The 72,089-nt window shown below is 46.3% G+C and overlaps 2 protein-coding genes across 2 annotated transcripts; both read right to left on the minus strand.

Moving 5' to 3' along the window:
- Window positions 1–28,753: 28,753 nt before the first annotated feature.
- LOC123098343 (membrane-associated progesterone-binding protein 4) lies at window positions 28,754–34,155 on the minus strand. Its single transcript, XM_044520319.1, has 8 exons — window positions 33,824–34,155; window positions 33,328–33,404; window positions 33,019–33,090; window positions 32,565–32,602; window positions 31,252–31,295; window positions 30,567–30,613; window positions 30,068–30,242; window positions 28,754–29,065 (listed from the first exon to the last, which is right to left on the minus strand). Exons 1-8 carry the CDS (start codon window positions 33,911–33,913, stop codon window positions 28,895–28,897), a joined length of 714 nt encoding a protein of 237 aa, XP_044376254.1. The 5' UTR covers window positions 33,914–34,155; the 3' UTR covers window positions 28,754–28,894.
- A 686-nt stretch (window positions 34,156–34,841) lies between these two features.
- On the minus strand, window positions 34,842–43,135 carry LOC123098344 (DNA repair protein UVH3). The gene is made up of 14 exons (XM_044520320.1): window positions 42,642–43,135; window positions 41,698–41,894; window positions 41,482–41,617; window positions 41,258–41,335; window positions 41,095–41,148; window positions 40,672–40,856; window positions 38,883–40,533; window positions 38,550–38,744; window positions 38,330–38,415; window positions 37,420–37,693; window positions 37,161–37,297; window positions 36,822–36,906; window positions 35,835–36,335; window positions 34,842–35,592 (listed from the first exon to the last, which is right to left on the minus strand). The coding sequence occupies exons 1-14, from the start codon at window positions 42,978–42,980 to the stop codon at window positions 35,047–35,049; spliced, it is 4,464 nt and encodes a 1,487-aa protein (XP_044376255.1). The 5' UTR covers window positions 42,981–43,135; the 3' UTR covers window positions 34,842–35,046.
- Between the last annotated feature and the right edge of the window lie 28,954 nt (window positions 43,136–72,089).

A 72,089-nucleotide genomic window follows, 5' to 3' on the forward strand; every position in this document is an offset into this window, starting at 1 on the left:
AATATCACGGGTTTTAACACTAAAGACCAGGTTATAAGGAATAGGGATATTAGGATAATCCCGTGCAAGAAAATGATGATGCTCCATGGCTGCACGGTCTAGGTAAACCTTGGTCAGGGGGTAATTATGAGGGCGTATCTCAGCCTTGAATTGAGCCGCCAAATGAGTAGCAAAAACCCCACCATGTATTTTACCCTGGGATTTATTAAGATGGAGGCGACGAGCCACAATAGCTCCCAAGCTATAAGTGGTGTCGCCCTCTAATGCATGACGTAAAACAGCAAGGTCTGGTGAACTGAGTGCACCCACCTTCTCTCTAGCAAGCAAGCATTTCGAAATAAAAAGAGCAAAGTAACGAACAACAGGAAAATGCAAGCCAGCGGCAGTGATAGCTGACACCCCTTTCTCATCTCCCACTGTCAAAGTGCGAAAAAAGTCCTCAAACCCAGCCGGCCTAGGCTCAACCAAGCTCCCATCAAAGGGGATCATGCATATGTCACAAAATTCAGTAAGTGGTATCTGATGGTTTTCAACATATAAATCAAAGCTCACTTCAGGAGGATTATTTCTAAGCAAGAAAGTAAAGCTTTGAACAAAGATGTTTGTGGGGATTTGATGTTGGTCACACTCATCTGCGATGAAGACGGTGAGGCCGGCATTGTGAACATATTGCTCAAATTCCTCCTTAATGCCCACATGCATCATATATTCATCACAAGGCCATAGGCATGTTTTGGTGGCGGCATCTCGTGTGGAACTTTCACCTGGTTCTACATAAGACCGGCGAGCAGAACTGTCACTAGAAGATGGCCCGAGGATCGCCTCCTCGAAGAACTCCTTCCAAATAGGTTCATCATGTCCGCATACAATTTTCTGAAAATAAAATTTTTGGGTGACAAAAATTTGTCAACAAAACTTTATTAAATTGATAGCAACTACTCATAGGGATGCATAGAGGCCATAGCAAGCATTCAAACTACTTAGAACACTAAGAATTCAACATGCAAGCTCATCTATAGAAGCACCAAGAGTAGCTAATATTCAAAATATAAACCACTAAAACAAAAACTAATTGGACAAACGGTGGAGTCACATGCCAAGCAACAATCCTCCGAAACAGTTTCGGAAATGGAGCTTCGAGCAAAGATATCGAAAACCGCGGGTTTGAGAGCAAGAACACGGGAGAGAGAGCAATGGAGATTTTTTTCTGGAGGTAAGTGATGATGTGGGATGAAGAGGTAAGTGAGGGGGCCCACGTGGGGACCATAACCCAACAGGGCGCGCCTGGGGGTCCTGGCGCGCCCAGGTGGGTTGTGCCCACCTGGTGCACCTCCCTCTGATATTATTTCACCAGAAATTCAGAAATATTCAGAGAAAAGTGTAGTAAATTTTCATAGCATCCTGAGAACTTTTATTTTTGGGTCATTTTTTATTGCACGGGAAATTCAGAAAGCAGACAAAGCATGGCATTTTATTTTTTTTAACTAATAAAAATAGAGAACAAAAAGTAGGGACAGAAGGAGTGCTTACTAAATTCATCAACTTCATACCGCTCAAAAATGATTCATTAATAAGTTTGATCAGGTCTTATTAACAACCACTTTCGATTAGCATGAAACCAAAGAACTTTCGTAAATCACTAAGTTACCTCAATTGGGATATACATGTCCCCAACAATAAGCATTTCATATTTCTTTTTGACAGTAGGTAGAGGTATTTGAAAACTTCCAATAGTGATTGTCCGAGATTTTTCAATAACATTAATACCATTCACTTTGAATCATTTCTTCGGAAAGAGCACTGTATGCTCATTACCATTAATATGAAACATGACCTTGCTTTTATTACAATCAATAACAACCCCTGCAGTATTCAAGAAGGGTCTACCAAGGATAATCGACATGTTGTCGTCCTTGGGCATCTCAAGTATAACAAAGTCAGTCAAAATAGTAACATTAGCAACAACAACGGGCACATCCTCACATATACCGATAGGTATGGCAGTTGATTTGTCAGCCATTTGCAAAGATATTTCAGTAGGTGTGAGTTTATTCAAGTCAAGTCTTTTATATAAAGAGAAAGGTATAACACTAACACCAGCTCCTAAATCACACAAAGTAGTTTTCACATAATTCTTTTTGATAGAGCAAGGTATAGTTGGTATTGCCGGATCTCCAAGTTTTTTAGGTACTCCATCTTTGAAAGTATAATTAGCAAGCATAGTGGTGATTCCAGCTTCCGTTATTTTTCTCTTATTAGTGATGATGTCTTTCATATACTTTGCATAAGGAGGCATTTTCAAGATATCAGTCAAGCGAGTACGCAAAAAGACTGAACTTAGCATTTCAGCAAAGCATTCAAATTCTTCATCATCTTTCTTTTTAGTTGTCTTGGGTGGAAAAGGCATAGGTTTTTGAACCCACGGTTCTCTTTCTTTACCGTGTTTTCTAGCAATGAAATCTCTTTTATCATACCTTTTATTTTTTGGTTGTGGGTTATCAAGATCAACACGTGGTTCTATCTCAACATCATTATCTGGTTCTTTTTCATTATTTGGTAGGGCATCTTCATGAACATCAGCATTATCTTTTTCATTATCACTAGGTGGATGTTCATTACCAGATTGAGTTTCAGCATCAGAGATAGAAGTTTCATTTTCATTATCAGGAGGTTTCTCTATTTCAGGTTCACTAGAAGCATGCAAAGTCCTATCATTTTTCTTTTTCTTTTTCTTTTTAGAAGGACTAACTGCGGTGGTGTTGTTTCTTTGTGAGTCTTGTTCAATTCTTTTTGGGTGTCCCTCAGGATAAAGTGGTTCCTGAGTCATTTTACCTCCTCTAGTTGCAACTCTAACAGCAAAGTCCTATATATTATTATTCATTTCATCAAGTAATTCTCTTTGTGATTTAGCAACTTGTTCGAACTGGGTTTAAACAATAGAAGCATGTTTTCCAACACCTCTAAAATCATTTTAAATTCTAAATAACAAGTCACTCAAGCGAGCAATCATATCAGAATTATATTTCAATTGTTTCATAACATTTGCATTGAAGTGATCTTGTTTCCTAATGTAGTTTTCAAACTCATAAAGGCATTGACTAGGATGCATATTGTGAGGATTGTCATTATGATTGAACTTCATTAGAGAATTCACCTCTACCACCTTAGGCAATGGTGGTGTATTAAGCCCATGTATTTCTTCAATAGGAGGTACATTTTTAACATCCTCAGCTTTAATACCTTTTTCCTTCATAGATTTCTTTGCCTCTTGCATATCTTCAGGACTGAGATATAATATACCCCTCTTCTTCGGAGTGGGTTTAGCCGGTGGTTCAGAAAGAGTCCAATCATCATAATTTTTCAATATGTTATTCAATAATTCTTCAGCTTGTCCAACAGTTCGTTCCCTGAAAATACAACCTGCACAACTATCTAGGAAGTCCCTAGAAGCATTGGTTAGTCCATTATAGAAGATATCAACTATTTCATTTTTTCTTAAGAGGATGATCAGGCAAAGCATTAAGTAACTGGCAAAGCCTCCCCCAAGCTTGTGGGAGACTCTCTTCTTTAGTTTGCACAAAGTTAAATATTTCCTGTAAGGCAGCTTGTTTCTTATGAGCAGGAAAATATTTTTCCGAGAAGTAATAAATCATATCCTGGGGACTACGCACACAACCAGGAGCAAGAGTATTGTACCAAGCTTTAGCATCACCCTTTAATGAGAACAGAAATAATTTGAGAATAAAGTAATAGCAAGTTTTCTCATCATGAGTAAAAAGGGTGGCTATATCATTCAACTTAGTAAGATGTGCCACGACAGTTTCAGTTTCATAACCATGGAAAGGATCAGATTCAACCAAAGTAATTAACTCTGGGTCAACAGACAATTCATAATCCTTATCATCAATAAAGATAGGTGAGGCAGCAAACTTAGGATCATATTTCATTCTAGCATTCAGAGATTTTTCTTTATATTTGCATAGTAATTTCTCTAGATCATCTCTATCCTTACAAGCAAGAATATCTCTAGTTGTCTCCTCATTCATAACATAACCTTCAGGTACCTTAGGCAATTCATATCTAGGAAGGCTAGTTCTAGCAGGTGGTTCAGGAGTTTCAGTTTCAAGCTCATCATCAGATTCAACAACATTATGTTGTATTACTCTAGCAATTTGTTTATCAAGAAATCCACGAAGTGGCACATCATCATTATCAAGCAAGGTACTAGCATCATCATAAGCATTATCCATAACAGACGTAGCATCATCAATAACTTGCGACATATTAGAATTGATAGCATGTGGTGGTGTTGCAAGTTTACTCATAACAGAAGGTGAATCTAAAGCAGAACTGGATGGCAGTTCCTTACCTCCCCTCGTCTTTGAGGGATAAATCTTAGTCTTTGGATCCTTCAGATTCTTCATGGCGATAAATTTATAATAATCCCAAGTGACTCAACAAATATAGCTATGCTCCCCGGCAACGGCGCTAGAAAAAGGTCTTGATAACCCACAAGTATAGGGGATCGCAACAGTTTTCGAGGGTAGAGTTCAACCCAAATTTCTAGATTCGACACAAGGGGAGCCAAAGAATATTTGAAGGTATTAGCAGTTGAGTTGTCAATTCAACCACACCTGGAGATTAATTATCTACAGCATGTAATCAGTAGCAAAGTAATATGATAGTTTTGATAGTAGTAACAGCAACAATGGTAACGGTTGAAGGAAATATGCCCTAGAAGCAATAATAAAGTTGTTATTTATATTTCCTTATATCATGATAAATGTTTATTATTCATGCTAGAATTGTATTAACCGGAAACTTAGTACATGTGTGAATACATAGACAAACAGAGTGTCACTAGTATGCCTCTACTTGACTAGCTCGTTAATCAAAGATGGTTAAGTTTCCTAGCCATAGACATGAGTTGTCATTTGATTAACGGGATCACATCATTAGAGAATGATGTGATTGACTTGACCCATTCCGTTAGCTTAGCACTTGATCGTTTAGTATGTTGCTATTGCTTTCTTCATGACTTATACATGTTCCTATGACTATGAGATTATGCAACTCCCGAATACCGGAGGAACACTTTGTGTGCAATCAAACGTCACAGCATAACTGGGTGATTATAAAGATGCTCTACAGGTGTCTCCGATGGTGTTTGTTGAGTTGGCATAGATCGAAATTAGGATTTGTCACTCCGATTGTCGGAGAGGTATCCCTGGGCCCTCTCGGTAATGCACATCACTATAAGCCTTGCAAGCAATGTGACTAATGAGTTAGTTGCGGGATGATGCATTACGGAACGAGTAAAGAGACTTGCCGGTAACGAGATTGAACTAGGTATTGAGATACCGACGATCAAATCTCGGGCAAGTAACATACCGATGACAAAGGGAACAACGTATGTTGTTATGCGGTTTGACCGATAAAGATCTTCGTAGAATATGTAGGAACCAATACGAGCATTCAGGTTCCGCTATTGTTTATTGACCGGAGATGAGTCTCGGTCATGTCTACATAGTTCTCGAACCCGTAGGGTCCGCACGCTTAACGTTCGGTGACGATCGGTATTATGAGTTTATGTGTTTTTATGTACCGAAGGTTGTTCGGAGTCCCGGATGTGATCACGGACATGACGAGGAGTCTCGAAATGGTCGAGACATAAAGATTGATATATTGGACGGCTATATTCGGACACCGGAAGTGTTCCGGGTGATTTCAGAGAAAACCGGAGTGCTGGAGGGTTATCGGAACCCCCGGGAAGTTATTGGGCCCTAAGTGGGCTTTAGGGGAGAGAGAGGGCTGCAGCCAAGAGGTGGCGCCCTCCCCCCCAAGGGAGTCCGAATTGGACTAGGGGAGGGGCGCGACCCCTCTTTCCCTCTCCCTCCCCCTCTCCTTCCTCCCCCCTCCTAGTAGGACTAGGAAAGGAGGAATCCTACTCCTACTAGGAGGACGATTCCTCCTCCCTTGGCGCGCCCCTAGGGCCGGCTGGCCTCCTCCTCCCCTCCTTTATATATGAGGGAGGGGGGCACCCCATAGACACACAAGTTGACCATTGTCTTAGCCATGTGCGGTGCGCCCTCCACCATAATCCACCTCGGTCATATCGTCATAGTGCTTAGGCGAAGCCCAGCGCCGGTAGCTTCATCATCACCGTCATCACGCCGACGTGCTGACGAAGCTCTCCCTCGACACTCAGCTGGATCAAGAGTTCGTTGGACGTCACCGAGCTGAACGTGTGCAGATCGCGGAGGTGTCGTACTTTCGGTACTAGGATCGGTCGGATCATGAAGACGTACGACTACATCAACCGCGTTGTCATAACGCTTCTGCTTTCGGTCTACGAGGGTACGTAGACAACACTCTCCCCTCTCGTTGCTATGCATCACCTAGATGGATCTTGCGTGTGCGTAGGAAATGTTTTGAAATTACTGCATTCCCCAATAGTGGCATCCGAGCCAGGTCTATGCGTAGATGTTATATGCACGAGTAGAACACAAATGAGCTGTGGGCGATAATAGTCATACTGTTTACCAGCATGTCATACTTTTATTCGGCGGTATTGTTGGATGAAGCGGCCTGGACCGACATTACGCGTAGGCTTACGCGAGACTGGTTCTACCGACGTGCTTCGCACACAGGTGGCTGGCGGGTGTCAGTTTCTCCAACTTTAGTTGAATCGAGTGTGACTACGCCCGGTCCTTGTTGAAGGTTAAAACAACACACTTGATGAAAAATCGTTGTGGTTTTGATGCGTAGGTAAGAACGGTTCTTGCTCAGCCCGTAGCAGCCACGTAAAACTTGCAACAACAAAGTAGAGGACGTCTAACTTGTTTTTGCAGGGCATGTTGTGATGTGATATTGTCAAGACATGATGCTAAATTTTATTGTATGAGATGATCATATTTTGTAACAAAGTTATCGGCAACTGGCAGGAGCCATATGGTTGTCGCTTTATTGTATGAAATGCAATCACCATGTAATTGCTTTACTTTTTCACTAAGCGGTAGCGATAGTCGTAGAAGCAATAGTTAGCGAGACGACAACGATGCTTCGATGGAGATCAAGGTGTCAAGCCGGTGACGATGGTGATCATGACGGTGCTTTGGAGATGGAGATCAAAGGCACAAGATGATGACGGCCATATCATATCACTTATATTGATTACATGTGACATTTATCCTTTATGCAAATTATTTTGCTTAGTTCGGCGGTAGCATTATAAGATGATCTCTCACTAAATTTCAAGGTACAAGTGTTCTCCCTGAGTATGCACCGTTGGGAAAGTTCGTCGTGCCGAGACACCACGTGATGATCGGGTGTGATAAGCTCTACGTTCACATACAACGGGTGCAAGCCAGTTTTGCACACGCAGAATACTCGGGTTAAACTTGACGAGCCTAGCATATGCAGATATGGCCTCGGAACACTCAGACCGAAAGGTCGAGCGTGAATCATATACTCCCTCCATTCCAAAATAGATGACTCAACTTTGTACTAACTTTAGTATAAAGTTGGGTCATCTATTTTGGAACGGAGGGAGTAGTAGAAATGATCAACATAGTGATGTTCACCATTGAAAACTACTCCATCTCACTGAATGATCGGACATGGTTTAGTTGATTTGGATCACGTGATCACTTAGATGATTAGAGGGATGTCAATCTAAGTGGGAGTTCTTAAGTAATATGATTAATTGAACTTTAATTTATCATGAACTTAGTACTTGATAGTATTTTGCATGTCTATGTTGTTGTAGATAGATGGCCCGTGCTGTTGTTCCGTTGAATTTTAATGCGTTCCTAGAGAAAGCTAAGTTGAAAGATGATGGTAGCAACTACACGGACTGGGTCCGTAACTTGAGGATTATCCTCATTGCTGCACAGAAGAATTACGTCCTGGAAGCACCGCTAGGTGCCAAACCCGCCGCAGGAGCAACGCCGGATGTTATGAACGTCCGGCAGAGCAAAGCTGATGACTACTCGATAGTTCAGTGTGCCATGCTTTACGGCTTAGAACCGGGACTTCAACGACGTTTTGAACGTCATGGAGCATATGAGATGTTCCAGGAGTTGAAGTTAATATTTCAAGCAAATGCCCGGATTAAGAGATATGAAGTCTCCAATAAGTTCTATAGCTGCAAAATGGAGGAGAATAGTTCTGTCAGTGAGCATAAACTCAAAATGTCTGGGTATAACAATCACTTGATTCAACTGGGACTTAATCTTCCAGATGATAGTGTCATTGACAGAATTCTTCAATCACTGCCACCAAGCTACAAGAGCTTCGTGATGAACTATAACATGCAAGGGAAGGATAAGACAATTCCCGAGCTTTTCGCAATGCTAAAGGCTGCAGAGGTAGAAATTAAGAAGGAGCATCAAGTGTTGATGGTCAACAAGGCCACCAGTTTCAAGAAAAAGGGTAAAGGGAAGAAGGGGAACTTCAAGAAGAACGGCAAACAAGTTCTTGCTCAAGTGAAGAAGCCCAAGTTTGGACCTAAGCCTGAGACTGTGTGCTTCTACTGCAAAGGGACTGGTCACTGGAAGCGGAATTGCCCCAAGTATTTGGCGGATAAGAAGGATGGCATGGTGAACAAAGGTATATGTGATATACATGTTATTGATGTGTACCTTACTAATGCTCGCAGTAGTGCCTGGGTATTTGATACTGGTTCTATTGCTAATATTTGCAACTCGAAACAGGGACTACAGATTAAGCGAAGATTGGCTAAGGAAGAGGTGACGATGCGTGTGGGAAATGGTTCCAAAGTCGATGTGATCGCTGTCGGCACGCTACCTCTACATCTACCTTCGGGATTAGTTTTAGACCTGAATAATTGTTATTTGGTGCCAGCGTTAAGCATGAACATTATATCTGGATCTTTTTTGATGCGAGACGGTTATTCATTTAAATCATAGAATAATGGTTGTTCTATTTATATGAGTAATATCTTTTATGGTCATTCACCCTTGAAGAGTGGTCTGTTTTTACTGAATCTCAATAGTAGTGACACACATATTCATAATATTGAAGCCAAAAGATGCAGAGTTGATAATTATAGTGCAACTTATTTGTGGCACTGCCATTTGGGTCATATTGGTGTAAAGCGCATGAAGAAACTCCATTCTGATGGACTTTTGGAATCACTTGATTATGAATCACTTGGTACTTGCGAACCATGCCTCATGGGCAAGATGACAAAAACTCCGTTCTCCGGAACAATGGAGCGAGCAACAGATTTGTTGGAAATCATACATGCTGATGTATGTGGTCCAATGAATATTGAGGCTCGCGGCGGGTATCGTTATTTTCTCACCTTCACAGATGATTTGAGCAGATATGGGTATATCTACTTGATGAAACACAAGTCTGAAACATTTGAAAAGTTCAAAGAATTTCAGAGTGAAGTGGAAAATCATCGTAACAAGAAAATAAAGTTTCTGTGATCTGATCGTGGAGGAGAATATTTGAGTTACGAGTTTGATCTTCATTTGAAACAATGCGGAATAGTTTCGCAACTCACGCCACCTGGAACACCACAACGTAATGGTGTGTCTGAACGTCGTAACCACACTTTATTGGATATGGTGCGATGTATGATGTCTCTTGCTGATTTACCGCTATCGTTTTGGGGTTATGCTTTAGAGACGGCTGCATTCAAGTTAAATAGGGCACCATCTAAATCCGTTCAGACGACACCTTATGAACTGTGGTTTGGCAAGAAACCCAAGTTGCCGTTTCTTAAAGTTTGGGGTTGCGATGCTTATGTGAAAAAGCTTCAACCTGATAAGCTCGAACCCAAATCGGAGAAATGTGTCTTCATAGGATACCCAAAGGAGACTGTTGGGTACACCTTCTATCACAGATCCGAAGGCAAGATATTCGTTGCTAAGAATGGATCCTTTCTAGAGAAGGAGTTTCTCTCGAAAGAAGTGAGTGGGAGGAAAGTAGAACTTGATGAGGTAACTGTACCTGCTCCCTTATTGGAAAGTAGTTCATCACAGAAATCAGTTCCTGTGACTCCTACACCAATTAGTGAGGAAGCTAATGATGATGATCATCTAACTTCAGATCAAGTTACTACTGAACCTCGTAGGTCAACCAGAGTAAGATCTGCACCAGAGTGGTACGGTAATCCCGTTCTGGAGGTCATGTTACTTGACCATGACGAACCTACGAACTATGAGGAAGCGATGATGAGCCCAGATTCGGCAAAATGGCTTGAGGCCATGAAATCTGAGATTGCCCGATGATCGGCAAGCCATCGAGAATAAATGGATCTTCAAGAAGAAGACTGACGCTGATGGTAATGTTACTGTCTACAAAGCTCGACTTGTTGCGAAAGGTTTTCGACAAGTTCAAGGAGTTGGCTATGATGAGACCTTCTCACCCGTAGCGATGCTTAAGTCCCTCCGAATCATGTTAGCAATTGCTGCATTTTATGATTATGAAATTTGGCAAATGGATGTAAAGACTGCATTCCTGAATGGATTTCTTGAAGAAGAGTTGTATATGATGCAACCTGAAGGTTTTATCGATCCAAAGGATGCTAACAAAGTGTGCAAGCTCCAGCGATCCATTTATGGACTGGTGCAAGCATCTCGGAGTTGGAATAAACGTTTTGATAGTGTGATCAAAGCATATGGTTTTATACAGACTTTTGGAGAAGCCTGTATTTACAAGAAATTGAGTGGGAGCTCTGTAGCATTTCTAATATTATATGTGGATGACATATTGTTGATTGGAAATGATATAGAATTTCTGGATAGCATAAAAGGATACTTGAACAAGAGTTTTTCAATGAAAGACCTCGGTGAAGCTGCTTATATATTGGGCATCAAGATCTTTAGAGATAGATCAAGACGCTTAATTGGACTTTCACAAAGCACATACCTTGATATAGTTTTGAAGAAGATCAAAATGGATCAAGCAAAGAAAGGGTTCTTGCCTGTGTTACAAGGTGTGAAGTTGAGTCAGACTCAATGCCCGACATGAAGGAAATATGCCCTAGAGGCAATAATAAAGTTATTATTTATTTCCTTATATCATGATAAATGTTTATTATTCATGCTAGAATTGTATTAACCGGAAACATAATACTTGTGTGAATACATAGACAAACAGAGTGTCACTAGTATGCCTCTACTTGACTAGCTCGTTGATCAAAGATGGTTATGTTTCCTAGCCATAGACATGAGTTGTCATTTGATTAACGGGATCACATCATTAGGAGAATGATGTGATTGACTTGACCCATTCCGTTAGCTTAGCACTCGATCGTTTAGTATGTTGCTATTGCTTTCTTCATGACTTATACATGTTCCTATGACTATGAGATTATGCAACTCCCGTTTACCGGAGGAACACTTTTTGTGCTACCAAACGTCACAACATAACTGGGTGATTATAAAGGTGCTCTACAGGTGTCTCCAAAGGTACTTGTTGGGTTGGCGTATTTCGAGATTAGGATTTGTCACTCCGATTGTCGGAGAGGTATCTCTGGGCCCTCTCGGTAATGCACATCACTTAAGCCTTGCAAGCATTACAACTAATGAGTTAGTTTTGGATGATGTATTATGGAACGAGTAAAGAGACTTGCCGGTAACGAGATTGAACTAGGTATTGAGATACCGACGATCGAATCTTGGGCAAGTAACATACCGATGACAAAGGGAACAACGTATGTTGTTATGCAGTCTGACCGATAAAGATCTTCGTAGAATATGTGGGAGCCAATATGAGCATCCAGGTTCCGCTATTGGTTATTGACCGGAGACGTGTCTCGGTCATGTCTACATAGTTCTCGAACCCGTAGGGTCCGCACGCTTAACGTTTCGATGACAGTTATATTATGAGTTTATATGTTTTGATGTACCGAAGATTGTTCGGAGTCCCGGATGTGATCACGGACATGACGAGGAGTCTCGAAATGGTCAAGACATGAAGATTGATATATTGGATGACTATATTCGGACACCGGAATGGTTCCGGGGGTTATCGGATATATACCGGAGTACCGGGGGTTACCGGAACCCCCCCCGGAGGCTATTGGGCCTCATGGGCCCAATTGGTGGAAGAGTAGAGGTGGCCAAGGGGCAGCCGCGCGCCCCTCCCCCCCCCCCCCCCAAAGTCTGAATTGGACAAGGAAGGGGGGCAGCGCCCCCCTTTCCTTTCCCCCTCTCTCCTTCCCTCTCCTGTCCTAGTCCAACAAGGAAGGGAGGGAGTCCTACTCCCGGTGGGAGTAGGACTCCTCCTGGCGTGCCTCCTCCTGGCCGGCCGCACCTCCCCCCTTGCTCCTTTATATACGGGGGCAGGGGGGCACCCTAGACACAACAATTGATCGTTTGATCTTTTAGCCGTGTGCGGTGCCCCCCTCCACCATAGTCCACCTCGATAATACTGTAGCGGTGCTTAGGCGAAGCCATGCGTCGGTAGAACATCATCATCGTCACCACGCCGTCGTGCTGACGAAACTCTCCCTCAACACTCGGCTGGATCGAAGTTCGAGGGACGTCATCGGGCTGAACCTGTGCTGAACTCGGAGGTGCCGTGCGTTCGGTACTTGATCGGTCGGATCGTGAAGACGTACGACTACATCAACCGCGTTGTGCTAATGCTTCCGCTTTCGGTCTACGAGGGTACGTGGACAACACTCTCCCCTCTCGTTGCTATGCATCACCATGATCTTGCGTGTGCGTAGGAATTTTTTTTGAAATTACTACGTTCCCCAACAGTGGTATCAGAGCCTGGTTTTATGCGTTGATGTTATATGCACGAGTAGAACACAAGTGAGTTGTGGGCGATATAAGCCATACTGCTTACCAGCATGTCATACTTTGGTTCGGCGGTATTGTTGGATGAAGCGGCCCGGACCGACATTACGCGTACGCTTACGCGAGACTGGTTCTACCAACATGCTTTGCACACAGGTGGCTGGCGGGTGTCAGTTTCTCCAACTTTAGTTGAACCGAGTGTGGCTACGACCGATCCTTGCGAAGGTTAAAACAGCACCAACTTGACAAACTATCGTTGTGGTTTTGATGCGTAGGTAAGAACGGTTCTTGCTAAGCCCGTAGCAGCCACGTAAAATTTGCAACAACAAAGTAGAGGACGTCTAATTTGTTTTTGCAGGGCATGTTGTGATGTGATATGGTCAAGACATGATGCTAAATTTTATTGTATGAGATGATCATGTTTTGTAACCGAGTTATCGGCAACTGGCAGGAGCCATATGGTTGTCGCTTTATTGTATGCAATGCAATCGCCCTGTAATGCTTTACTTTATCACTAAGCGGTAGCGATAGTCGTAGAAGCATAAGATTGGCGAGACGACAACGATGCTACGATGAAGATCAAGGTGTCACGCCGGTGACGATGGTGATCGGGACGGTCCTTTGGAGATGGAGATCACAAGCACAAGATGATGATGGCCATATCATATCACTTATATTGATTGCATGTGATGTTTATCTTCTATGCATCTTATCTTGCTTTGGTTGACGGTAGCATTATAAGATGATCCCTCACTAGATTATCAAAGTATAAGTGTTCTCCCTGAGTATGCACCGTTGCGAAAGTTCTTCGTGCTGAGACACCACATGATGATCGGGTGTGCTAGGCTCTACGTTCAAATACAACGGGTGCAAAACAGTTGCACACACGGAATACTCAGGTTAAGCTTGACGAGCCTAGCATATAACAGATATGGCCTCGGAACACAGAGACCGAAAGGTCGAGCGTGAATCATATAGTAGATATGATCAACATAGTGATGTTCACCGTTGAAACTACTCCATCTCACGTGATGATCGGACATGGTTTAGTTGATATGGATCACGTGATCACTTAGAGGATTAGAGGGATGTCTATCTAAGTGGGAGTTCTTAAGTAATATGATTAATTGAACTTAAATTAATCATGAACTTAGTACCTGATAGTATCTTGCTTGTCTATGTTGATTGTAGATAGAAGGCCCGTGCTGTTGTTCCGTTGAATTTTAATGCGTTCCTTGAGAAAGCAAAGTTGAAATATGATGGTAGCAATTACACGGACTGGGTCCGTAACTTGAGGATTATCCTCATTGCTGCACAGAAGAATTAAGTCCTGGAAGCACCGCTGGGTGCCAGGCCTGCTGCCGATGCAACTAACGACGTTAAGAACGTCTGGCAGAGCAAAGCTGATGACTACTCGATAGTTCAATGTGCCATGCTTTACGGCTTAGAACCGGGACTTCAACGACGTTTTGAACGTCATGGAGCATATGAGATGTTCCAGGAGTTGAAGTTAATATTTCAAGCAAATGCCCGAATTGAGAGATATGAAGTCTCCAATAAGTTCTACAGCTTCAAGATGGAGGAGAATAGTTGTGTCAGTGAGCATATACTCAAAATGTCTGGGTATAATAATCACTTGATACAACTGGGAGTTAATCTTCTGGATGATAGCGTCATTGACAGAATTCTCCAATCACTGCCACCAAGCTACAAGAGCTTCGTGATGAACTATAACATGCAAGGGATGGATAAGACGATTCCCGAGCTCTTCGCAATGCTAAAGGCTGCGGAGGTACAAATCAAAAAGGAGCATCAAGTATTGATGGTCAATAAGACCACCTGTTTCAAGAAAAAGGGCAAAGGGAAGAAGAAGGGGAACTTCAACAAGAACAGCAAGCAAGTTCTTGTTCAGGAGAAGAAACCCAAGTCTGGACCTAAGCCTGAGACTGAGTGCTTCTACTGCAAGCAGACTGGTCACTGGAAGCGGAACTGCCCCAAGTATTTGGCGGATAAGAAGGATGGCAAGGTGAACAAAGGTATGTGTGATATACATGTTATTGATGTGTACCTTACTAATGCTCGCAGTAGCACCTGGGTATTTGATACTGGTTCTGTTGCTAATATTTGCAAATCGAAACAGGGGCTACGGATTAAGCGAAGATTGGCTAAGGACGAGGTGACGATGCGCGTGGGAAATGGTTCCAAAGTCGATGTGATCGCGGTCGGCATGCTACCTGTACATCTACCTTCGGGATTAGTTTTAGACCTAAATAATTGTTATTTGGTGCCAGCATTAAGCATGAACATTATATCTGGATCTTGTTTGATGCGAGACGGTTATTCATTTAAATCAGAGAATAATGGTTGTTCTATTTATATGAGTAATATCCTTTATGGTCATGCACCCTTGAAGAGTGGTCTATTTTTGTTGAATCCCGATAGTAGTGATACACATATTCATAATATTGAAGCCAAAAGATGCAGAGTTGATAATGATAGTGCAACTTATTTGTGGCACTGCCGTTTAGGTCATATCGGTGTAAAGCGCATGAAGAAACTCCATACTGATGGACTTTTGGAACCACTTGATTATGAATCACTTGGTACTTGCGAACCGTGCCTCATGGGCAAGATGACTAAAACGCCATTCTCCGGAACTATGGAGAGAGCAACAGATTTGTTGGAAATCATACATACAGATGTATGTGGTCCGATGAATGTTGAGGGTCGTGGCGGATATCGTTATTTTCTCACCTTCACAGATGATTTAAGCAGATATGGGTATATCTACTTAATGAAACATAAGTCTGAAACATTTGAAAAGTTCAAAGAATTTCAGAGTGAAGTTGAAAATCATCACTACAAGAAAATCAAGTTTCTACGATCTAATCGTGGAGGAGAATATTTGAGTTATGAGTTTGGTCTTCATTTGAAACAATGCGGAATAGTTTCACAACTCACGCCACCCGGAACACCACAGCGTAATGGTGTGTCCGAACGTCGTAATCATACTCTACTAGATATGGTGCGATCTATGATGTCTCTTACTGATTTATCGCTATCGTTTTGGGGTTATGCTTTAGAGACGGCCGCATTCACGTTAAATAGGGCACCATCAAAATCCGTTGAGACGACACCTTATGAACTGTGGTTTGGCAAGAAACCAAAGTTGTCGTTTCTTAAAGTTTGGGGCTGCGATGCTTATGTGAAAAAGCTTCAACCTGATAAGCTCGAACCCAAATCGGAGAAATGTGTCTTCATAGGATACCCAAAGGAGATTGTTGGGTACACCTTCTATCACAGATCCGAAGGCAAGACTTTTGTTGCTAAATTCGGAATCTTTCTGGAGAAGGAGTTTCTCTCGAAAGAAGTGAGTGGGAGGAAAGTAGAACTTGATGAGGTAACTGTACCTGCTCCCTTATTGGAAAGTAGTTCATCGCAGAAACCGGTTTCTGTGATGCCTACACCAATTAGTGAGGAAGTTAATGATGATGATCATGGAACTTCAGATCAAGTTGTTACTGAACCTCTTAGGTCAACCAGAGTAAGATCCGCACCAGAGTGGTACAGTAATCCTGTTCTGGAGGTTATGTTACTAGACCATGACGAACCTACGAACTATAAAGAAGCGATGGTGAGCTCAGATTCCGCAAAATGGCTTGAGGCCATGAAATCTGAGATGGGATCCATGTATGAGAACAAAGTGTGTACTTTGGTTGACTTGCCCGATGATCGGCAAGCCATTGAGAATAAATGGATCTTCAAGAAGAAGACTGACGCTGACGGTAATGTTACTGTCTATAAAGCTCGACTTGTTGCAAAAGGTTTTCGACAAGTTCAAGGGATTGACTACGATGAGACCTTCTCACCCGTAGCGATTCTTAAGTCTGTCTGAATCATGTTAGCAATTGTCGCATTCTATGATTATGAAATTTGGCAAATGGATGTCAAAACTGCATTCCTGAATGGATTTCTGGAAGAAGAGTTGTATATGATGCAACCGGAAGGTTTTGTCGATCCAAAGGGAGCTAACAAAGTGTGCAAGCTCCAGCGATCCATTTATGGACTGGTGCAAGCGTCTCAGAGTTGGAATAAATGCTTTGATAGTGTGATCAAAGCATTTGGTTTTGTACAGACTTTCGGAGAAGCCTGTATTTACAAGAAAGTGAGTGGGAGCTCTGTAGCATTTCTAATATTATATGTGGATGACATATTGCTGATTGGAAATGATATAGAATTTCTGAATAGCATAAAGGGATACTTGAATAAGAGTTTTTCAATGAAAGACCTCGGTGAAGCTGCGTATATATTTGAAATCAAGATCTATAGAGATAGATCAAGACGCTTAATTGGACTTTCACAAAGCACATACCTTGACAAAGTTTTGAAGAAGTTCAAAATGGATCAAGCAAAGAAAGGGTTCTTGCCTGTGTTACAAGGTGTGAAGTTGAGTAAGACTCAATGCCCGACCACTGCAGAAGATAGAGAGAAGATGAAAGATGTTCCCTATGCTTCAGCCATAGGCTCTATCATGTATGCAATGTTGTGTACCAGACCTGATGTGTGCCTTGCTATAAGTTTAGCAGGGAGGTACCAAAGTAATCCAGGAGTGGATCACTGGACAGCGGTCAAGAACATCCTGAAATACCTGAAAAGGACTAAGGATATGTTTCTCGTTTATGGAGGTGACAAAGAGCTCATCGTAAATGGTTATGTTGATGCAAGCTTTGACACTGATCCGGACGATTCTAAATTGCAAACCGGATACGTGTTTACATTGAACGGTGGAGCTGTCAGTTGGTGCAGTTCTAAACAAAGCGTCGTGGCGGGATCTACATGTGAAGCGGAGTACATAGCTGCTTCGGAAGTAGCAAATGAAGGAGTCTGGATGAAGGAGTTCATATTCGATCTAGGTGTCATACCTAGTGCATCGGGTCCAATGAAAATCTTTTGTGACAATACTGGTGCAATTGCCTTGGCAAAGGAATCCGGATTTCACAAGAGAACCAAGCACATCAAGAGACGCTTCAATTCCATCCGGGATTTAGTCCAGGTGGGAGACATAGAAATTTGCAAGATACATACGGATCTGAATGTTGCACACCCGTTGACTAAGCCTCTTCCACGAGAAAAACATGATCAGCACCAAGGCTCCATGGGTGTTATAATCATTACTGTGTAATCTAGATTATTGACTCTAGTGCAAGTGGGAGACTAAAGGAAATATGCCCTAGAGGCAATAATAAAGTTATTATTTATTTCCTTATATCATGATAAATGTTTATTATTCATGCTAGAATTGTATTAACCGGAAACATAATACTTGTGTGAATACATAGACAAACAGAGTGTCACTAGTATGCCTCTACTTGACTAGCTCGTTGATCAAAGATGGTTATGTTTCCTAGCCATAGACATGAGTTGTCATTTGATTAACGGGATCACATCATTAGAGAATGATGTGATTGACTTGACCCATTCCGTTAGCTTAGCACTCGATCGTTTAGTATGTTGCTATTGCTTTCTTCATGACTTATACATGTTCCTATGACTATGAGATTATGCAACTCCCGAATACCGGAGGAACACTTTGTGTGCAATCAAACGTCACAGCATAACTGGGTGATTATAAAGATGATCTACAGGTGTCTCCGATGGTGTTTGTTGAGTTGGCATAGATCGAGATTAGGATTTGTCACTCCGATTGTCGCAGAGGTATCTCTGGGCCCTCTCGGTAATGCACATCACTATAAGCCTTGCAAGCAATGTGACTAATGAGTTAGTTGCGGGATAATGCATTACAGAACGAGTAAAGAGACTTGCCGGTAACGAGATTGAACTAGGTATTGAGATACCGACAATCGAATCTCGGGCAAGTAACATACCGATGACAAAGGGAACAACGTATGTTGTTATGCGGTTTGACCGATAAAGATCTTCGTAAAATATGTAGGAACCAATATGAGCATCTAGGTTCTGCTATTGGTTATTGACAGGAGATGAGTCTCAGTCATGTCTACATAGTTCTCGAACCCGTAGGGTCCGCACGCTTAACGTTCGGTGACGATCGGTATTATGAGTTAATGTGTTTTGATGTACCGAAGGTTGTTCGGAGTCCCGGATGTGATCACAGACATGACGAGGAGTCTCGAAATGGTCGAGACATAAAGATTGATATGTTGGACGGCTATATTCAGACACCGGAAGTGTTCCGGGTGATTTCGAAGAAAACCGGAGTGCGTGAGGGTTATCGAACCCCCCCCCCCCCGGGGAAGTTATTGGGCCCTTACTGGGCTTTAGGGGAGAGAAAGGGCAGCAGCCAGGAGGTGGCACCCCCCCCCCAAGGGAGTCCGAATTGGACTAGGGGAGGGGGCGCGACCCCTCTTTCCCTCTCCCTCCCCCTCTCCTTCCTTCCCCCTCCTAGTAGGACTAGGAAAGGAGGAATCCTACTCCTACTAGGAGGAGGATTCCTCCTCCCTTGGCACGCCCCCTAGGGCCGGCCGGCCTCGTCCTCCCCTCCTTTATATACGGGGGAGGGGGCACCCCATAGACACACAAGTTGATCATTGTCTTAACCGTGTGCGGTGCCCCCTCCACCATAATCCACCTCGGTCATATCGTCGTAGTGCTTAGGCTAAGCCCTGCGCCGGTAGCTTCATCATCACGCCGTCGTGCTGACGAAGCTCTCCCTCGACACTCAGCTGGATCAAGAGTTCGTGGGACGTCACCGAGCTGAACGTGTGCAGATCGCGGAGGTGCCGTACTTTCGGTACTAGGATCGGTCGGATCGTGAAGACGTATGACGACATCAACCGCGTTGTCATAACGCTTCCACTTTCGGTCTACGAGGGTACGTAGACAACACTCTCCCCTCTCGTGGCTATGCATCACCTAGATGGATCTTGCGTGTGCGTAGGATTTTTTTTGAAATTACCATGTTCCCCAACAACGGTAACAGTGATAGCAGTAATTTTGTAGCAAGTGTAACAGTGATGATAGCAATAGTAACTTAACAGAAACAATAGGATAAATTCGTAGGCATTGGATCGGCGACTTGTTGGATGATATTCATCATGTGACAGTTATAACCTAGGGCGATATGGCACTAGCTCCAGTTCATCGATATAATGTAGGCATGTATTCCGTAAATAGTCATACATGCTTTATTAAAAGAACTTGCATGACATCTTTTGTCCTACCCTCCCGTGGCAGCGGGGTTCTTATTGGAAACTAAGGGATATTAAGGCCTCCTTTTAATAGAGAACCGGAACAAAGCATTAACACATAGTGAATACATGAACTCCTCAAACTACGGTCATCACCGGGAGTGGGCCCGGTTGTTGTCACTCCGGGGTTGCCGGATCATAACACGTAGTAGGTGATTATAACTTACAAGATCAGATCTAAAACATGGATATAATGATGAATTCATAAACGGTTCAGATCCGAGTTCATGGCACCCGGGCCCAAAGTGACAAGCATTAAGAATAGCAAAGTCATAGCAACATCAATCTAAGAACATAGTGGATACTAGGGATCAGGCGCTAAAAAACTAGCTCGATTACATGATGAATCTCATCCAACTCCTCACCGATCAGCGAGCCTACGAAGAAATTACTCACTCCCGGTGGGGAGCATCATGGAATTGGCGATGGAGATGTGTTGGTGATGACGAAGAACGAAGATCCCCCTCTCCGGAACCCCAAACGGACTCCAGATCTGCCCTCCCGAGGAAGAACAGGGCTTGGCGGCGGCTCCGTCACGTAGAACGCGATAATTCTTTCCCCCTGTTTTTTTTCTAGAATAATGTGATTTTATAGTATCAGGGGGGTCGTCTGCGGGGCCACCAGGTGGGTACAACCCACCTGGGCGCGCAAGGAGAGGGGGTGCGCCCTGGTAGGTTGTGCCCACCTAGGGGCCCCTCTCTGGTGGGTCTTGGCTCCAGTAATTCTCTTTTATTCCATCAAAAATCTTCGCAAAGTTTCGTTTCATTCGGAGAACTTTTATTTCTGCACAAAAACAACACCATGGTAGTTCTGCTGAAAACATGGTCAGTCCGGGGTTAGTTTCATTCAAATCATGCAAATTAGAGTCCAAAACAAGAGGAAAAGCGTGAGAAAAAGTAGATACGTTGGAGACCTATCAGGCCTCCGGGGCTCCCTCCTCGCTTGACCGCGCGGCTGCCGCGGCTCTGAAAGCGAGCTTGAGGGCCAAGAGCGCATCCTTGGTGTCCCCCGCCACGGTGAGGACGCCGCTGCTTCCCGGCATCTTCATGAGGTTGTAGCCGGGGTGGGTTGCCGCCATGAACTTGGCCAAGGCCGCGTACCCGAGGATGGCGTTGTACGGGAGGCGGATGCGGGCGATGTCGAAGTCGATAAGCTCGGTGTGGTAGTTGTCGCGTGTGCCGATGGTGACGGGGAGGCGGATCTGCCCTAGGGGGGCAGGTGGAGCCGTCAACGACCATGGAGAAAGGCTTGGTAGGACGGAGCCGACCATGGGGCACATGAAGCAGGCCGTATGCTTCCACAGAGAGTACATTGAGGCCGGCGCCGCCATCAATGAGGGTCCTGGTGACCGCTACGTTGTAGATGGTGGGGGAGCAGAGCATCGGGAGCGCGCGGGCGCCGGCGGTGGTCGTGGGGTGGTCCCTCGAGTCGAAGGTGAGGTCGGCCTAAGGCGCCGCCCAACCCGGAGGATCTCCCCGCTGCACGTGGGCGGCGCCCATCTGGCGGAAGAACTGCTTGGCATGGCGGTCCGAGGATGGCGCCTGCGAGCCGCCAAGGAGGGTCGCGATGGCGTGGGGCGCCGGCGCCGTGAAACGCGCGATGAATAGGCCGCGCAGCTCCTCCTTGGAGGCCACCGAAGACTCCGGCAAGCCCAGGAGCCAGGTGCGCGGCACACCCATAAGGGCCATGGGTAGCCAGTTCGCCATGGCCTTGTCGTCGCCGCCGGCCGCCCAAACAGCCTCCGTATACGTCTGGAGAAACCCTGCCGGATCCGCCGCGCCGTCGTATCGAGGCGGCAGCTCCGGCCTGAATTTGGGCGGCCTATGCACTCGCCGCAAGGCGGGGGTGAAAGCCCGGAGACCCATGGCACCTCCGAACGCACTCGCCGGCCCGGTCGGTGGAGCGGCGCCCGCCATAAGAGTCGAACGGCGCGGGCAGGGTACTGCAGGCGAAGAGGCGAATCTTCGACGCACCCTTACTTGGCGCGCTAAATGTCGGATTCGGGGCTCCGCAGACCCAAGATAGATTCGAACTCTGGGGTGCGTGCGAAGAACTCGACCTCCCAAGTCTGCCAACTCGTCGATCTCACGGCCTAGCTCGATGAACTAAAAGGAAATGGGACACGGCAGTTTACCCAGGTTCGGGCCACCTTGTGGTGTAAAACCCTACTCCTGCTTTGTGGTGGATTAGCCTCGAGGTGGGCTGAGGATGAACTCGTACAGTGGAAGAACCACCTCAGGAGGTGTGTTCTTGTGTTTGAGTGAGCTGGTGAGGGTGTGGATGGACTGGATCCGGATCCCCCTCTATGGTGGTGGCTAGGCTATATTTATAGTAGCCTTGGTCCTCTTCCTAAAATGAAGGCGAGAAGGGATCCCACAACGGCCAAATTCGAAGGGAGACAACTAGTACATCTTATCCTGACAAAAGGTAGTCTTGGCCTGCAAAGCTTCAGGTCGTGATGCCGTGGTGGGCTCGGCGATGACCTCCGTCCTACCGTCCTGGCGGTCTTGGTCTTGTAGCACGGAAATGAAAACCTTTGGTTGATGCCTCGGGACTCCGTGCCTACGCTTGCCTCTTTAGCACCAAAGAGAAAACCTGTTGTACTACGCTCGTTGGCGCCTGCCTGGCCTTGGTCGTCATGGCTTGCGTCATCCGAACCTCATGAGGTGAGGGCTCGCATAGAAATCTCCGCTACTCAGGAGCCAGCCTAAGGAGGCCGCTCCTTTTGAAGGTCTTGACGTCGTCCGCCTCGCGAGGGTCTTGTGTTGTTGGTGCTGAAGATGGACCGTACCAGGCCGTCAATGGAGCCACGCGGTGGGCCGCAGGTAGGCAAGTCTGGGTACCCCGGTTCCCAGAACGCCGACACCGGGCGTGCGTGCGCATTTTTGTTGGGCGGTGGCAGGTAGGTGGCCGCCTGCCACGCGGCCCTGATGCGGACGAGCGGCGCGTCCGTTTGCTGTTCGCCTGGACCCAAACCGGGCTCATGTTTGCGCTCAAAATGGATCGGGCCAAAAACAAAACAGACAAGATGGGTCCTGGTTGTCGCGCGCTAGGCCGTGGGGTCCGTCTGTTTTATTCCAAACGGACGAGACCGGACGGAACGGGGTCGCGCGCTGGAGTTGGCCTGACAAAACTGGTTTAAAACGAAAATCTATTTGCCAAATCCACGCGTGGCCTTTTTGACGCGAGAGACCTGCTACAGGGACAGCTTGTAGTAGTTGCCAGGAGTGTGCCCTGCTAGCTTTTCTTTTCTTCCATGGAGCGGAACGGAGATGGAGGATCCGATCCGAATCCCATCATCGCTACGGCCTGAAATGACGAGAGAGCATTGAATGCTTTGGCGAGAACCCTGTCTGAGCATATGCGCATATGTTTCCTTCCACGGGAGAATCATGCAATGCAAGCAGCAGAGACTAGTGCAGCGCCCGGTGTCAGACGCACAGACCACCACCATCTTTAATCTCACTTCCTTTCTCCATGGCCAAAACAAGGAAACACGGAGCGTGAACATGGACGCGCGTACATGCATGGCACACCGTACACGCATAAAACTCGTACGCACTGCACTAGCATCTCCGCGAAAAGCTAGAAAATATACGAGATTCCACGCCGCATCCAACACATTTTCACGGTGCCAGAATCAATCTCATCTAAGGTGCATCTGCGCCACGCAGACATGTCGATCTCAAGAACTGAAAAGAAAGTAGACGTACACACTGGTGGGCACTGGGCACGGCCGGAGAGTCGTCACATCGCGCACACCTCTAGGCCCAGGCCCAACTCCACCGCACGACCCCAAATGAACGTCGGTTTTGTCCGTTTAGGGTAGCAATAGGTGTCAAAACGGACATGCATGTCCAGATGAAGTTGAAGGCGTCCAACGCATCGATCGACCCTAAAGTGTCCGCCTCCACCGTACGCCCATGCCTGCGCCTCACCTGCCGGCGAGCTCGCGCTCTCGCCTCGCCGGTGCAGCCGACGCATCGAGCTCGCCCGCGCCTGCACGCCGTCCCGCCCGCTCAAGCTTGCCCGCCTGCGCGCTCGAGCTCGCGCGCAACACGACGACGCCCGCCCGCGTCTGGCTAGCTAGCACGGCGGCTGGCTAGCTAGCTGGCACAAGCAGCTCGCGCGTCCGCACAAGCTAGCTAGCTAGCCAGCCGCATGCCCGCACAAGCTAGCTAGCCCGCGCGCCCGCCCGTACGAGCTCGCTAGCTCGCCACGCCCCGCCATGCACTGCGAGCCGCCGCACCGTGCGCGCACGCTGCCCCGCCCGTCGTGCGTTGCGCGCCGCCCGCCGCCCGTCCCGCGCGCGCCCGCCCGCACAAGCTCGCTCGCTCGCCACGCCCGCCGTGCGCTGCGAGCCGTCGCACCGCGCGCGCACGCCGCCCCGCCCGCCGCCCGTCCCGCGCGTGCCCGCCCACACAAGCTCGCTCGCTCGCCACGCCCCGTCGTGCGCTGCGAGCCGTCGCACCGCGCGCGCACGCCGCCCCGCCCGCCGTGCATTGCGCGCCGCCTGCCACTCGTCCCGCGCGCGCACGCCGCCCCGCCCGTCGCCCGTCCCGCGCGCGCCCGCCGCCCCGCCCGCCGCCCGTGCCCCGCGCGCCCGCCGCCCCGCACGCCCCGCGCGCTCGCGCCCTCCGCGCGTCCCGGCCCCGCGTCGCGCCCCTGCCGCGCTCGCCCTCGCCCCGCCACGCGCAACCCCGCTCGCCGCGCGAGCCCACCTCCCCGCCTCGCCGGGCCTCGCCGCGCCCACTTGCGCTGGCCTGTGGCCGCGCGCGCCCGCGGCAGGCCGCAGCAGCTCGCCGCCGAGCTGCCGCGCCCGTCCGTGCCCCAGCACCGCCCGCCTCACCAGCGCTCCCGCTCCGGTGAGACGACGGAAGACGACGCGGCTCCAGCGTCCAGCAGAGGAGAGAGGGAAAGGGAAGAAAAGCGGGGTAGGTGGCTGCCATGTGGGCCACACGCGGACGCGAGGACGCGGACGGGCTGTCCGTGGCTGTCCGTTTTGACCCAAATCCGTCCCAACTTTGCTCCGGATATGGGGTCGAACGGACACTAAGAGCAACTCCAACGGGCCGACCCAAACGGACGGCGATTTCGTCCGCTTTTTGTCCGTTTGGGTCGGCCGCCCCCCGGCGTCTGCCCTGTTTTTTATATGGGTCGGCAGCGCGCCCAACGCGCCGACCCATATGTGCAGGCGTGGCCGGCTGGCCGCCCAATTTTGCATTACATTCAACATATTGTGAAATGAAAATTTAACAAACAAAATAGTCCGCCCAAATAAATAGTATAGTTTACAGGCCAAATAAAAATAAAAGTGTTTCACATAGTTTTACAAACGAATAAAAGAAGATACATCTATTGGTTGCCAACATGAGTCCACATATGCTCAACCAAATCATTTTGCAGTTGCACGTGAGTTTCCCAATCACGCATGTCTTCATGAAACTGAGTGAACTGCTCAAATGTTGTCGCTACTCCATGCTCAGGCACAACATTCTCACCCTGAAACTGAAAGCCTTGATCGTACAGACGTTCCGGGCTAATCAAAATCATAGAGGCCAAAGTTGCTAATGTATCTGCAAAAGAATTCGTCTTCTACGATCATATTGTGCATGATCACACAAGCAGTCATCACCTCCCATAGTTTCTGCGTGCTCCAAGTATTAGCAGGATACCGAACGATGCCCCATCGAGATTGCAAAACACCAAAGGCACGCTCGACATCCTTTCTAGCACTCTCTTGCTCTTGGGCAAATCTTTTCCTTTTCTCTCCAATAGGGTTGGGTATTGTCTTTACAATAGTGGTCCACTAAGGATAGATACCGTCACCCAAATAGTACCCCTTGTCGTAGTTGTGGTCGTTGACAGTAAAGTTCACCGGTGGGCTGTTGCCTTCGGCAAGCCTAGCAAACACCGGCGAGCGCTGAAGCACGTTGATATCATTGTGTGATCTAGCCATGCCAAAGAAAGAGTGCCAGATCCAGAGATCTTGAGACGCCACGGCCTCTAGTATGACAGTGCAAGCCCTGACATGTCCCTTATACTGCCCTTGCCAAGCAGAAGGGCAGTTCTTCCACTCCCAGTGCATGCAGTCTATGCTGCCAAGCATCCCCGGGAAGCCCCTGCTAGCATTCATCGCCAACAAACGGGCTGTATCTGCAGCTGTCGGCTCTCTCAAATACTCAGGGCCAAACACAGCAATCACAGCCTTGCAGAACTTATACAGGGACTCTAGGCATGTAGACTCGCTCATACGGACGTACTCGTCAATGAGATCACCGGGCACTCCGTATGCAAGCATTCGGATGGCGGCAGTGCATTTCTGATAAGAGGAGAAACCAATCTTGCCGACGGCATCCTCTTTGCACTCGAAGTAGTCATCATAGCCTGACCACTCCCTCTCTAATACGGTTGAAAACATGCCTACTCATACGGAACCGGCGGCGGAATTTGTGATGTTTGAACAACGGGTTTGTTGTATCAAAGTAGTCCTTCCAGAGAAGGAAATGCCCGCTCTCTCGGTTACGATTCAACGCCGGAAGGTGGCCCGGAATGGAGCCACGGAACAATGGCCGCTGGTTGTTGAGGTGGTGATGGACCAACACGGCAGCCAATATCTCCTCCTCGTCGTCGGATGACGAATCGTCGAAGTCACAAATGAAATTGTGGAAAAAGAACTCGTCGACGGAGTCCATTTTCGTACCTTGGCAAACTGTCGAACAGCTTGCGGGCGTCGAAGAAGGAGACGGCCGGCGAGGGGAGACGCGGCGCCCACAGACCAGCTAGCTGCCCTGCCGGCGTCCGACGAGTGTGACGGCGTCCGACGAGCGTGCCGGTCGTATGTGGCGGGGGCGGCGAGGCGTCTTCTTGGTCGCGGGCGGCTGTGCGGTGGGGGAAGCGGCGGCGGGAACTAGTTTCCTCCCCGGCGGCGGCGGGCGACTGGGGGCAGGGGCGGCGTTGCTAGGCGGATGTGAAGGCGGCGGCAGCTGGAAGAGTCGCCGCAAAAATGGGCGGCGGCGTCGGTGACGGAGGAGGCGGGGGGCGAGGGTTGCTTGTTGGCCGGGGGGAGGGAGGCCAATGTGCCACAGACCAGCGGGCCCGGGGACAGGAGTAGGCGACCGCGCGCGCGTCCGTCGCGTGTCCGCGCCGACGCAAATCAGGCTAAAAAATGGGCCGGGAATGGGTCGCCCGCGGACAAAAACGGACGCGCGTCCGTTTGGGTCGGCACGTTGGGCCGCATTTTCTGTCCGCGCCGAACCAAACGGACGGCCGCGGACGAAATGGGTCGCCCCATTGGAGTTGCTCTAAACAGACAAAAAAACAAGATGGGGTTGCGCGTTGGGTTGTTGCATTTGTCCCTTTTACCCCAAACAGACAGGACCGGACAAGGTGAAGTTGCGCCTAGTCCACACTCGAGGACGCAGCCATCATGATAGCCTCGCAAAGCAGCACATCCTCTTCTCCTCCGGCTGGCTCCGTGCGGTATGATCAGGCAGGAGAGGGGACGGCAAAACGGCGCGAGGAGAAGAAATGATTCGCAGGTGCATGCAGCGCAGCGGCTGCCACTACTGGGGCTGGGGCTGGGGCGGACGCCGTGTGTGTGTGTAGAGAGAGACACAGTACCACCACGGCACTAGCCATGATGGCATGGGGAATGCAAGCCCTGCCACGGAGCCATATGGTGTGACGCATCATGCATGCACCGGCCCTCCTCTCCTTTCCCCTGCTCGAAGAAAGGCGATGCGTGCAGTGCAGCCACCGCAGGCGCAGGCGCAGCGCAGTGATGCAGGTGCCACACATCCCCTCCCTCCCTCCCCCGTGAATAATTCGGCACTGACCTGCGACACCGGACGAGGGGGAGGGGGTGCTTGCTGGGGCCCTGCCGGAGGACCGGGAGTAATGGGGTGACGACAGCCTGTGGTAATGGCATTGGCATGGCATGGCCCCACTGTGCAGTGCAGCAGAACTGTATGTGTGTGTGTGTTAAACAAATGTTGTGTTGTGCCCTTCCTTGTTCGACAGACAGAAAAAGATCAACAAGCGAGCATATCCGAAAGCTCACGGTGGTTGTAGCGAGAGATGGCATGGTACGCTTGTTTTTGTTGCTGATCGACCAAGCTCCATAAAAAGGAAGTGCTCCTTTGCCCGAGCAGGCCCTAACAACATGCATGCAGACCAAAGTATAGCGTTGGGGAAGGCTCAGACGCAAAAACTAGAGAAACAGTTCAGCGTTTTTTTTTCCTTCTGCGACGAATCAACTGAGAGACTCAATTACAAACGAGCCCATCGTCCAAGTTGCACCCTTGCTGCCAACATGTCGGGGCATATCTTGGACTAACCAACTAGTAAAACCCATTAATCTCGTTGAGGCGCATAGATCAAGATGAATGCTACGCACAGACGACTTTAAGAACCGTATGTATATCCTTGACTGCATTGTGAACAGAACACAGCGAACGCCGAACAGCGTCAAACAATCGACACTCAAGGGCCAAGGCCCTATGTTAGCCGCGAATATCATGAACAGCATGGACAACCCCTGCATACACACCTCGCTCTCGAAATGATTTGAACGCAATTAACCTCCCCAATCGATTGCATATCTTGGCTTCAGAAGCAACACGATTGCACCGGATACCCACAGAGATTGGCGATCCACTCACTACTCGCACAAGAGAGAGAGAGAGAGAGAGAGAGAGAGAGAGAGAGAGAGAGAGAGAGAGAGAGAGAGAGAGAGGGAGAGAGAGATCATCATGATGTGTGGCTGGTGCCTTTGGATCTGCTTACTGTGCTCTACCGTAGTATTACTGGTCTTGCAATGAGTAAAAGCCAAAGGCAAAAAAACTGCATGGAGAAACAGAAGCGTAGATTCTACTCCTACTACTACTTGACTATGCACGATGTGGAGTGGTAATCACAGCCTTCGTACACCACTAGCCCCGGCCGCCCGAGCTCCCCGTCCTGGAAACAGGCGCACCGCTGGCTCACCTGCCCCGTCAGAGCTATGTCGCCCGGCCTCCTCACTAACCTTGGGTACCCTGTATCGCACCAAACCTGCACGCCAGGCCAGTAATAAAACGTTAAGATTTCCCTAGAAAATCATCAGGCTAATGCTTAACCAAATGTCCAAATGTGATGCAGTAGTACAAAACTGCTTTGCTTCTTTCAGAATTCAGACTCTGTTGCGGGGGAAACAACCACACAGATTAACACATTCTAGTTCAACTCTGTATTGGTGCTATGTGGAAATGCTTCAGCCAGTGATAAATTCGACCGATAATGCTACTATGATTCCGAATTTATGGGCCTGGCAAGCCCATAAGAAACACAAGGCTCCTAGGTTCTACATCTGCGTATACTAGTACTATCGAATTTATGGGCCTAGCACTAGCAGGCCCTCCAGGAAAGCCACAAGTCATAGGTTCCACATCGACAGAGAAGCACCGGCATACAAGGTTCAGCAAGTGTGCCTGGAAATACCACTGCCAAGCACCCATCAAAGATATGGTTGCTACAGTAGGTCCAAGGCTCTCTCTAAGCAAGGACGAGAACAAGTGCGGGAGACAGATCAGTGGACAGTAGCCCCACATGCACTGGGTTTTGTGAGCAGTGCCAACATGCTGCACAAAGTTACTGCTCATTCTCACCAATACAAGTAATTTCTTGTGCTATTTCATTTGCCATATATTGCCCCATGGCTCATTTTGGAGCCAGCTTGCTGAAACTCGGTCATTGTCAGGCCGAGCAATGGTTGTTACACTATGACCTGTGAGGTTAGTACAAAACCGTCACTGGTGGCGAATGCCAGGAGCAACTGACCCGACATGGATGCCTGGAAGGTTACCCGCAAGAGTCATAATAAGCCCTAAATCACTACTGCCCTACCAAGGTGCAGTATGTTTGTATGCAGAACTGCCGGCACTTAGCAGTTAGCATGCTCCCGATAATGTGAATTCCATGAATTTCGGTCGGAACCAAATTACCCACGAGCCATTTAAGAAAGACCGAGTAAACTGAGAGCAGCAGCGATAGAAATCAGTTGAATGGGTTGCTTACTTCTCCACCCTCTGCCTCGCTCCATTTTGAATTACAGCTGGGTATTTTATCTTCCTCCCTCTTCTGCTTCTCAAGAAGCTGAGCACCTCTTTTTGCCTTCATCTCTACACCCTTCAGATATTTTGTAGGATTGCCCTCGCTGTCGTAGTAGCGTCCAACAATTTTACCAGCAAATCTGCAATAAATATATAGGATATTACCAAGGATATATCATATACAAGGTAAGCTTTTATCAAATGATCCACAACAAAATAACATGTTTCACATTGCACAGTCATATAGGTACTAACATAAACAAAACAACCTGAGTAACAGATTTTACCAAAAAAAAAAACAGACGTTCAAACATTGAACAGAATAGAGATCAGATGATGCTTTAGAATGGAAGGAAGATAATAACACATGCAGATGATACCATCTTAAATGAACTATTCATATCCAGCAAGCGGCAATACAAAATAGAAGTAACTTTGATCAACCAACAATGGAAAAAACTCACATGTATCTCTCAACGTAAAATTTCCTCCAGTCAACAATGCTATTTACCTGAAAGAAAGTGAAAACTCTATAACATTAAACAAATCAGCAACAAGGAAGGGAACACCTCTAAAATAAAATAAATATATTTGTTAGAATGTCTGTTATGTTCAGTACTTCAGGCAGTGTATCAAGTTACCGGCCTTAATCACTACTACTCAATAAAATATACACGCGACTAAGATTGTAGCAACCTGCGACCTTTTCATTCATCACTCAGTGATTCAGCGTTGACATACATATGTTCTACACACTGGCACCTTTCTCCATTACTGGAGAAGAAAGATCCAACTATTAATAACATTAACATAATAAACAGGTTCAGCAACTGACCAACTGGTATGTTGAAATTTGAAGCAAAAGGCCTACAACTCCATTGTACGCACTATAATTGAAGTTGTCAATATTCTAACCATCGACTTCTTAACTATACTAACACCAATCATCTTTCTCTTTGATCATCTAGCTCTAAAGATAAATTTTAAGTTGTACAAATATTATGAATAAATAATTAGTAGTGCATGCTTGACTATAGTTGTTCTCTAACAACATCACTCTGACCATCTTAGCTCAGTAGCTCTACAGAGAAGTTGTAAACTGTACATACATTAGAATACGATTAAATCATTGGTAAGGTATGCTTGTACCTCCATGCTAGATAAACCCTGCAAAGAATCTGTCAGCCCATCACCTGTTGAATCACAAAAGTGGTTATTCTATTGCCAGTTCATATGAACTTTGTCACTATGATGATTTTCTTTTATTTTTTTATGGATGCACACAACAATTACCGCCAGTGACATTTCAAACATATTAAAAAGGAACAGTGTGAAAGTGCATCTTATTTGGCAATTAGATATGGGTAGCTGAAATTTAGTTAGCTGACAAGAAAATAAATAAGGAAAAAAGTTAATTCCATGTTATCTACAACTGCAGTAATATCACCATCACCTCTCTTTACTATATAGAGGCTGAATCAACTAACATAATTTTATGATTTTTTTCTTGATCCACTACTCTTATGTGTTGATTTTCAACCAAACCTCCCTATTAATTTTATCATTAATTAGCTACTGATCCAAGCCCTTCTATCCCAGCTTGGACCCAAATGTCATATCTCAAGGATGCTATACATTAACCTGATATGTGACTTATTTTCCTCATTCTGTCCCCAGCATGCCACTCCTTATTCAAAAATCCAGGTAAATTTAACCACCTTGAGCAGCTTTCTAGGTAGTTGAGATAAAATGGTGTACCAGGCTAGCCAAAGCACGGTTTTGAAGAGACGATACATATGTAAGATCCTTGATTTAACAATGGAGCTAATGCAGAAGTACAGAACTAAATATAATACCTAGTATACGATTAAAACATGGTTTCACTCTCTGAGGCTAGAAAATCTCATCTTAATTGGATAAAATATAAAGTCTATACACTTATTTTGGTGGGTCCAGACTATCATGATGCAGCTCGATTTAACATGAAGATTTGTTACAATTGCCGATGGCCAGCTATATTTTAAAACCATAAGCAATAGAGTTGCGTTAACAAGTAGTAAAAACCTATTTCAAAAAAATTCAAGCTATGTAACATCTAGCTTCACAGTTCCTTGAGAAATACCGCTAGTTTGATCCTAATATCAAAGCACTTTTCACTGATATATTGCTCCGTCATCATGACCCATAAGTTATATACCCAATATACACATATGCTTTCTGTTGCTGTTTCCTCTGTCCCATATGTAGTTGGATGAACTATTGACGTTTAGCTGAAACTAACCAAAAAAATTCAAATATATTGTATACTATGATGCTTGCAGTAAAAATAGATTGTGTAAATTTGATGAAGGTCAAGGAGGCTCCGAAAGATAAAATGCAGCTCAGTACAACCAGCATCAATTCAGGATCACCAAACATATTTACCAAATGCAACAAACCAGCAATAACCTGAATGATCTTACCTGTAAAATTTCCAGAAACAAAAGCTCGTGATGCATCCCTGTTAAGGAAATGTCGTTTTAATACCAGAATAAAACAATAAAAGGAAAATGAGGTAAGCCTCACTGATTTTTTTCAAAATTAAAAATTAACATAGACTAGGCTATGGTTCTGTTTGCCCCTGACCCAGCACCAGAAGTTTAAATTATCATCAGCTGGGCTAAGACTGCTCATACTCCTAGTGGAAAATGCTCGACCCCCAAAATTCAAATAGTGCTTTGAGGTTCACTACGGGATCCCAGTGACCTTGTTAAAGTAGGACCTCTTCAAGTTTAAAGCGAAAATTTCTGAAATTGTACGTACATAATTTGCATAGAGGTAACGAAACATGGCATGGAAATACATAAAACAAAAAAACTGAAATCTTCTGTTTACGACAGCAGAATTTGGAGCATAGCTTTAGTATAAAATGGCAACCTGCCCGAAAAGTGATGATAGCCTCCTCCAGGGCCATAATGTGACCTTCCTTTCGTGACATCAAACACAGAGCTGCATTACAAATAAAAAGAAGCGAGGTAAGCTGACATATACTCCAAGAAGATGGAACTGAGCAAATACACCATACATACAGCTGAAGCAATACGTAGGTCCATTTAAACTACAGTAGCATTCACCAGTGAACAGGTTGAACCTCTTTTTCTACTAAACAAACTGGAGTGAAGGTCCCAGTTCCTATGATAGTAACATATGGAAGAGAAATTCATGCAGAGAAAGAAGTATGAATACCCCAAAATACCAAGCAATATGGGCAACCCCTCATCCGTTCCATTGTATACCGACAACTCCTCCAGTGTCCACAACCTCTGCACATTGTAGCAGATATGAGAAGAGAAAAGGGCGTTACATCTTCAGGAAACTTTTTAGACCTCCCAATTTCAGAAAGTTATAGCTCGAAAATGTCTATGTTCCTTAAATCCAAAGCTAAAGGTTGAGGGAGCTCCAATCAGAAGTCCACTACACAGTTACACTGAATCCCATCCCTTCCACCATATATAAGCTCATATAAGCTGCAACCCTGATACAGCACGGATGCCTAGCGTCTAGATCAAATCCCTTAGCCGATTGACACGTCTAATCAACAAAGAAGTGGTTCGTCTGCAATTTCGTTTCTGAACTACAGTAGTTGCAAGCAGCAAAGCTGCTTCGCAGAATAGATAAACAAGCGAGCTCTGCCTCAGACCCTGGGAAGTGGGAAATTTTGGGGGAAACGAACGCAACGCACCGGCTTCCTGAGGCGGTAGAGCTGGAGGACGACGGCGATAAGGGCCGCGAGCAGCGCGAGGCCCAGGAGGAGGCGGGCGCCGAGCGCCATGCTCGTGGCTCCGACCGAGAGATCCACCAGCACCAGGAGCGCCGCCGCGAAGTGGAGCTGCCGTTGGAAGTGAGTGGTGGCGGGATGGGAGACCGTCCGAGTCTTGGGAGTGAGTGGTGGCGGGATGGCGGAAGCGCGACGGCGACGACGGGGCAGGACCGGGGCGGGGTGCTACGGCCAGATTTCTGACGGACCACTCGACCGACCTGCCTGCCGTGTCTGAAGAAAGCCACGAAAACGGCGTGCAAATATTTTTTGGAAACAAAGTGAAGGAACTAAAGAATGGTAGGCAGAAACCACAAAATTCGAAATTGGGATGGAAAATATCGCATGATCTGTCGTGGTTTTAGTGATGTAAACGCTCTTTTTTTTTTACGGAGGGAGTAGTTTGCTGGCACAAGCACCACTGCTTTGCACTACCCACAGTAGACAAAATTTGCAAGATTTTTTTTCCTTCTGAGAATCAAGAGCTTCATTAGCCTCAAGTAAGATTACAATCAGATTGCACCACCCACAGTACACAAGTTGGCACTTGGCCTGGCCTTGGCTTCCTTTGGCACAATAATGTGCAGGTTTGGCCTTCCTTGGTACCAAGGAAAGGAGACTCCCAAGGAACTAAAACCTTACTGAGCTCTGAATCTCGCGAAGGATGAACCCTACTGATCTCTGCACAGTGATCGTCCCTGTTCTTCCACAGGTTCACACACATCTCAGAATCAGTTTCAACAATCAAACTGCAAGCCCTCGGGCGGGTACAGAAGTGGCACAGTAAGTGCTTCAGCATGAAGCGCCTCAGCCAAATATCATCTCCAACTTGCCCCAGGAGCAGCTCATAGAGTAACTGACTTCACCAGGACCTCCCTCCCAGCCATGCTTAACCAGTCCGCATTATAATTATACATAGATCATAGATAGCTGGCTACGATGGTTGTAACCTGAAGCAACCAAAACCTTCGTCCTAAACTTATTTTACCAGCATTTTAGACTATGCACGCGAACAGATCTATAGAAAAGCAGTAGCAAGTGATGCACTACAGGGTTGCCAAGCAAAATGTCGAAACGTGAGCTACACATAAACTTGAACGGAACATGCTATAATGACAGACAGGCATGATACACTACGAGTAAGCCAATTATTTTCTCCTACGTTTGGCGATCGTGAACAGACCACTGCCAGCATTGCGTCGCTTCGACGAAGATGCACCCCGGGCGTCCATCCTTGCATCCTCTGCACACTCTCCAGTCGGCGTCGACAAGCCTATACTTTTACCGCTGTCGGAAATCCCCGCGATATCCTCACAGGCGTCACTTGTTCCATCCACTGTTTCCCCGCCAGATCGATCAACCGCTGTATCTTGTTCATCCTCCTCCGCACAGAATCCACCTCCAGTGAAAAGGTATTCTTTTGGTGCAGAATCAGTCTGGTCCTCGTGTAGCTCAAAGCCCAAGGGATCTTCATACAGATCTTCGGCAGTGCCTGGGTCCACGTGCATCTGGTCGCTGTTCAGTTCACTTGTATCCTGATGGAGCAGATTGGATTGTGTGTCTCGTCCAGCTGTGTCACTGTCAGCGGCAGTTTGGCTTGGGTCATTTTCATCGACTTGATGCAAGGGAACATCATTTTCATTGGCTTCATGGTCATCTTCCATGTAAGTTACTTGATTCCTCTTCCGGTTTGACTGCAGTGACAACAACAGCATGCAAATATAGTAAGGCTCATTTCAAGTGCAAACACAAGAAAACCATCCAAAGGTTCACCACAGATGATCCGATTCACAATGAAGCACAAATTAGTGATTGCAGGCAGGGCTAATAAGATAATGTATGGCAGAACTTTTCTGGTCTACAGGGCAGTACTTGACTAGAACCAATGAGATAAGCACAAACAATAAAAAAAGCACGTAAAAGGAGAGGAACTTACCCTACGTACTGTCATTCCTTCTGATTTGTATTTGTCGATGTGCCTTTTATGTGAGTCCTCATCCGCGGACAAATTAGACATTTGAACTTCCAAATCTTCCTCATCTATAGTAGTCTCTAGTCGAACATTCACCTTTTTTCGACCTCTCCCTCTAGAACGACCTGAGGGGCTTGCGGTCTTCTTAGTGGCATTTCTCTGTTCTTTCACAAGTTGATCCGCATCTGCAAAGCTATTAGGATCACCAATTTTGTCATCTTCTTGACTTCCCATGTTTCTAGGTTCAACACTGGTGTTCCTTTTCCCTTTCGGTTTAGCACGGCTAGAGCGGCCTGCCTCTTTCTTGTTGGGTGCATCACTAGTACTGGGACTATCCTCATTGAGTTCATCCGTTTCTGAGAAAGTTTTCCCTGTAATACCCTTGATAGCTTTCTGAATCCTTTTGCTACGTATTTTTGCAAATCTCTCATTGAATGAATAAAATGCCTCCATGCGCAGCTGAGTCTGCATTTAAGAAAAAGCATTCCACGTCATCATGCAATGGTTTCAAATAACCAATATTGTTTGTTCGATCACCATCATTTCCCAGTTAAATCATCATCCTTGCAGCAAAATAAAATCCACGCACAAAGACCACAAGTCCACTACTACTGGTGTATTGAAAGCAGACATCATACCCTAAATGATGTAAGACAAATGGCACTGAAGTCCCACAGACTTCCATTCTAAACTGACAGATGTTTAATGGTAGTATTTCACAATATGGTCAAACCAGCAGCAGATCCAGAAATATCACACAAAGGGGAGAAATTCTGACATATTAATACTAGATGTTTACAATTTTGGATTATATATGTTTCTGAAACGACCAAACCAGAGAGCAAATAGTTATGAAATCAATATTTGGCATAAATCTCCCATAACCAACATCGAAGTATCCTAGAATACAGGAAGCAGCAGTTGATGATATTCTTGAGACCGACAACAAACCTCATGCTTATTATACTCTTTCAAAACAGGAAGCAGCAGTTCGTCAGCTTTCTCCTTGTTCCAGCCAAACCTTTCCCAACATAACCTAAAGAAAGTTGACATTACAGTTTCTGTTAGTGCACCAATGGTATTTAAGAGAAAAAAGGAGGAATTGCATTACATTACTGCTGCGTTCTTTTCAAGGACAGACTTTCGAGAGAGTTCTTCCATAAATTTGAAAAACAAAGTTGAGGGAGGGGGGGGGGGGGGGGGGGGGGGGATTGACAGGAGGAATAGAGGATACATTTGATCGCTTGAATGTATTCATAGGGAAGTTTTGTTCTCTTCAAGACAACTTACTTGCGTAGCAAGCTTAAGTCTGGTCTTCCCCAGGAAAAACGTTCTGTTGAATCATCCACTTGGGGAGAAATGTATGCACTGATGACTGTCTCACTAGGAAAAGTGGTAGGAATATGCCAGTTCTTGCTCACGTTCCTCTGATAAATACAGAAATAATAACAGGTCTATAAGAAATACTCATAACAAACAAATACAGAAGGAATATTCACCAAGCAACTGAATCAGTTCCAACAGCTATCTCGTAACTAGAACATCTTACATGGTTACTCATAAATACTTCCTTGATATGTTGGGTCTCATTAGAAGATTGGTTATTATCAGAACCTTCAACACATTCAGGTTCCTGGCTATTTCGTTTTTCACAAAATTCATTTCCACCAGATTTCCTTCTTTTTGAGCTGCCACTGGTTTCCACATCAAATTTCCCCAATATCGCTGGATCCGGTGATTCAATCCATTCTCTGAACTGCTGGAGGCCATCTTCCTCAGGAAATGCATGTACAACTTCAATAGCATTCACAATGCCAATACCACTGCACTTACAGTATATAAAAGCATAAGCGGGAGCAAACAAAAAAAATGATTAGATAAGAATTGTTGCATCACAGCTTTTTCGACACTTTTGTTGCATCACAGCTAGTGTACCTAGAATATGGTGAGTGTTATATAAAGAATTGAAGAAGGCGATTCAGTACAATGATTGCTACAGGATTTCTTATTCATCATACGCTACTAAATAAGTTTATTTTTGCATACGTTTCAATGCAAAATAGCAACCTCTCAAGCCAAGCCTTGTAATCTGTGCATTTCATTAGACAAGATTTCAAAATTGAACTAATAATAATACAAAACAAAATAACAACAACCCTTTCCTACAAAACAGAACTTGCATTCGATTTGTGGAACAGCAAATTTGATACTCCCTCCGTCCCATAATATAAGAGCGTTTTTTGACACTATAAAACGTTGTTATATTATGGGACGGAGGGAGTACAATCTTACTACGAAAGAACAGTGCAACAACTCAATGAGAAAATTTAGTTTTTGTATACTTTGTTACAAATGCAATAGCTCGCAAATTGTAAGCACACAAATCACCACTAAGTTATATACTTTCATAACGCTTTTCACGATTTAATAAAATGTGAGATATTCTTGCCAGCTATTACCTAATTCCTTCAGTGTAGTCGCTCCCCAGAAGCAGAGCCATACGAATTAACTGTTCCCTTGTTAGTCCAAGCTCCGACTCGATGTCCTGAAAAAGAAATACAATAAGAACTGAAAAGCATGATCCAGCTCAGATAAGCAGACTTCCCTTATGGCTGTAGATGGAAAAGCAACGAAAGTTGAAGGGGAAATAGAGAGTAGAAAGAGGATAGACCATTAGACCTTCATAAGGTATGTTTCCACATACTTCCTATCATCAAATATATTTTTATAAACATTCCTTGCCCCAAACAGGAAGACATCTGAATCATCAGTAACAACTCCATCAACAAGGTTGTTAATTTCCATGTAAGCACACTGAGCTTCAGCTTCCATTGGTGCAATTATATACGGCAAGCCGAACATTTGGAGCAATTCCTGTATCACCCAAAGATGTAGCTTAATACTTTTGTAATACTAAACTAAATCATTTTACTGGACCTCAGTTCAGAGATGATAAAGCTCTGCCCAAAAAATGTTAGCTAACTGAAAGGAGTTAGGTAGGTTGCAACAAACCTGGCATTCAGCAAACATCTCACTGCTGACAGACTCTGCATGGCTTTCAAGTTTTCGCCTTTCATTTCCGAGATCTAACTGTTCTTGTCTAAGAAAAGATATTTCCTTCTCCAGATTATTTTCTGATATAATATGGCTATCATAATTCTCATTTAATTGTGTACTATTGATCTCAGAAGTGGTAACGTTCATATCTTCCTGAATAATATTTTCCTTTTGTACGGCATCGCCGGCTACCAATTCATCCATCAAAGGTTCCTTCTGGGCCGCCATGGAGATATCTCCAATATAAGGATCATTTTTGTTGCATTCTGATTTATGAGAATTTGAAGTATTTTGCTTGATAACTTCCTCTTTAGGGCATTCATGAATGCTGGTTGCAGACACGATTGCATCGTTGTCCTGAACCTTTGGGCTGCAAGATGGCCTTGCAGTAAGAGTACTTGTGGATACATTATACACTGGAGAAGACTCCTGCGAATAATCTGTGTTTGAAGCAGCTCGTCCATCATTACTCTCCAGTTGAGCTTGTTTTTCATTTTCTTTTCTTTCAGCTTCAAGCACTTCAGGATCATGCATAACACCATCCTCACCAGAACTGTTTTTTATTCCCGTTTCTTTAATTGTTTCTTCAACAAAAGAAGCTTCAGAATGGGAATAAGGTGTAGCAGGAGCTTCAGATGGTTTAGGAACATTATCATGAGACTGCAAAGATTTATCTTCAATAGGTGTTTTCAAATCTTCAGGGACTCCATTTTCAAATTCCTGCTTCTCCGAATCCTCTAAACTTCTCTTTATTGCTTCCTGTATGAGAGCCTCTTCTTCTATATCCCCTTTTGGTAATTTACACTGATTGTATTCACTAGAAGGTACTTCACGAACATCACAGACACCTTCCTCCCATTCCACCTCATCGTCAGTACAACAGTTATCAGGAGGTGATGATTGATAATCCTTCTCATCGACCTTCATAGGAAGTGTTTCTTCTTCTATGATACCTTCTTCCCAAATACCCTCGGAGTTGTCAGATTCTTCTGTATTTTTAGCCAAACGATCATCATCAGCAAATAACTTGGATGAAGTTCCAGAAACTAAATGCAAAAACAGCTTGTCATCGTTGTCCTTCACTCCAATTTGATCATCCACAAAAGATATCTCTATTGTCTCTTTGCTTCCATGGCAGGAACCCTCAGAAATATCATCAGATCCTCCTACAAGTGACGACGTGTGATGGTTGTCACCGATAGTTTCAGCAAAATCTTCACTGAGACCAACAGAGCTTTGCAGCCCATCATTTTCAAAAAGATGTTCCGGAAAATCTGGAGGTTCTTCATTGCTAGTTGATCCTTTGCCAATGTTGGCCTGTCCCATGCTTTTTGCCTGCTCGTGCTCTTTGATAAAATCCAAATTCCTTTGAATATCACGAGTCATACGAATTCCCATCCCTCTGACCCTACTTACTCTAACCCTTCCTCTCTCATCACGATATGTCTCAACATCAGGCCCAAAACCCGTTGAAGGCTCACCGCTGTGAGGTTTAATCGATCTAGAACTACTTGAGGGACTGGATTTGAAGATAGCAGAACTAATTTCCCTTTTTGATTTACAGCTATCAACAATCTGCTCCTCTACACCTCTTTGTGCCAACGTCCTGATCCAGACAAGTATAATCAGATAAGTAATGCAGCACAGAAATACCACAGACAAATATTCGTGAAGATTCAAAATTTTAAGAAGGGCAATCCCTAAATGTGGTACCCACATTTACAGACATAAATACATCACTTACTGTTTATCACCAGTGAATGATGATGAGAAAATGAACTCTCTGTTAGCTTCCGATGCTATTTTCGATGTCTGGATGCCACCAACATCCTTACCTGCAGCACCCTTCCGAACTTCTTCTATCTCTCGACGAAAAGCAACCGTTTTCAGATAGGACTGTATTTGAAGCTCTGAAAATTTTGCAGGCTCCTGAAACGAGACAAGGCATTGTAAGACTATATATGCAAACCCGACCCTTTCATTTATGATTTATTGTTACTGAAACTGACACAAGTTCTCAAAAATCCTACTAGTAAAAGCGGTAGGACAGATTGCTGCCCAAAATGATTAGTTTACTGAAGAAGATAAAAAATCCTAGAATTACGGTACACTAGATTTGTAATTAGCAACGGTGCAACACTAATGATATATTTATCCATGTAGATACCTTTTTTATTTTTTGGTACTTCTGCCTGTTTTCAGCCATCACCCTCTCCCTCATCTAAAGCAAACACAAAAGATAAAGTAAGATATATTCCTCAATAGTCTGTGATCATATACATATACACTTGAAGGACGAACATACAAAACACTAGTTTGTGCCTCATTACCTGAACAAGTAGATCTAGCTGCATTGATGGAGGGAGAGAAGCTAACACAGCAGGATCAATGTCACCAGTTGTAATAGGCTGCAATTGCATCACAAGATTCAATATAGTCAAACGGACTAACAAATAAAACAATCAATCCTTGTCCCATGAGAATATAAAGAAACTCTTTCATGAAGAAGAAGAAAGCCAATAATGGAGACTTCATTGACTTAGATATGACTTACAAATATCATCTCTTCATCATCGTCGTTCTCATCTTCGTCAATGCCAGTTCCTTCTTGTGATGGAACACTTGCAGGATTGTGTTCCCCTTTGCCAGTCAAACCTGCCTCATCCTCTGCAGCAAGTGACGCTGCCAGCCTTAACACATGCAATGAAAGTATCAACTTACTGACCTTAACCAGCAAGAAAACATGTGAAAATTACAGAAAGACACACACAGTTCATCCAATTTTTCCTGGTTGATTGGTGCAGCTGCCCCCCTGCTGTTCTCGCCATCGTCATTTCGGTTTTGACCTCCATCTGTTTTCTCAGTTTCTTCTCCTCTACTGCTCTCAACTTGCTTGCCCTTAGCATCATGCTTAGCCCTGTCACTTTTGATTTGAGCTGCCAATTCTTCAAGCCTACTTGCCTTGAGCTGATAACCACAGGTTCAAAACCGTCAATATATTGGTATTGTCTTACTTCAGAAACGTACAAGACTGGTACACCTAAAAGATTTCATATCACTTGGTAACAGATTTTCCTTTTTAGTAAAAGGGTTCATTTCCGATTTGCTAACAGAATGGCCATTGAAAGCATGCATTATTAAAAAAAAACATGCGTTTTAGGAAGAAAATATGCATTCATGATGGACAGATTATTTGGGAAGAGAAACTAGAAGGGTTAAACTAGATTCTTCCTCCAAGGTACAATTTATCCTCATCAATAAACTGTTTGGCCCAAAAAATTCCCACTATGCCGAGCACATTTTGAAGATAAGTGCTTTACATATATTCTTATAATATGATTTGTTTTGGAAATAAAATAGGGAAAATATTTGGTGAGATAAATCGACCCCTTTAACTCCCGGCAAATGCTGAAATAATAAATTGTTTCTTTTCTAACGGGGTAAAACCCGGATTCCATTATCAGACAACCAAAGTTAACCATGTCTATAAAAAAGTTGAATGGCTTATTTTAGCCTATAGGCAATGGAACATTCTTCAAGTTCACATGATCAGAGCGTACCGGTTCTCTTGATATTAAGATCGAAACAGTGTCCACTATTCAAACAATGAGTACATGTACAGCTTAATTGGACAGACTGCGTATTTTTTTCATCTAAATGTAGCATCCCCATTCACCAGAGTCATCAAACAGTGGGAGGGGGGAGGTGACTTACATGGGAGATTAGGAGCTTCTCGGCGGTCTTGCGGACCTTGGCCTGCGCGGCGTCGCGGTTCCGGCGGCGGGCGGCGAGGGTGCGGCGCTTGAGGGCCGGCGTGGCGCCGTCGAAGACGAAGACCGGGCGGGCCCGGAGGAAGAGGAGCTTGCAGATGCGGCGGAGGAAGCCGAGGATGTGGGCGTCGCGGACCATGTCGCCCTTGTCGTCCCGCATCGCCCGCATGAACTGCACCATCCAGATGCTGGCGTCCACCGCCAGCCGCTTCCCCGCCAGGGTCTCCACCGACACGCGCCGCCCCACCGGGGCCAGCAGCCCCCACAGCCCGTGCACGCCCATCCCCCGGTCCCCCCGCGGCGGCGGACGAAGCAGGCGACGGCTCGGCCGCGGCGGTCAGTGGGGCGCCCAGGAGGCCGAAGGGGAAGCTCGAACGAGAATCGGGGGGCGGAAGTCAGGCCCTCGCCGTGAGCGAGCCGGGAACTGGGAGGAAGGCCGTCGAGGTGTAAGGAGAGAGAGGTCAAAGGCGGTTTGCGTTATTGCGCTTTGGGCCGGCAGTGTGCAGGCTCTGTTGGCCCAATTTGGCGCGTTCCGTTTTCCGTATTTCCGGGCCTTAACGAAATCGAGAGCAACTAGTTAACGAACATTTCAGAGCCCTTTGTCTACGCATCTTTTTATCACCAAGTATATCAGAGAAATCGAGGATTGCACGCTCAAGGCGAGGCAAGGGACAGTGCACCCAACCCCGGTGCAAACGCGGGCTAGATGGACACCGCCACCGCCGGGAGTGGCAAAGATCAGAGTGGACGGGGCAACAACGAGAAACTCCCTGGAGGGTTCTTTCAGTGCTATATGCAGAGACGAAACAGGGTTATTCTTAGGAGCCTCGGTGATCAAGACACCAAGAGTGGCTGATCCTGCGACTCTGGAAGCTCTGGCGTGTAGAGAGGCACTCGCCCTTGCGATGGACTTGCAGATCTCCAGGGTTCTTATTGCTTCAGACTGCCAGGGAGTGATCCGGGATATCAAAGATGCCACAGGAGGGCACTACGCTGCTGTAATCAAGGAGATCACTGAGACAGCGAGAGATTTTGAGCAATGCACCTTCATCTTCGAGGGTAGATCGACAAATATTGAGGTACATAGCCTTGCTAAACATGCTTTTGGACTGGATTATGGACGTCATTTGTGGCTTATAAACCCACCAGATATCCATTGTATTCCTATGAACTTTTATGATTAATAAAGTGTGTTTAGACTAAAAAAAAGTTGACGAACACTTCTTTGAAAGCGAAATCCACTCCCACCTTCATATGTTGCAACAAGTGGGACTTTTCTTTTTTTCATAGATCTGTTTATTCAAAATGGTTTATCTCTTAAACCGTGCGTCCAAATCTTAAACCGTTGCCACCGCTAGATTCACCGCGTCAAGATTTTCAAACTAGATACCATGTTGATAGGTTTTAACAAACGTTTTTTCACGAAAAAACCAAAACGGGAGCACGTTTTTTTTCCTTTCCGGAAGCCGCTTTCGAGAGGCACACTCATGCCTCTCGTGAAAGCAAATCTGTGCCTCTCACAGAAAAAAACATGTTTTTTTAATTTCTGAGTGGCACGGTCATGCCTCTCGCGGAAGCAAAACTATGCTTCTCATGAAAAAAAGAGAATGCACATTTTTTTCCGTTTTCGAGAGGCATGACCATGCTTCCCACGGAAGAAAAAAAAGAGAGAATGTGTTTTTTCCGTTTTCAAAAGACACAAACGTGTCTCTCGCGGAAGAAAACCCGTGCTTCTCACAAAAGAAAAGAAAGAAAAAAAACACGTTTTTTGCATTTCTGAGAGGCACGACCGTGCCTCTCGCGGAAAAAAACTATACCTCTCACGGAAGAAAAAAAAAAAGAGAAAACATATTTTTTTTTAATTTCTGAGAAGCATGGCCGTGCCTCTCGCGGAAAAACAAACGCGTTCTTTTGCGCAATTTTTTTTGTCGAAAAGCTAAGAAAGACAGGTGAAAAACCAAAAAGTCAAAAAACATTAAAAAGCCGAAAACGCGTGCGGGAAAATAAAAAAAATCCTGAAGAAGCGCCCGGAGCGCGACACCCCCAGTCTTTCTTAGCTTTTCGACAAAAAAACAAGGAAAAAACTGCACAAAAAATGTTTTTTTTGCTTTCGTGAGAGGCAAGCCGAGAGGCACGGCTGTGCCTCTCGAAAACGGGAAAAAAATATTTTTTTTTCTCTTTTTTCCTTCTTCTTCCGTGAGAGGCACGGTTTTGCTTCTGCAAGAGTCACGATTTTGCTTCCGTGAGAGGCACGGCTGTGTCTCTCGGAAACGGGGAAAAACCATTTTTCTCTTTTTCTTTCGTGAGAGGCACGGTTTTTCTTCTGCGAGAGGCACGGTCGTGCCTTTCGGAAACGAAAAAACACGTTTTCTCTTTTTATTCGCGAAAGACACGGTTTTGCTTTCGCGAGAGGTACTGATTTGCTTCCACCAGAGGCACGGCCGCGCATCTCGGAAACAACTTCCGGAAAGGGAAAAATGAACATGCTCTCGGTCCGGTTTTTTCATGAAAAAAGAGTTCGTCAAAATCTATCAACATAGATCTAGTCTTGAAGATCTCAACGGCGAGGAATCCAATGATGAAACCGGTTCGAAATTTGCATGCACGGTTTAACTGATAAAACATTTTGAATAAAATAGATCTAGACAAAAAAAGGAAAACTCATAGGTTGCGACAAGTGACGCATATACAACACGCCACTTATCACAACCCGAGGAGGTAGAAGTAATCTTTCAAAGGAGTACTCCTCAATTAGTGATCTCGCCCGAAATCACTCGTTTAGGAGCATCCTTTAAAAGGTCACTACCACCTTCTTTGATTATGATAAGTGGCGCATTGCGTGTATGCGTCACTTATCGCAATCAGAGAGTTTTGGTGTAATTTCTTCCACACATGGAGGCACGGATGATTTTGTTTGTGCTTTTTTATAGATTTTTTTAATATCTCTTAAATCGTGCGTCCAAATCACGAATCATATTCATCGTTGCATTTCTTGCATTGAGATATTTGAAACTAGAAACCATGTTGATAGGTTTAACATTTTTCAAGCAAATCTATACTCCCAACTAACTTGTACTTTCAAACTATATTAATCCGTGCTTTCAAGTAAGCTAACTTTTGCATTCGTAGGGGGTGAGGTTCACCTGGAAGCACAACCGTGCTCACTATTTTGTGAAATCACAGTCAAGGTTACACATGAAAAGCATTACTATGCTTCACGCCAAAACCAAAAAAAAAAACCAAGACTCAAAAAGCGGAACAAACAAAAACCTAGAAAAGTTAGAAACAAAGACCAAAAAATAGAAAATAAAAAAGGAGACAAAAAACCAAAACCGGAAACAACATAAAACCAAGAAAAAAAGAGGAACAAAAAACAAGAAACCGAAAAAACCACGGAAGCACAACCGCGCTTCACTTAAGCACATTTGTGCTTTATTTTTGGGAAGCACAAAAGTGCATTTGTGCTTTTCATATGGGAAGCACAATTGTGCTTCGCGTAGACCTACAAATGTGCTTCGAGCGGAAAGCACGCTCCTCCCTCCCAGGTGTTAAAAAACCACGAAAAAAAATTGCACGCTCTCGCGGGTGCGCCCAATGCGCGACATGTAACGACGGCTGGACGCACCACTTGGCGCACTCGTAAATCGCAACCCACCCAAAACACCCGCCGCGGGAGCCTTCTACGGGGTGCCCCATGATTAGGTGCTCCCGGAGAAACCCTTTGTTCTAAGTCTTCCTAAACGGGCGATGGAAGTGTTCTTGTGTCGCGGTGGTTTGTGGGTTCTATCGCTACTTGCTAGGATGCAGCGTGGCGGCCCTAGATAAGTTTGGCATGGTCTCTTATTTGGCAACGATGATGGCAATGAGCGAAGTTGGGTTTTGGTTGCCGGTTAATTTGGTGTGTTCGAGGGACCATCGTCTCACACTATGTCTGCATGAAGTTGGAGTTCACACTGTCTTCATGAAGTTGGAGTTACAGTGGAGGAGCCTCGCTCAAGATGACACTAGATGAGTGGTCGGTTTCGAGTCTACTCGATGGAGGCTCATTGCTTCTCTCCTGCAATGCTCGTCACCTTGTATGGTTGCCGATGTGCGTGGTCGACTGTTTGACATAGGCCAACATGGGTCCCGACGCTATTCTGACAAGGGGTTCGTTGGTGGTTGTCATGATGCAGTCGGAATTGCTGGCTTTTTTTACAAGGATACCGGAATTGCTGGCTCGTAGAGGATTGTTAGCAATGACGCCGGAAGACAACTTCAACGGTGGTTTTCTGCTCCACGGTATGTGCCTTTATGTTGATAGCCAGGTCAGTTGGTGTTGCCCTGAGTTGTTGTGGATAGTTGCGACGGTTTTTGCATTTTTTTTCTCAAATTAATTGGACAACTCTACTTCTTGGCTTCGGTGCCCGGACGGTGTTGCACTAGCTTTATGTTATCGTGGTCTGTTGTGAATTTGTTTGTCCAGTTATTCAGAAATTAATTGGAAACTCTATTTCCCAATTACATTATGATGATGAGATGATGCAAATTTCTTGCCTCACTTTTTTATATTAGATAAAAAAAGAAGGTTGTGTAACGTTATTTACAAGGTGGTGGCGAAATGCCTGGTAAACCGCTTGCGGCCTATTTTAGATGATATAATTTCTCCGGAACAGAGTGCCTTTGTACCGGGGCGTATGATTACGGATAATGCGTTAATTGCTTTTGAGTGCATCCACTCTATTCAGCAGGAGAAAGACCCTAACAGAAGCTTTTGTGCGTATAAGTTAGATTTATCCAATGCATATGACAAGGTGGACTGGATCTTCTTGAAGCGAATGATGAAAAAGATGGGCTTCGCTCGCCGGTGGGTGAACTGGATTATGGCTTGCGTCACCTCGGTGAGATACACAGTTAAATTTAATGGAACCCTCTTGGATTCGTTTGCACCATCGCGTGGGCTTCGGCAAGGTGATCCCTTATCCCTGTTCTTGTTCTTGTTAATTGTTGATGCTCTGTCTGCTCTGCTGAAAGATGGTGAGGAGAAAGGTGATTACACACCACTAAAAATCTGCCGCCAAGCTCCGAGTGTATCTCATTTGCTGTTTGCAGATGACACGTTGTTGTTCTTTAAAGCGGAAGAGGAACAAGCAATAAAGGTTAAGGAAATACTGAATATATATACGCGAGCTACAGGTCAGCTAATTAACCCGGCTAAGTGCAGTGCACTTTGTGGTACTTCTTGCCTCGTGGGTATACAGGAGAGAATCCGGGCTGTCCTTCACATTTAGATGGTCACTTTTGAAGAGAAGTAGTTGGGACTTCCAACTTCAGAAGGTTGTATGTCGCGAGGTAAATTTCAGAATTTGCAATCACGTTTGTTAAAGAGGATCATTGCCTAGGGTGATACCCTCTCTCTTGCTGGCAAGGAGATTATGATTAAAGTTGTCGCACATGCCCTCCCAACTTATATTTGAAGGAAATATGCTCTAGAGGCAATAATAAAGTTATTATTTATTTTCTTATTTCATGATAAATGTTTATTATTCATGAATTGTATTAACCGGAAACTTAGTACATGTGTGAATACATAGACAAAATATAAGTATCCCTAGGATGCCTCTACTTGACTAGCTCGTTTATCAAAGATGGTTATGTTTCCTAACCATAGACATGTGTTGTCATTTGATGAACGTAACATCATTAGAAGAATGATGTGATGGACAAGACCCATTCGTTAGCTTAGCATTATGATCGTTACAGTTTCATTGTTACTGCTTTCTTCATGACTTATACATGTTCCTCAAACTATGAGGTTATGCAACTCCCGAACCGGAGGAACACTTTATGTGCTATCAAACGTCACAACGTAAATGGGTGATTATAAAGATGCTCTACAGGTGCCTCCGAAGGTATTTTTGGCTTGGCATAGATCGAGATTAGGATTTGTCACTCCGTGTTTCGGAGAGGTATCTCTAGGCCCTCTCGGTAATGCTCATCATTATAAGCCTTGCAAGCAATGTGACTAATGAGTTAGTTGCGGGATGAAGTATTACGGAACAAGTAAAGAGACTTGCCGGTAACGAGATTGAACTAGGTATGATGATACCGACGATCGAATCTCGGGCAAGTAACATACCGATGACAAAGGGAACAACGTATGTTGTTATGCGGTTTGACCGATAAAGATCTTCGTAGAATATGTATGTGACACCCGAGTAATTAAGCTACAGTAATCCCATGCTAACGGTGCCACGTTACCTCCGTTACTGTTGCTAATCTATCATTAGATCAAAACCGGTCCAAAATTCAAAGTTCAAAATCAAGCAAATAATAAAAGTTTTCAAATATTAAAACTAAAATGTTCGGAGTGAACCAAATATTGCATAGATAATAATGGTGGAGAAACCCAACTTTAATAAAATGTTTAAGTGTTCAAAATAATTAAAATAGAGGTTTAAATATTAAAATAAATGCCTTTTGAATTTTATAAAATATTAAACTATTTTAATTTGGGTTGAGAATTAATGTGGCAATAGTATATTTAAAAGTATTAATTTAAGTACTAGTGATAATTTTTATAAAACTAAAATAAAGGAAAACTAAAAGTAAAACAGTAAAAGAAAGATAAATAAAAAGAAAAGAAACAAAACAGAAAAATAACTAACAAAAAAAAGAACCCTCGGGCTCCGGACCAGCAGGCCTGGCCCAACCAACTGGCCGGCCCACTCCCTCTCCATACCCCCCCCCTCCCGAAACCCTAGCCGTAACCCCCAGTCACCCCATTCGCTCCCCCCACTCCCTCTCGATCTCTCTCGCCTTCCCCGATCTGGATCGGGGCAACCCCCTCCCCCGATCCCATCGCCCCATCGCCGCCTCGACGTCGCCGCCACCCCCCCTCGCTGAGCCGGCCCCTCCCGTCGCCCCACCGGCGCCCTGCCGCTCGTCCACGACCCCGCCACACGAGGACCGCACCGCCGGAGCCCCTCACCGTCTTCCCCGAGCTGCCGTCGCCCCGGAGCTGCCGCACCGTCGCCGGACATCGTCGCCCGAGGTCCCCGTCGGCGCTGCCTCCTCGCCCTCTCCCTTAACGGCCACCTCAACGCCGCCCCCATCGCCTCGACGCCCGCGTCGACCCCCCTCCCCCGCGCCCCGTCGCTGGTGCTGCCCTTCGCCGGACCTCGGCCGCCTCCTCGCCGGACCTCGCGTCTTCGCCCTCTTCCCCGCCGGCCACCAGCAAGCCTCGGCGCCCCCTCTCCCCATCAACGCCGGTGAGGCCCCCCGGCCTCTCCTCCTCTCTCTGCCCTCGCACACGACCGCGGCCATCACGCCCCGGGCCGCGTCCAAGCTCGTCGCCCGCGTCGTCCCGCTGCCCATGCGCTCTGGCCTTGCCCTCCTCGCCGCTGCTCCGCCCGGTCACCGCGACCCTGTCCCGCCCGGCGTGTCACCTCGCGCGCTCGTGCCCGTGCTGTGGCCGGCTACCGCGTGTTGCTGCTCCTGCGGCTGCGCCGCCCCCGCTTCTCGCGTCCACCATCGTGCCACCGCCCCCGCCTCACCCGCCTGCTCCCCTCGCCGTGCTGGCCTCGCCCACGCCGGCCTGGCGACCTGCCAGGTCCGCCGCCCTCCCCTGGCCGCGCCGTGGGCACGGCCCCGCCGGTGCCCTCCGTCGCCTCCGTGCGGGTGCGCGGACACCCGCACCCGAGCGCCCGAACCCGTTAAGGCCCCTGGCCCAATGACAGGGGCCCCCGCCCCTAAAACGTTTAAAAAAAGAATTTAAATAATAATAATAATAATATTAATTAATTAACTAAATTAATTAACTTAATTAATTGAGTTTGATTAACTTAATCAATTAACTAAACTAATTAATCATGATTAGTTAGTCTAGTGTATGACATGCGGGACCCACACGTAGTTGACCCAGTCAACTGCACAGTTGACTGCTGACGTCAGCATGATGTCATGCTGACGTCATCTTTTACTATTCTGGATAATGTTGATTAAATTAATTAAATAAATCCTAAAAATGATTTAAATCTTTAAAAATTAATATAAAATAATCCGTAGCTCGGATGAAAAAACTTTGTACATGAAAGTTGCTTAGAACGACGAGACGAATCCGAATACGCAGTCCGTTCGTCCGCCACGCGTCCCTAGCATAGTGAACCTGCAACATTTCACCTCCGGTTCATCTGTCCGAAAACGTGAAACACCGGGGATATTTTCCCGGATGTTTCCCCCCTTCGCCGGTATCACTTACTACCGCGTTAGGGCATACCTAGCACCGTGTTTTGCCTCCTTATGTTTTGTGATGCTTTGTTTGCTCCGTATTTACTGTTTGTTCCCCCTCTCCTTCTCCGGTAGACTACGAGACCGACGCAGCTGCTACCCAGTTTGACTACGGAGTTGACGAGCCCTCCTTCTTGCCAGAGCAACCAGGCAAGCCCCCCCTTGATCACCAGATATCGCCTATTCCTTCTCTATACTGCTTGCATTAGAGTAGTGTAGCATGTTACTGCTTTCGGTTAATCCTATACTGATGCATAGCCTGTCATTGTTGCTACAGTTGTTACCCTTACCTGCTATCCTACTACTTAGTATAGGATGCTAGTGTTCCATCAGTGGCCCTACACTCTTGTCCGTCTGCCATGCTATACTACTGGGCCGTGATCACTTTGGGAGGTGATCATGGGTATATACTATATACATTATATACATGACACATGTGGTGACTAAAGTCGGGTCGGCTCGAGGAGTACCCGCAAGTGATTCTGATGAGGGGGCTGAAAGGACAGGTGGCTTCATCCCGGTAGAGGTGGGCCTGGGTTCCTGACGGCCCCGACTGTTACTTTATGGCGGAGCGACAGGGCAGGTTCAGACCACCTAGGAGAGAGGTGGGCCTGGCCCTGGTCGGCGTTCGCGGATAAATAACACGCTTAACGAGTTCTGGGTATTTGATCTGAGTCTGGCCATTTGGTCTATACGCACTAACCATCTACGCGGGAGTAGTTATGGGTATCCCGACGTCGTGGTATCAGCCGAAGCTCTTCTTGACGTCAGCGACGGAGCGGCGCGCGCCGGATTGGACTGGAACGCCTACTAGGCTAGGTCTGCTTCCGGCCGCGCACGCAACGTGCAGGTGTGCAATGGGCGATGGGCCCAGACCCCTGCGCGCATAGGATTTAGACCGGCGTGTTGACCTCTCTGTTGAGCCTAGGTGGGGCTGCGACGTGTTGATCTTTCGCGGCTGGGCATGACCCAGAAAAGTGTGTCCGGCCAAATGGGATTGAGCGTGTTGGGTTATGTGGTGCACCCCTGCAGGGAAGTTTATCTATTCAAATAGCCGCGTCCCTCGGTAAAAGGACGACCCGGAGTTGTACCTTGACCTTATGACAACTAGAACCGGATACTGAATAAAATACACCCTTCCAAGTGCCAGATACAACCCGGTGATCGCTCTCTAACAGGGCGACGAGGAGGGGATCGCCGGGTAGGATTATGCTATGCGATGCTACTTGGTGAACTTACCATCTACTCTCTCCTACATACTGCAAGATGGAGGTGGCCAGAAGCGTAGTCTTCGACAGGATTAGCTATCCCCCTCTTATTCTGGCATTCTGCAGTTCAGTCCACCGATATGACCCTTTACACATATACCCATGCATATGTAGTGTAGCTCCTTGCTTGCGAGTACTTTGGATGAGTACTCACGGTTGCTTTTCTCCCTCTTTTCCCCTATATGTACCTGGTTGTCGCAACGAGATGCTGGAGCCCAGGAGCCAGACGCTACCGTCGACGACGACTCCTACTACACTGGAGGTGCCTGCTACTACGTGCAGCCCGCTGACAACGACCAGGAGTTAGTTAGGAGGATCCCAGGCAGGAGGCCTGCGCCTCGTTCGATCTGTATCCCAGTTTGTGCTAGCCTTCTTAAGGCAATCTTGTTTAACTTATGTCTGTACTCAGATATTGTTGCTTCCGCTGACTCGTCTATGATCGAGCACTTGTATTCGAGCCCTCGAGGCCCCTGGCTTGTATTATGATGCTTGTATGACTTATTTTATTTTTAGAGTTGTGTTGTGATATCTTCCCGTGAGTCCCTGATCTTGATCGTACACGTTTGCGTGTATGATTAGTGTACGGTCAAATCGGGGGCGTCACAATGTAGGAGCCAATATGAGCATCCAGGTTCCGCTGTTGGTTATTGATCGGAGATGTGTCTCGGTCATGTCTACATAGTTCTCGAACCCGTAGGGTCCGCACGCTTAACGTTCGATGACGATTTGTATTATGAGTTATGTGTTTTGATGACCGAAGTTTGTTTGGAGTCCCGGATGAGATCACGGACGTGACGAGAAGTCTCAAAATGGTCGAGACATAAAGATTGATATATTGGACCATGTTATTCGGACACAGGAAGTGTTCCGGATAGTTTCGGGTAAAAACGGAGTGCCGGAGGGGTTACCGGAACCCCCCGGGGAGTTGATGGGCCTTAGTGGGCCTTAGTGGGAAGGAGAGGCAGCGGCCAGGAGGTGCCCCCCCCCAAGCCCAGTCCGAATTGGACAAGGAATTGGGGGCGCGGCCCCTCCCCTCTTCCTTCCTTCCCCCTTCTCCTTTAGGTGGAAACCTACCAGGACTTGGAGTCCTAGTAGAATTCCCCTTCTCCCGGCGCGCCTAGCTTGGCCGGACGACCTCCCCCTCCCTCCTTTATATACGGGGCAGGGGGCACCCTAGAACACACAAGTTTCTCTTAACTGTGTGCGGTGCCCCCCTCCACAGTTACACACCTCGATCATATCGTCGTAGTACTTAGGCGAAGCCCTGCGCCGGTAACATCATCATCACCGTCACCACGCCGTCGTGCTGATGGTACTCACCCTCGTCCTCAACTGGATCAAGAGCACGAGGGACATCATCGAGCTGAACGTGTGCTGAACGCGGAGGTGCTGTACGTTCGGTACTTGGATTAGTTGGATCACGAAGAAGTTCGACTACATCAACCGCGTTACTAAACGCTTCCGCTTTCGGTCTACGAGGGTACGTGGACACACTCTTCCCTCTCGTTGCTATGCATCTCCTAGATAGATCTTGCGTGATCGTAGGAATTTTTTGAAATTACTATGTTTCCCAACAGTGGCATCCGAGCCAGGTCTATGCGTAGATGTTATATGCACGAGTAGAACCAAAGAGTTGTGGGCGATAATAGTCATACTGCTTACCAGCAACATCTTACTTTGATTTGGCGGTATTGTTGGATGAAGCGGTCCGGACCGACATTACATGACCGCGTTCATGAGACTGGTTCTACCGACGTGCTTCGCACACAGGTGGCTAGCGGGTGTCTGTTCTTTTAGTTAAATCGAGTTTGACTACGCCCGGTCCTTGTTGAAGGTTAAAACAGCACACTTGACGAAAAATCGTTGTGGTTTTGATGCGTAGGTAAGAATGGTTCTTGCTAGAAGCCCGCAGTAGCCACGTAAAACTTGCAACAACAAAGTAGAGGACGTCTAACTTGTTTTTGCAGGGCTTGCTGTGATGTGACATGGTCAATACATGATGTGATATAATTTGTTGTATGAGATGATCATGTTTTGTAACAAAGTTATCGGCAACTGGCAGGAGCCATATGGTTGTCGCTTTATTGTATGCAATGCAATCGCCATGTAATTGTTTTACTTTATCACTAAGCGGTAGCGATAGTCGTAGAAGCAACAGTTGGCGAGACGACAACGATGCTACGATGGAGATCAAGGTGTCGCGCCGGTGACGATGGAGATCATGACGATGCTTTGGTGATGGAGATCATGAGCACAAGATGATGATGGCCATATCATGTCACATATTTTGATTGCATGTGATGTTTATCTTTTATGCATCTTATTTTGCTTAGAACGGCGGTAGCATTATAAGATGATCCCTTACTAAAGTTCAAGGTATAAGTGTTCTCCCTGAGTATGCACCGTTGCTACAGTTCGTCGTGCCGAGACACCATGTGATGATCGGGTGTGATAAGCTCTACGTTCACATACAACGGGTGCAAGCCAGTTTTGCACATACAGAATACTCGAGTTAAACTTGACGAGCCTAGCATATGCAGATATGGCCTCGGAACATTGAGACTGAAAGGTCGAACGTGAATCATATAGTAGATATGATAAACATAGTGATGTTCACCAATGAAAGCTACTCCATCTCACGTGATGATCGGACATGGTTTAGTTGATTTGGATCACGTGATCATTTAGATGACTAGAGAGATGTCTATCTAAGTGGGAGTTCTTAAGTAATATGATTAATTGAACTTTAATTTATCATGAACTTAGTCCTGATAGTTATTTTGCATGTCTATGTTATTACAGATCAATGGCCCGTGCTACCGTTCCTTTGAATTTTAATGCGTTCCTAGAGAAAGCTAAGTCGAAAGATGATGGCAGTAACTACATGGACTGGGTCCGTAACTTGAGGATTATCCTCATTGCTGCACAGAAGAATTACGTCCTGAAAGCACCGCTAGGTGCTAGGCCTGCTGCAAACGCTACTGATGACGTTAAGAACGTCTTGCAGAGCAAAGCTGATGACTACTCGATAGTTCAGTGTGCCATGCTTTACGGCTTAGAATTGGGACTCCAAAGACGTTTTGAACGTCATGGAGCATATGAGATGTTCCAAGAGTTGAAGTTAATATTTCAAGCAAATGCTCGAGTTGAGAGATATGAAGTCTCCAACAAGTTCTATAGCTGCAAAATGGAGGAGAATAGTTTTGTCAGGGAACACATACTCATAATGTCTGGGTACCATAACCACTTGACTCAGCTGGGAGTTAATCTTCCTGATGATAGTGTCATTGACAGAGTTCTTTAATCACTGTCACCAAGCTATAAAGGCTTCGTGATGAACTATAATATGCAAGGGATGAACAAGACAATTCCCGAGCTCTTCCAATGCTAAAGGCTGCGGAGTAGAAATCAAAAAGGAGCATCAAGTGTTGATGGTCAACAAGACCACTAGTTTCAAGAAAAAGGGCAAAGGAAAGAAGGGGAACTTCAAGAAGAACGGCAAGAAAGTTGCTGCTCGGGAGAAGAAACCCAAGTCTGGACCTAAGCCTGAAACTGAGTGCTTCTACTAGAAAGGGACTGGTCACTGGAAGCGGAACTGCCCCAAGTATTTGGCGGATAAGAAGGATGGCAAAGTGAAAGGTATATTTGATATACGTGTTATTGATGTGTACCTTACTAATGCTCGTAGTAGCACCTGGGTATTTGATACTGGTTCTGTTGCTCATATTTGCAACTCGAAACAGGGCTATGGATTAAACGAATATTGGCTAAGGACGAGGTGACGATGCACGTGGGAAATGGTTCCAAGCTCGATGTGATTGCCGTCGGCACCCTACCTACATCTACCTTCGGGATTAGTTTTAGACCTAAATAATTGTTATTTGGTGCCAGCGTTGAGCATGAACATTATATCTGGATCTTGTTTGATGCGAAACGGTTATTCATTTAAATCAGAGAATATGGTTGTTCTATTTATATGAGTAATATCTTTCATGGTCATGCACCGTTGCTGAGTGGTCTATTTTTGTTGAATCTCGATCGTGATGATACAGATACACATGTTCATAAAGTTGAAGCCAAAAGATGTAAAGTTGATAATGATAGTGCAACTTATTTGTGGCACTGCCGTTTAGGTCATATCGGTATAAAGCGCATGAAGAAACTCCATGCTGATGGGCTTTTGGAATCACTTGATTATGAATCACTTGGTGTGTGCGAACCATGCCTCATGGGCAAGATGACTAAAACTCCGTTCTCCGGAACAATGGAACGAGCCACTAACTTATTGGAAATAATATATACCGATGTATGTGGTCCAATGAGTATTGAGTCTCGTAGCGGGTATCGTTATTTTCTTACCTTCACAGATGATTTGAGCAGATATGGTTATATCTACTTAATGAAGGATAAGTCTAAAACATTTGAAAAGTTCAAAGAATTTCAGAGTGAAGTGGAAAATCATCGTAACAAGAAAATAAAGTTTCTATGATCTGATCGTGGAGGTGAATATTTGAGTTACGAGTTTGTTCTTCATTTGAAATAATGTGGAATAGTTTCACAACTTACGCCACCTGGAACACCACAGCGAAATGGTGTGTCTAAACGTCGTAACCGTACTTTATTGGATATGGTGCGATCTATGATGTCTCTTACTGATTTACCGCTATCGTTTTGGGGTTATGCTTTAGAGACGGCTGCATTCACTTTAAATAGGGCACCATCAAAATCCGTTGAGACGACGCCTTATGAACTGTGGTTTGGCAAGAAACCAAAGTTGTCGTTTCTTAAAGTTTGGGGCTGCGATGCTTATGTGAAAAAGCTTCAACCTGATAATCTCGAACCCAAATCGGAGAAAGTGCGTCTTCATAGGATACCCAAAGAAAACTATTGGGTACACCTTTTATCACAGATCCGAAGGCAAAATATTCGTTGCTAAGAATGGATCCTTTATAGAGAAGGAGTTTCTCTCGAAAGAAGTGAGTAGGAATAAAGTAGAACTTGATGAGATAATAGTACCTTCTCCCGAATTGGAAAGTAGTTTATCACAGAAATCAGTTCCAGTGATTCCTACACCAATTAGTGAGGAAGCTAATGATGATGATCATGAAACTTCAGATCAAGTTACTACAGAACCTCGTAGGTTTTCCAGAATACGGTCCGCACCAGAGTGGTACGGTAATCTTGTTCTGGAAGTCATGTTACTAGACCGTGGTGAACTTGCAAACTATGAGGAAGCGATGATGAGCCCAGATTCCACGAAATGGCTTGAGGCCATGAAATCTGAGATGGAATCCATGTATGAGAACAAAGTGTGGACTTTGGTGGATTTTCCTGATGATCGGCAAGCCATAGAAAATAAATGGATCTTCAAGAAGAAGACCGACGCTGACGGTAATGTTACTGTCTACAAAGCTCGACTTGTTGCAAAAGGTTTTCGAGAAGTTCAAGGAGTTGACTACGATGAGACTTTCTCACCCACCGCGATGCTTATGTCTGTCCGAATCATGTTAGCAATTGCCGCATTTTATGATTATGAAATTTGGCAAATGGATGTCAAAACTGCATTCCTGAATGGATTTCTGGAAGAAGAGTTGTATATGATGCAACCAGAAGGTTTTGTCGATCCAAAGGGTGCTAAGAAAGTGTGCAAGCTCCAGCGATCCATTTATGGACTGGTGCAAGCCTCTCGGAGTTGGAATAAACGTTTTGATAGTGTGATCAAAGCATATGGTTTTATACAGACTTTTGGAGAAGCCTGTATTTACAAGAAAGTGAGAAGGAGCTCTGTAGCATTTCTAATATTATATGTGGATGACATATTGTTGATTGGAAATTATATAGAATTTCTGGATAGCATAAAGGGATACTTGAATAAAAGTTTTGTTGGGGAGCGTGGTATTTCAAAAAAATTCCTACGATCACGCAAGATCTATCTAGGAGAAGCATAGCAATGAGCGGGGGAGAGTGTGTCCACGTACCCCCGTAAACCGAAAGCGGAATCATTAAGTAACGTGATGTAGTCGAACGTCTTCGCGATCCAACCGATCAAGTACCGAACGCACGACAACTCCGTATCTGCACACGTACAATTCGGTGACGTCCCTCGAACTCTAGATCCAGCTGAAGCCGAGGGAGAGTTCCGTCAGCACGACGGCGTGGTGACGGTGATGATGAAGTTACCGGCGCAGGGCTTGGCCTAAGCACTGCAACGATATGACCGAGGTGTGTTTCTGTGGAGGGGGGCACCGCACACGGTTAAGAGAAACTTTGGTGTGCCTTTGGGGTGCCCCCTCCCACGTATATAAAGGGGGGAGGGAGGAGGAGGCCGGCCAAGGGGAGGAGGCGCGCCATGGGGGGGGCAATGCTACTCCAAGTAGGATTCGCCCCCCTTTCCTATTCCAACAAGGAGAAGGGGGAAGGAGAGGGAGCAGAGAAGGAAAGGGGGGCCGGCCCCCCTAGTCCAATTTGGTTTATGCTAGGAGGGGGGCACGCGCCACACCTTGTCCTGCCTCCTCTCTTCCACCAATAGGCCCATGAGGCCCAATAACCCCCCGGGGGGTTCCGGTAACCCCCCGGTACTCCGGAAAATACCCGATACACCTCGGAACTATCCCGGTGTCCGAATATAGTCTTCCAATATATCAATCTTTATGTCTCGACCATTTCGAGACTCCTCGTTGTCTGTGATCTCATCCGGGACTCCGAACTACCTTCGGTTCATCAAAACACATAAACTCATATTACCAATCGTCATCGAACGTTAAGCGTGCGGACCCTACGGGTTCGAGAACTATGTAGACATGACCGAGACTCATCTCCGGTCAATAACCAATAGCGGAACCTTGATGCTCATATTGGATCCCACATATTCTACGAAGATCTTTATTGGTCAAACCGCATAACAACATGCGGTTTTCCCTTTGTCATCGGTATGTTACTTGCCCGAGATTCGATCGTTGGTATCACTATACCTAGTTCAATCTCGTTACCAGCAAGTCTATTTACTCGTTCTGTAATGCTTCATCCCGTAACTAACTCATTAGTTATATTGCTTGCAAGGCTTATAGTGATGTGCATCGAGAGGGCCTAGAGATACCTCTCCGACAATCGGAGTGACAAATCCTAATCTCGATATATGCCAACTCAACAAACACCATCGGAGACACCTGTAGAGCATCTTTATAATCACCCAATTACGTTGTGACATTTGATAGCACACTAAGTGTTCCTTCGGTATTCGGGAGTTGCATAATCTCATAGTCAGAGGAACATGTATAAGTCATGATGAAAGCAATAGCAACAAACTAAACGATCATAGTGCTGAGCTAACGGATGGGTCTTGTCCATCACATCATTACATCATTCTCTAATGATGTGATCCCGTTCATCAAATGACAACACATGTCTATGGCTAGGAAACATAACCATCTTTGATAAACAAGCTAGTCAAGTAGAGGCATACTAGGGACACTCTGTTTGTCTATGTATTCACACATGTACTAAGTTTCCGGTTAATACAATTCTAGCATGAATAATAAACATTTATCATGATATAAGGAAATGTAAATAACAACTTTATTATTGCCTCTAGGGCACATTTCCTTCAAGTTTTTCTATGAAATACCTCGGTGAAGCTGCTTACATATTGGGCATCAAGATCTATAGAGATAGATCAAGACACTTAATTGGACTTTCACAAAGCACATACCTTGATAAAGTTTTGAAGAAGTTCAAAATGGATCAGTCAAAGAAAGGGTTCTTGCCTGTGTTACAAGGTGTAAAGTTGAGTCAGACTCAATGCCCGACCACTACAGAAGATAGAGAGAAAATGAAAGTCATTCCCTATGCTTCAGCCATAGGTTCTATCATGTATGCAATGTTGTGTACTAGACCTGATGTGTGCCTTGCTATAAGTATAGCATGGAGGTACCAAGGTAATCCCGGAGTGGAGGATTGGACAGCGGTCAAGAACATCCTGAAATACCTGAAAAGGACTAAGGATATGTTTCTCATTTATGGAGGTGACAAAGAGCTCATCGTAAATGGTTACTGAAAGAACATGCGGTGCCCCCATGTTTAGTTTTGGTAATTGATGACAATCTCTATGGACTAATGGTTGCCTTGAGTTATATTTGAAGGATTTGTCCATAGGCATTTCTTGAAGTCCATGTTGGTTTCAAGGAGTTTATGTGGTGACCAATGTGTTATTAAGGAATTATCCAAAGATTGGTCATGTGAGAGTTGAGCTTATTGCAAGCATGTCTTGAAGAATAAGATTGTGTGATCATTCATGTTTACCTTCAAGACATCATCCAAATGAAGAGAGTTGGAAAGAGTCAAGGTTGATCAAGACTAAGTCAAGAGTGAATCAAGTTGATCAACACACAAAGCGCACAAGATGTACCGAGGGATCAAGCGATCCCATGGTATGGTAAGCATGGTCAATTACGCTTTGTGTACTAACCCATGGTCTTCGTGAGAGTTCTTTGTGGGGTTAGGTTGCGGTGTGCAAGTTCAAGTGAAGCGGGCAAGTTCAAGTAAAGCATCACGAAGAGATCAAATGCTTGAAGCTTGCCATCCATTGTGGTGACAATGGATTTGTGAAGATGTGCGGAAGGGTGGCTCACCCATAGTGGAGTATGGGGGAGCAATCAACTAGTCTTCATCGAGCCAACGCAATCAAGAAAGGTGGTCCATCTTGAGGGAGTCAAGATCGTCATCATCTAGCTCAAGTGGACCATGTGCAAGGCAAAGGTTTGCCCTTGATAGGTTTTCTATTTTACCGGTCTCATGATGGTAGTTGGGAGACCGGGTTATAGGATCGATTGCCGTACTATCAAGGGGGGCTCTCGATGAGTAGCTTGATCGTATCATTCGTAGAGAGCTCAAACCATTGCATCCTTGCATCATCTTTATTGGTTCTTGTTTGGTTCTTCTCTTTGTGAGTTTTGGAGCTTATGGTCATCTTGATGACAAGCTCGAGTTCATCGAAAACGGAGTTCACTCGCATCTTCTATGATGTTTTCGATGTTGGAGGTTATGCCGGTTCTTCTCGGTTGGAGGTTTCACTCCTCTATTTGTTGGAGGTTATGCCTGTTTTGATGCTACTCGTCTTCCTCTATCCAACAAGCTTGAGTTTGCTCAATTCGGAGCTCATATGCAGAAGTTATGGCAGTTTTGGTTTCCTAGCGGTAGTACCGCGGGCCGGAGCGGTAGTACCGCTTGGGTGCTACAAGCAGTAGTACCGCTCCAGAGCGGTAGTACCGCTGGTAGCCCCAGCCGTAGTACCGCTGCGGTCTCGTGCTAGTACCGCCTCGATTCGAGGGGTCTTTTTCGTGTCGGGTTTTACGGTACTAGCCGCGGCAGTGGGGGCCGTAGTACCGCTCGTATGCGGTAGTACCGCCCTGACCACCGCGGTAGTACCGCTCTGGGCCCAGCGGCAGTACCGCGAGGGGGTGCGGTAGTACCGCTGGCCAAGTGGTAGTACCGCTGGCCAAGCGGTAGTACCGCTCTCTGCCGGGCTGGTGTGGGGGGTAACGGTTGGATTGTTCCCCCCACTATATAAGGAGGTCTTCTTCCCCAATGAACTTTATCCGTAGAGCTCGTGTTCTTCCCCCATTGTTGACCTTCTTCGAGCTTGCTAACTCTCAATCCCTCCATGGATTCTTGCTAGTTTTTGAGGGAAAAGAGAGAGGAGATCTAGATCCACATTTCCACCAATCACTTTCTCCTCTATGTGAGGGGAACCCCTTGGATCTAGATCTTGGAGTTCTTGGTGTTCTCCTTCTTGTTCTTCCTCTCTTTTTCCTCCCTAGCATTAGTTGCTTCGGTGGGATTTGAGAGAGAAGGACTTGCGCACTCTGTGTGCCCTTGCCATTGCATTTGGTGCATCGGTTTGAGTTCTCCACGATGATACGTGGAAGTTACAAGTTGAGAAGCTTATTACTCTTGGGTGCTTGGTGCCCTTGAGCTTGTTCCTCTTGGGTGCTTGGGCGCCCTAGACGGCTGGTGGTGTTCGGAGCTCAATCATTGTGGTGTAAAGCTCCGGGCAAGCATCGGGGTCTCCAATTAGGTTGTGGAGATCGCCCCGAGCAATTTGACGGGTTCCGGTGACCGCCCCCAAGGGTTGCCAAAGTGTACGGGTTCGGTGACCACCCCCAAGGGTTGCCATTTGTACGGGTTCGGTGACCGCCCTCAAGGGTCCCTTAGTGGAATCACGGCATCTTGCATTGTGCGAGGGCGTGAGGAGATTACGGTGGCCCTAGTGGCTTCTTGGGGAGCATTGTGCCTCCACACCGCTCCAAACGGAGATTAGCATCCGCAAGGGTGTGAACTTCGGGATACATCGTCGTCTTCGCGTGCCTCGGTTATCTCTTACCCGAGCCCTTTACTTATGCACTTTACTTTGTGATAGCCATATTGTTTCTTGTCATATATCTTGCTATCACTTAGTTGTTTACCTTGCTTAACATAAGTTGTTGGTGCACATAGGTGAGCCTAGTTGTTTTAGGTTTTGTGCTTGTCAAATTAACCGTTAGGTTTATTCCGCATTTGTTCAAGCCTAAACCGTAATTATTTTAAAGCGCCTATTCACCCCCTCTAGGCGACATCCACGATCTTTCAGTTACGTTGATGCAAGCTTTGACACTGATACGGATGACTCTAAGTCACAATCCGGATACGTATTTTTATTGAATGGTGGAGCTGTCAGTTGGTGCAGTTCCAAGCAAAGCGTCGTGGCGGGATCTACGTGTGAAGCGGAGTACATAGCTGCTTCAGAAGCAGCAAATGAAGGAGTTTGGATGAAGGAGTTCATATCCGATCTAGGTGTCATACCTAGTGCATCGGGTCCAATGAAAATCTTTTGTGACAATACTGGTGCAATTGCCTTGGCAAAGGAATCCAGATTTCACAAGAGAACCAAGCACATCAAGAGACGCTTCAATTCCATCCATCATCAAGTGTTGGAAGGAGACACAGAGATTTGCAAGATACATACGGATCTGAATGTTGCAGACCCATTGACTAAGCCTCTTCCACGAGCAAAACATGATCAGCACCAAAACTCCATGGGTGTTAGAATCATTACTTTGTAATCTAGATTATTGACTCTAGTGCAAGTGGGAGACTGAAGGAAATATGCCTTAGAGGCAATAATAGAGTTACTATTTATTTCCTTATTTCATGATAAATGTTTATTATTCATGCTAGAATTGTATTAACCGGAAACTTAGTACATGTGTGAATACATAGACAAAACATAAGTGTCCCTAGTATGCCTCTACTTGACTAGCTCGTTTATCAAAGATGGTTATGTTTTCTAACCGTAGACATGTGTTGTCATTTGATGAACGGGATCACATCAATAGGAGAATGATGTGATTGACAAGGCCCATTCGTTAGCTTAGCATTATGATCGTTACAGTTTCATTGCTACTCCTTTCTTCATGACTTATACATATTCCTCAGACTATGAGATTATGCAACTCCCGAATATCGGAGGAACACTTTGTGTGCTATCAAACGTCACAACGTAAATGGGTGATTATAAATATGCTCTACAGGTGTCTCCGAATGTATTTGTTGGGTTGGCATTGTCACTCCGTGTTTCGGAGAGGTATCTCTGGGCCCTCTCGGTAATGCTCATCATTATAACCCTTGCAAGCAATGTGACTAATGAGTTAGTTGCAGGATGAAGTATTACAAATAGGTAAAGAGACTTGCCGGTAACGAGATTGAACTAGGTATGATAATACCGACGATTGAATCTCGGGCAAGTAACATACCGATGACAAAGGGAACAACGTATGTTGTTTTGCGGTTTGACCGATAAAGATCTTCGTAGAATATGTAGGAGCCAATATGAGCATCCAGGTTCCGCTGTTGGTTATTTATCGGAGATGTGTCTCGGCCATGTCTACATAGTTCTCGAACCCGTAGGGTCCGCACGCTTAACGTTCGATGACGATTTGTATTATGAGTTATGTGTTTTGATGACCGAAGTTTGTTCGGAGTCCCGGATGAGATCACGGACGTGAAGAGGAGTCTCAAAATGGTCGAGACATAAATATTGATATATTGGACCATGTTATTCGGACACCGGAAGTGTTCCGAATAATTTCGGGTAAAAACGGAGTACTGGAGGGGTTATCGGAACCCCCCGGGGAGTTGATGGGCCTTAGTGGGCCTTAGTGGGAAGAAGAGGCAGCGGCCAAGAGGTGGCGCGTGCCCCCTGCCCAAGCCCAGTCCGAATTGGACAAGGGGTTGGGGGCGCGGCCCCCTCTCTCCCTTCCTTCCCCCTTCTCCTTTAGGTGGAAACCTACTAGGACTTGGAGTCCTAGTAGGATTCCCCTTCTCCCGGCGCGCCTAGCTTGGCCGGCCGGCCTCCCCCTCCCTCCTTTATATACGGGGGCAGGGGGGCACCCTAGAACACACAAGTTTCTCTTAACCGTGTGCGGTGCCCCCCTCCACAGTTACACACCTCGATCATATCGCCGTAGTGCTTAGGCGAAGCCCTGCGCCGGTAACATCATCATCACCGTCACCACGCCGTCGTGCTGACGGAACTCACCCTCATCCTCAACTGGATCAAGAGCACGAGGGACGTCATCGAGCTGAACGTGTGCTGAACGCGGAGGTGCCGTACGTTCGGGATCGGTTGGATCACGAAGAAGTTCGACTACATCAACCGCGTTATTAAACGCTTCCGCTTTCGGTCTACGAGGGTACGTGGACACACTCTCCGCTCTCGTTGCTATGCATCTCCTAGATAGATCTTGCGTGATCGTAGGAATTTTTTTGAAATTACCGCGTTTCCCAACAAAATTATGGGTGTATTTAAACTGCTTATGTCTGTATGTGATGACCTGAATAGAATGATTTGAAATTTCTGGTGGGGCGCATGAGAGGGCAAGAGGAAAATTCATTGGTTGGCATTGCCAAAAAATTTGGTGCACAAAACTCAGGGTGGACTAGGCTTCAGGGACTTCCGGGTTTTCAACCAAGCTCTACTCGCGAGACAGGCGTTGCGGTTGCTAACCAAGCCTAATAGTTTGTGTGCACAGGTATTAAAGGCTCGCTACTATCCCGACGGACGTCTTGAGGATACGGTCTTCTTGGGGAATGCCTCCCCTACCTGGCAGGCTATCCAACATGGCCTTGAGCTCCTGAAGAAGGGCATCATCTGGCGCGTTGGCAATGGACAGCACATCCGCATCTGGCGTGATCGTTGGGTGCCCCGGGAGCCCTCGCGCCAACGCATCACACAGCAAGGTACCTGCTGGCTGAGGAGAGTAGCAGAACTTCTGGATGACGACGAGTCCTAGCGCATGGACCTGCTTCGACGCCACTTCGTCCAGGCGGACATTGACGCGATCACTAGCATCCGCACATCGCCTCGCATCCCCGACTACATCATTGCATGGGCGCCAGAGAAGGACGGTATCCTCACCATTCGGTCCGCCTACCGCTTTGCCATGGACGAGCGCGAACGTCCATTGGCGACCGCGACGAGCAGGGCACCGGATGGTCGTCGCGCCATCTGGAAGACCATATGGGGGTGCCCTGCTCTGCCTAAGGTACGCGTGTTTGCACTGAGAGTGGTGACCAACTCGTTGGTTACCTGGGCCAATAAATTTTCTCATCATCTCGAGCTTACTGACATATGTCCCCTTTGTGGTGTGGAACGAGAGGACGGGTTCCATGCACTTTGCAGATGCCCTCTTGCTATGGATTTGTGGCGCGCCATGGAAGTGGATTGGCCCATCCCGAAGCTTGAAGCGATACGTAATAGTGGGCCGGAGTGGCTGTTTACCCTCCTGGACCCCCTGGAGGACACGACGCGGATGGTAGTGCTCATGACCATGTGGTGAACCTGGTATGTCCGCAATGAGATCACACATGGGAAGGTGCCACCATCCACTGGAGCTTCTCGCCGCTTCCTTCATGGTTATATAAACTCACTGTTATGCATCCATCAATACCCACGCAGCGATATGGAAAAGGGGAAGATGGTCCTGCATGCGACCCGGCCGGCTACAGTCCCGAGCGTCACTCCGCAGCAGGAGCTGCGTTGGATTCCCCCAGGCCGGGCTGGACGAAGCTAAATACTGATGGGAGCTATGAACCGTTGACAGGTGCTGTTGGAGGTGGCATGGTTCTCAGAGATGAAAGAGGAGATATCGTGTTTAGTGCTTGCAGGGAAATATGCACATGCGATAACAGTCTTGAGGCGGAACTGCTAGCGTGTAGAGAGGGGTTGGAGTTGGCTGTGCACCGTACTAGCTTGCCCATCTTGGTGGAGCTGGATAGTGTTGAAGCGGTGAGGATGCTCACAGCACATGCGGCAGATCGCTCACATCACTGTACTCTCGTGGTGGAGATAGAGAATCGCGGAGAGGGAGATCTTGTTTCTTCATTGTAGACGTCCACAGAACAAAGTTAGCCATGAGTTGGCTATTTATGGCTGTAGTACCCCACGTACCGCAGTGTGGCTGCACTCTGGGATGGACTTTGTTGTAAACTTGTCTATGGCTGAGAAACCTTCTTGAGTAACTAGTAATAATGTACGTGCAATGCACATTTATATTAGGTAGGATATTAGTTGCACGTTATATTAGATAAGATATATTTGTTGCACGTTGGTATTTGGTAAGATATTAATTACATTTTCGCAGGAATGGTAGGATATTAATTACATGGCAGATTTCAATGAAGAGCGTTGAGTCAAAACGTGTTTATAACCAATGGCAGTGGTGGGTAATTAGAGCCTTAAACATGTTTGGTGCTCAATATTGAAGCGATTTGAACCGCTAGATAACATGATTTGACGATCAAGATGGTTTGGATCTGCCTATTTGGGTCTTTTTTATATTGGTATAGATATAGATATAGATGAAAAATTTCTTTTCCTCCGAAAAAAAGCATGGGGGAAGTCCGTACAACCCTCGTAATCCAGCTTGGGCTGACTCCACCCGCGCCGTCTCCCCCATTACTTCTACGTACAGGGGCCATTGGTCGAACCCCGCGCGTACGCAGGCACGCGTGAGGAAAACCGATCGATGGCCGCAGAGGGGGGCGGCGGCGGCGACGTGGGCAGGGCAGACGGCTGCAAGAAGACGCCGTGGACGCAGGGGGAGGACGAGGCGCTGCGGCGTGGGGTGCGCGAGCACGGGCCGAAGAGCTGGGACGCCATCGCGCTCGCGCTGCCCGGGCGAGCCTCCAAGTCGTGCCGGCTGCGTTGGTGCCAGCACCTGTCGCCGGAGCTGGACAGCCGCCCCTTCACGCCCGAGGAGGACGAGGAGATCATCAGGAGGCAGCACGAGTTCGGCAACAAGTGGGCCACCATCGCGCGCTACCTGACGGGACGCTCCGACAACGCCGTCAAGAACCGGTGGAACTCCACGCTGCGCAAGCAGCAGCTGGGCGCTCACGACACGGAGGCCGCGGCCGATGACCAGGCCGTCCGGGTGTGCCTCCAGCTGTTCCCCATGACGGCCGGGGTCTTGGAAGAGGAGGCAGAGGCCGCTGCGGCGGCAGAGGGCGATGTAGCCACCGACCTGACGCTGGGGTTGCCGGGGCTGGGCGAGGCCTCGGCCGTAGACCTGAGTCTGAGCCTCTGATCTGTGCGCCCTTCTAAGTTAGGGTTTTGGGGCGATCAGTGCGTCATTATTTTTACTAATTTTCTGATTCACATGTGTTGCGATCTGCTGGCCGTCATGTTGCAGATGAAGGCATAGATGCAAGATGCAATATGCAATATATGCAGATGTAGAGGTGGAGCTCTAGTCTTTACTATTCACATCTTACCATAAGACTTGGTAAAATAACTACGCATTGTTATTGAGTGAAAAAAATATATCTAGACGCATCAAAGCGGAGATATAGATTGTAGAGTATGAGCAATAATGCGAAGATAGCATTTTTACCACCTCATGACAAGCATCGACGCCGTAGTCTGGGCAACCGCTTCCCTTTGTGCTTCTTTTTTCATACTCTTAGCACGCACACACTATATCTCGTAAATTGGTCTTTTGATTATCTATTGTCAATGCCAATATTGGGTATCACGTCCTTCCGCTCAACATATAGCACTGCCATGCACACGGCGAGTTCACTCAAGATTCACACACTACAAGTCATTTACACTATTGGATTGCCTCGTTTTTTTTAATCTGTGCAGTTTCTAATCATGTCGTGCACAAGTCGTGCTGAACTCGGTGTGTGCACAACACTTTTGCTCAACATAATACTATTTGGCGTGTTTTGCCACGTCCCTCCCTCATTATCACTATGTTGCTGTTCCATACCAGCTAAAGCGTCGACTCATTTTGTATTTTCCTCCTTTTTTTATGAAACCACTTGAGGTCTTGCTCCCCTTGATATCAGTGCTTAAGGTTGGTTTGCTCATCTACTCGATCTTCACAAAATCATCTCTTCTTCGTTGTCAAAACTTATGAGAAATAGTGCATAGCAAACAACCCAGGGTTGTTTGCCTATTTTTGTAAAAACAAGGACTTCCTCATCAATGGCGAAGCCAAACTTAGGCTGTGCGGTCAACTGAGACTACAACTTTCAAGCAACACCTCTAAGCACAAGCAAAGTTCCATGCACAAATTTAGAAAAATACTTGAAGATTCAGATATACTAATTAATTTGCACTTGACATCACAGGTTTATGGCTCTGGCACGCTTAGGTTTATGGTCCATTCAGTGAGCTTTATGCAGTACACCAAGCAAAACGAACAACCAGAGCTGACCAGGTTCTAGCTAGCACGGGAATCTCCACACATTTTTTCAAATAATGAGTTTATAAAATGCTCATGAAGTTGGAAGAATATTGTGAGTTCTAGAAAATCTTCGTGAATATGGAATAATATAAAAAATAACTAAAAAATTCACACATTTATTAACGCTCATGAATTAAAGAATGGAAATAAAAAGGGAAGCAAAATGGAAAAATAATAAAAATAAAAAACAACAGGGGGGGGGGGGGGGGGAGGAAGCTGCATGCGGGGGGTGACGAGTGAGGAAGACGCGTGTAGCGTATCTGATCGAACGACTCGTTTGCAGGGCATCTGGCGGCTTCGAGGGCAACCAATCGGAAGTATGTCTTAATTGTTAGAAAATCTAACCTTGCCCGAGCTCAGATGCTCCTTGTATGACCAGTAAATTCAAATAAAATAGAAAAATTATTCAAAGAAAAATATATATCAAAGATGAGAGACTCTTCTAGTGTTTGCAAACTTTCACGCTGATATGACATCGGAGGAGCTCGGTAAAATAATAATCAAAGCTCAAATTTTGTTGCAGCTTTGGACATTTTGTAGCTCTTTTTTTTTGCAACGAGCTCCTTAGACAGTGCAAAATTTACAAGTACCTAGAAGAGTCTCTAATCTTTTATGTGTAAAAATTTCAGAAATTTTTGAATTGGTTTGGTATATTTATTGAATTTACTATTCACACTAGTGCAGATGCACCCGAACTCCAACACGCCGCTCTCTTAATTGTTATCCTTTTAGAGTAATAGGTTGTAGTGACCAACTGTACTCCTGCACTTTAGATTTTGTTTTAGACAACACCTGCACTTTCGTAATACTCCTGCACCTTTTGAGACGACGAATTGTACAGTGTGCTCCCATTTCTTCGGAAAACAAAAGTATGCCGTCGAGGCGTGCAAAAGAGGTCAAAGGCGGTCCATTTGTTCTGGGCGGGCTCGGTTGGCCCAATTCAATGTGAGCCGTTTACTGGCACGGCGGCCCAAATTCTCCTCTGTTTTGTGTTTTTGAGTCGTATATCCGAGTTTTTTTAATCTAAAAAACCCGATAAAAAGAGCCGTATCCGAGTAAGAACTTGCTCGCCGAGTACCTACCGAAAACCTTTAGGGAAACGTTTGGGGCCGGGGCGCCGGCCGAACCACTCGGCCGGTCGCGCGCGACCCGTGCGATCCCCTCCTATCGTATGGCCAGCCTTTTTCCGCGTGGATGGGACACGAGGCTGACGGGCCCACCAATCGCTCGCCATTAAACGCCCCACGCGGCTGCGCTGCTTCCTCTCTCTCTCTCTCTCATCTCGCCGGTCCCTATCTCAGTTGGTCGTCCTCGTCGCCGTTCGCCGTCCCCGCCGGCCGTCCTCATCGCTGGTGGCCACCCGCACCGACTGTCCTCGTCGCCGTTCGCCGTCCTCGCTCGCCGGCCTCGGCGGAAGCTGGAACCGCGTCGTTTCCTGCTGCAACCGGTGCCCAGGAGAGCTGCCATCATGGATGGCGAGCATGGTGACGGCAAGCTGCGAGGACGGCGGCGCTGTTCCGAGCAACACTGCAGACGTCGTGTTTTGTGCTACGTGCTACAACCAGTGTCACATTTTGCTACAACGGGCATCCCACTCAGCTACAATCGGCGTCGCGTTTTGCTACCACGGTTTGAGTTGACGAGCTCATAAGCCATGGCCGCACGCGCGATGGGGCTGAGCACCGATGCTACCATGATAGGGGGCATCACCTGCGAGCTCACATGCAAGTCACCCATGGCTTAGAAGCTCGAGGCGGACGGCGAGCTGGGAGCACCATGGGAGACTCCCCTTGATGTTGCAACGGGCGGTCTGGAAAGCTACAACCGATGCAAAAAAAAGCTTCAACCAGCGACGGCTGGAGGTGGAAGAAGATGACAAAACGCTGCAGTTTTGCTACATGCTTCAACCGGCATAGATTTTGCTACAACCGGCATAGCATTTTGCTACGACCGGCGTCACGTTTTGCTACAACACATAACTTTTCTCTGGTTGCAATGTCAGGTTGGAGCTTTCTTTCTTAACGATTGAAACTTTTTCATACACGGTTGAAGCTTTTTCCGTTCACGGTTGAAGCTTTTGTGTAAACGATTGAAACTTTTTTTGTTTTGAGCAGCCCTTGGTTAAAGCTGTCTCTCTATCATCTGGTTGAAACTTTTTTTATCTAAGGTTGAAGCATTTTGCGTCAGCGGTTGTATCTCCTCGTGAATCGCAGTGCCAGTTGAAGCTTTTTCATCTAGGGCTTGAAGCTTTTCCATCCAGGGGTTGAAGCTTTTTTAACAACGTTTGCAACACAGAGGGTGTGCGACGGTTCAAGCCTTGCCTCGGTTCAGACGTGAGCTCGTCTTTGAGGGCGCGCGTCCGGTGATCTTCACCGCCGCAACTCCGACCGTCGCAGCGGAGTTGCGACCATCGCCGGGGGAGCTGCAACCGGCGCACACGCTGCTGCATGCGCCGAGCCAGCATGAAACACAGGTGGCCACCGGCGGCGAGGGCGGCAACCGGTGGCGAGGGCGGTGACCGGCGCCGGGGGCGGCCAAGCCCGGTGGTGCTTCGAGTCTGGGTGCCTCGCTCATCCATGGCGGCTAGATGTGTACACCAGCGGAGGAAGAGATGAGCTGCGTTGACTTGGTGAGGATTAGATCTGACGGTTAATACAGAGGTAAATCGGGCGGCTGCAGCGCGACCGGCCGAAACTTTCGGCCGGCGCACCGGCGCAGATTACTGCCCAAACCTTTATATACAGGAGCAGTATATAGAGACTATAAATGTGCGTATAAACAGACGCCCGTGTGCGTGCTCGATCCTGCACTCCGTAGGCTGTAGCTAAACAGAAACAAGAGGGGGGAAAAAATCCGGAACATCGGAACCCACATCACATCCCAAGCGCTCCCGAACCTGCAACCATGGAGCGTGGCATGAAGATCACCTGCCGGCGCATCACGCCCAACATATATGCGTGGTCGTATCGGAGGATAATGTGCCCATCGAGTACGTCGATGTGCCGCCACCAAACTGGCCGGAGCACTTCCGCGACCTGCTGCTGAGCGAGCTGGGCGCGGACGTGAGGT

This window comes from Triticum aestivum, chromosome 4D, assembly GCF_018294505.1.
Source record: "Triticum aestivum cultivar Chinese Spring chromosome 4D, IWGSC CS RefSeq v2.1, whole genome shotgun sequence".
Classification (NCBI taxonomy): domain Eukaryota; kingdom Viridiplantae; phylum Streptophyta; class Magnoliopsida; order Poales; family Poaceae; genus Triticum; species Triticum aestivum.

Excerpts from the sequence above, each read along its gene's own strand:
- LOC123098343 (XM_044520319.1), bottom strand. The coding sequence starts at position 33,913 with ATGGCGCTCGGCGCCCGCCTCCTCCTGGGCCTCGCGCTGCTCGCGGCC. Across the intron at positions 33,405-33,823 it reads TCTACCGCCTCAGGAAGCCG|AGGTTGTGGACACTGGAGGA; the intron begins GTGCGTTGCGTT and ends TACAATGTGCAG. Across the intron at positions 31,296-32,564 it reads TGTTTCTGGAAATTTTACAG|GTGATGGGCTGACAGATTCT; the intron begins GTAAGATCATTC and ends GTGATTCAACAG.
- LOC123098344 (XM_044520320.1), bottom strand. The coding sequence starts at position 42,980 with ATGGGCGTGCACGGGCTGTGGGGGCTGCTGGCCCCGGTGGGGCGGCGC. Across the intron at positions 41,895-42,641 it reads AGAAGCTCCTAATCTCCCAT|CTCAAGGCAAGTAGGCTTGA; the intron begins GTAAGTCACCTC and ends TGTGGTTATCAG. Across the intron at positions 38,745-38,882 it reads AGATGTTTGCTGAATGCCAG|GAATTGCTCCAAATGTTCGG; the intron begins GTTTGTTGCAAC and ends TGGGTGATACAG.